Source organism: Populus alba, chromosome 3, assembly GCF_005239225.2.
Source record: "Populus alba chromosome 3, ASM523922v2, whole genome shotgun sequence".
In the NCBI taxonomy this organism is placed as follows: Eukaryota; Viridiplantae; Streptophyta; class Magnoliopsida; order Malpighiales; family Salicaceae; genus Populus; species Populus alba.
Window position 1 is genome coordinate 974909 of NC_133286.1, and position 72089 is coordinate 1046997.

Below are 72089 nucleotides of genomic sequence, written 5' to 3' on the forward strand. Positions count from 1 at the left end.
CCAGAACTTTAATTTCTTCTAATTAAAGCCCAAATTGACTTAAAAATCAATTTTTCTTGCAATCAAATCCTTTAAAATCCAATTAAGTCCATAAACATCCAAATTTGGGCTTCTCCTCAAAATTTAAATTTTCCTTCTCAATAGGGCTCTCATCCTTCAAGAAAATACTGTCAAAAATCCAATCTTTGTATCTTTATACTCCTTGACCAATTTTCTAACCATTTTCTGAGTGCTTCTGCCTTCCATTATTTTTCTAGCCTCTTTTGGCTATTTATTTTATTTATTTTTTGTGGGGACCCAAAAATGGGTTACAACAGTACGGGTGACGAACCCTAGAAAAATGCTGGTCTCATTGTACGGGTGACTGACCCGAGAAAAATGCTGGTCTCATTGTACGGGTGACGAACCCTAGTGCTGGTCTCATTGTACGGGTGACGAACCCTAGAAAAATGCTGGTGAAGAAGTGTGGTCATTGTAATGGGTGACCTATCCATGTGGAAAGAATATGAAAAGGTGGTCTCGTTGCGATGGGCGACCTACCCAAATAGAAAGAATGTGATGTGCGGTCTCATTGTAATGGGTGACCTACCCAAAAAATAGAAAGAATGTGATGTGCGGTTTCATTGTAATGGGTGACCTACCCAGATGGAAAAAAAATATGATGAAGTGTGGTCTCATTGTAATGGGTGACCTACCCAGATGGAAAAAATATGATGAAGTGTGGTCTCATTGTCATGGGTGACCTACCCGGATGGAAAAAATGTGGAAAACGGTCTTATTATGATGGGTGACCTACCCAGATGGAAAGAATGTGATATGATAAGTATGAAAAATGGGACTTACCTGGCGAAGTCCTGAGGGGATGACAGAAGAAGGGCCGGAAAATTTGGTGCTTCCTGATAATTCCCGATCATAGGGTTTGAAAACTCGGTGTTTCCTGACTGGAAAGGTTGAAAACTCAAAACTTCCCGGTTGCAAGGTTGATCTATTCATTTCTTTGGGATTTTCCTAATGGTAGGGTTCATCTCATCGTCCTTTGATTCCATGATCAAAACCGATTCTTTATTATCATCACCACAATGCTTCTTTCTCTTTCCACCATCTTGCTGGACCTCATTACGGATTTTCCTGTAACAATTCAAAAATATGTGCAATTTTTTTTTTTAGGTTAGATGATATGCATGCATCCTTACCTGATTTGAAATATAGGTCCCCCCTCTTTGATGCTCCGTCATCGTAGGGTGCCCTTGTTTGCATTCCAAAGCTTTCTTTGTTCTTCCGATGCATTGGCTCATTCATGTGCTGACCATCCACTCAGCTGTAAAAGCAATGCCCATCCCGGGCTGTCTTCGACAATTACTGCTTACATCGTTCATCAAGCTTGACCCTGCCCCCAAGTGTGGTACTACTTGATTCATCATGAAGGACTTTCACTCCTGACTTCTTCTAAGAATTATCCTCTGATTGATTATGTGCATCATGTCAATACCCATCAAGATTGTTAATCAATCATGAACTTGCCTTCGGTTGAAACACCATTCAAGTATGTCTGGTCATTAGCCTTCATGGAACTACCAAGTCATCCAGACATGGATCTATTGCTTCGTAGTAAACAGCTCATCATTGTAAGCGCGATGTATTTCTCTATGGATTCCTCCTAGCTTGTGAACTCAGATCATGAGAATAACCGATAACATCTGTCAGGAGTCATAGCCATGTTTCAGAGGGTAACCCAAGATGAAGATATGAAAATATCCTTCAAGTGCAGCGTTGCTCATCAATTGCTGCTGAAGTTCACTAAATCATGGATTGTCTTTGAACAACATTGCCCCCTAGCTGATCTGAACATGCTCTTCTTCTGTTTACAACCAAATGGCTTTTGTGAATGTTAGGAATGACTTTGATGGACTTTGATGACTCATCATCTGATTCTTTCTTTGCCCCCAGCTGATCTGGATACTGTTTGCTTTCCTTCTTAAGGTCCACTGTATTGCCCCCAGGTGGTCAATATTTCAAGGAGTTTTGAGAAGAGTTGATGTCATTTCATGTCAAGGATTCCGTAAACTCAATAAATGTTCTTCTTTGTTTGACAATCTTTATTGTTCTAAAATCAAATCTCACATTTCAACGATCATGTCTATTCAAGTCTAATTGTTGAAATGAAATCAGAGAGATATCAGTTTTTAAAAAGTATTTTTGAAATTCAAGCTTCTTTGGTCAAAGACCCAACACACGTCATTCAATGTAGTCCTTTGATTGTCTTATATTTTGAAAACAGAAATCGACCCGTTGTAAGATTTAAAATGACTTTTTCATGGTTCTTTGTGTCCATTTTAAACTTTGATTTTGGGTATATCATTTGATAGTCTATGATGAGGTGACCTTTGAGTGAATTTCAAGGAAAACAACAGGCTCAAGCCATAACTTGAGGATTCATGAAGGAAAAATGTTTTGTTTTTTTTTTTTTAGCAATAATTTTATCAACATGCATAACGACCAGTAACTTAATTCATGAAGCCACGACTCTTATGGAAAAACTCTTCAAGTTTTGAGAGCGCCATTTATCGGTTCAAATTGCTTGCTTGATTAAAAAGGGCTTTTAAAAGCACGTAATGCAGGCTATGGTTCATGGCTATGAAAGAAAAGAATTTCAAAGGCTCAAAAGGTGTTTGAGGGTTTCAACGACTTTGGATCAACATTAACTATTCATCGATTCTCTTTCTCTTGTTGTCATTGTAGAGAAAATGACCTATAACCTTGTTAATCTCAAATATCAGAATTCTCTTAACATAGGTCATAATGCAAATCCAACTTTTTCTTTGATGAATAACTAATCTAAATATTTTTGAAGACATTAGAGGCGCTATCCAAGACACACCAAAAGATGTGAAGCATCGATTTTTCTAGTGTTGACTTTTGGCATTCACTGTCTTTTCTCAATTGAAAACTGTCTTGCCTCTCTTAGAATTGATAGGCACTCTCCTTCCTTTATCTTTAACTTGTCTTTAAGTGAAGGCAATTTCAACTCATAGTCTTCCTCAAAATTTTCTTATATGCCCCCAGTCTATGTGTTTTCTTTTAGCTCTCTCTCAATCATTGGACTTTTGTTCGAAGCCTTCCCCTTTATCCATTAATCATATCAATGTCTCCCACATATCTCTTATCTGCCCCCAGTGTGGGGTATGATCCTAGTCAGGGTTTCTTTTTGAAAGAAAATATTTCACTAGGCTCAAAATGGGACTGCAAAGGATATAATTTTTAAGAAACGTGAAAGGATAACAAAGATGGCCTTTTCTCATTTCAAGCAAAGTCAGTTAGAACCGATAAATTTTGACTTCATCCAGTGTAATGATTTGTACTTGTAAGAATCATGATTCACGAGTCCATAACTACCGAATCCACTACATGTCATTATGCATACTGCTAAAACTTAGCTAAATGATGTGTGGTTCAATTTCTGGAGGTATGAGTTCAAAATTGTTTAGTCACCTCATGTCATTTTCAAGTATCGAGTCATTTCTGTAATCAAAACACTTTTAATCTTCTGGATTGATTAACCTTTATCGCATGTTGGAGTTTGATCAAAATATTTTGTCAGAATAAAATGCTAAACATCTGTTGATTTCAAAACAACAAGAAGACAAAAGCAAGGCATGTTTCGTTGAAGGATGAGATGTGATCCCAAAACAAAATGCAGAATTCCAAAACAATATGATTGACTGTTCATCACCATTCTCAAATCAGCTTTTCTGGCAATATTTGTGTTTTGCCAAGCATTTTCGATCACATGTCATCCTGAAGATGTTCGGGGAACAATATAGCCAATAACGCCCTCCTTCAACGACTCCACTTGTCTCTTGCTCACCAACTTTCAGACTCGCTTCTTGAAATTCTTGCAATTGCTTAATTGAAATGGTTGAGGACCCCCATCATGACATCACATCTCTTGTCTGGATTAAACCACCCAGCAAACGGTGGTTGCATGGGATTTGTCGGAGTCAGGTAAAAATTCTGGAATCTGGCAGATACTGGCCGACAAACATAAGTGGCAGAGGAATGTCAATCTTGGCAAAGACATTTGAGCAATTGATGCTTGAGCGAGACTTGACTAGGCAAAATAATTGAGGTTTCTCAATCGAGTCATCTGCTGATTCAACTCTCTTCACGGTTCTGGAATCCATAACAACCTTCAATCCTTCACTTCTTCATAGCTCGCTCAATTCTTTCGATGATCTTCACAAGATCATGTCAATCTTCCAATGTTGTTGTGGTTGGTTGAGGGTTGTTGGAAAACTTTACAACAGCTTGGTAATCTTGGCAACACCTAGAAACTCGTAATATCGTTGTTACCGACGTGTGGAATCACACATTGTCTCTATTGGAAAAGCACCTAATGAATCTAAAACTCCTTTGTCCCCTCTTCAATTTCTCACTGACAGTGCAGCAAACAAACACCTATAGAGGAAGTCCTGCTCTGTTGAAGTTTCAGTCTTCTTCATGTTTTTCAGTCTAGGCATGTATCTTCTCTCAACTTTTGCATTTTAATACTGAAACTGTTGAAGGAAAATCATAGGTGATCTGAAACTACTGTATTCCTTCTTGGATTCCCCACTTGCGGATCCTCAAACAGATTCCTACCGGGAGAGCTCTGCTACATTGAAGTTTGATGTTTGCTCATATTTTTCAAGCCAAGTCTGGCTCTTCAACCTGCTACAGTTGTCTTCATGCTGAAACTGATGAGAGAAATATTCGTAGCATATGCAACTTATAAATTCCCTTTTGCATTCCCAATTTGCAGAGCCATAAATTGATTTTTGTAGAGAGAGCTTTGCCACATTGAAGTTCAGTGTTCAATCATGGTTTTTTTAGACCATCTTGTGCTGCTGAACTAGAATTGAGCTCGTAATCGGGGTAACTTCAAAGCAGATTAATGCACCATGTACAGGAGACCGGTATTTGTTTGGTTCCATTAGATGATGTGGAGGCGATGAACATTTAACAATGCAACTGGATAAGAACCAGAGTTGTCATTAGTTGATGACTGAAGGCGTTGTTGCTTTTGTTCATGACGAAAAAGGAGAGATACAACTTCAATTAGATGTGAACAAGCAGTGTTCCCACAGAAGACTGTGCAGATATTCTCTTTCCATTTGATGCTCAACACTTGTTCGAGCAGATCTGAGTCTAGCTACTTCACATTTAATGCTCTCAACCTTAATCTGATAATGAGCCTCTATCTGACACCTTTCTTCACCTCCATCATTTTTTCCAATCACGTGCAACACAACTTGTGTGGGGGACCTACCTTTCAACCCGGTACATGCATGATAAATGTATGAACATGTAATCTATATGATGAACTCACCCTTCGAGAGGTGACAATATGGTCGTAACTCTTGTATGATGGACAAGAATCGTGATTTTTGCCCAAACTCTACAATGAAAATTTTCGGAGCAACGACCAATGTGTCACCCACAAGTCTTGAGTTCAAGATGCTTTAAGAAGGGTTTGCCCTTATGCAAAAACGATAACAAATACAACCTAAGGACAAGTTCTATTCATTATGTGAACATGGGTAGGTTTTCTATCTGGTCTCAAAAGGGTCTCATATCTGCCCAGTGACGTTCTTCGTAAAGACAGTATGGGGGCGTTGCAAAGAAATGGTTAAAGGCACGTATACCCCACCATTACCAAGCAGGCACTTAGATATGAGTTGGGTGTTTCACGCATCTGAACCCTGACCAATAGTCTTAGGGCAGATCACTAGTTCCCCACCTAACCTAGAAGCTTGTGTGTGCTTTCAAAAATAAATACAGGTGATACATGAGACAATTCTATAAAATGCATGGAAATAAATATTAACAAAAAAGATAAAAATGCAAAAACTTAAACACATCAAATACACAAAGCTTAGTCCAATAATGTCAGAAACAGTACCTTCCCCAGTGGAGTCGCCATTCTGTCGCACCCCGAAAAATTCCGCGTGCGGCGTCGGCTGGCGATTTATGTCTCGTTGTATGGTTGTTTGCTTGAATTGGTTCGTTGGAGTCGCCACCTAGTAATTTATTGAAGGCTACTAGGAAACCGAATATACTGGTCTGGTCAGAGATTCACGGGTACGGGACTGGTTGTGGTTAGGGAAGGTATTAGCACCCCTAACACACCCTACCTGAGGTAAGCTGCTTCGCGAATTTGATGTGTTAAAGAAGTTTTAATAATTGTCTTTTCATCGGAAATTAGAAATATCACTTACGTATAAGTTAATAATTCTTAACCGTGATCCAATCAAAATATTAAATTCTTCTTTTGATATCTGCAATTTTATCATTAAAAAATAAAAAATATATATAAAAAATAAAACACATACAAACACCCACATTCACTTTTACTATTTTTTTGTTTCTTTTCTTTTCTTTTCTCTTTTTGATATTTTTCACATTTACAACATACAAATAAAATTCAAATTAAATAAATATTACATCAAACAAATAAAAAAAATACAAAATAAACCCTAAAAAATCTCAAAGCTTCTAGAACATTCAGGAACAGTGCACGGGAACAGTACTGGGAAGGCTTCTGGTGGCAGAAAACACTGGCGGTGCGTGGGTTCACGCGCCACCGCCAGTAACTGGAAACAGAGGGATCTGGTTCGGCTTCCCTCCTCCTTCCTTTCCTCGCCGGCGGTGACACCCACCGTCACCTGCAAAAGCACGAAAACCCAACAAACAGTCGATTTTAACCCATTTTTAGTTTAAATCCGCTTCTCTCCCTTCTCATTTTCAGATCTGCTCATCTCTGCATATTATTTCGGTTTCCTCCTCTTCTGTTGCAGGTGGCCGGAGGTTGTAAGTGGGAGCTGTGGGTGGTCGGTTGAAGGAGGAGACCGGTGGCGGTGCTGAGGAGATCGGGTCTGTGGCCAGCTGCTGTGGTCGGCGGTTCGTTGACCCGGAGAGGGAGGCTGATGGGTTTGCTGAGAGAGGAACGGCTCCACCTGTCCTCTGGTCAGTGGGGATGAGGTCGTTCTGTGGGTACTGCTGCTGTCGGCCGCCGCTGGTTTCTTCGGTGGAGGAGGCTGTTTGGTGGACGGTGCTGACGGCTCTGTGGGTGTGCGGCTGGACGGTCTTCACCAGGAGGAACGCGACGCCGCTGCAAGTGGATGGGGTCGTCGCTGCTGCATTCAGTCTGAGATGAGAGGATCGGCGGTGGGCGAAGGAGAAGAGACAAGAAGTCAAATCGTCCGGAGAGAGAGAGGAGTTGTTGCTGTTGGAGGGTGACAGATCGATGAGGATGGAGAAGGCTGTGTGCGGTTGCAGCGGCTGGGAAAAAAAAATTTCAAACGGGAAGATGGTCGGCTTGGGGAACGGATCAAAACCGGGGAAAGGGGGGAAGTGAAACGGCTGCTCTGGTTTCCCTTTTTGGCAAAGAAGTCGTCACTGGCGTGGGTTGGAGAGGTGAGGGGCTGAAGGAAGAAAAAATAATCCGGGTGGATTTGAGGGAGGCTGTTTGGCCGGTTAAAGAAAAAAAAGTCAGATGGCCGGGGGAGGAAGAAGGGAAAAATAAAAAAATCCAAAGGGTGGGGGCTCCGGCGACTGCCTTTGGTTAGAGATGGATTTTAGGGTTTTTTGTTGTATTTTCGGGTGTTTCCAAAATTAGCCCCCTCGCCTTCAAAAATCAGTTTAGCATGGTGTTGTAACCCAATTTTGGACTCACCAAAGATTTTCTTGAATGTTATTTTATTTCTATTATTATTTATATAAAAAAATCAATTTCTTTTTCAAAATAAAAATTAAAAAATAAAAATAAAGGTTGACAATGTGGAGAAAAGGAAATCGGGGAATCAAGCTGCAATTTTGGAGGAAGTTCAAGGCCTAATTGTACATTATTGTGCCCAAAAATGCAGAAAAAATGCAAATTCAAGGTCAAATTAAATGATTATTGGATGGATTTGCATAAAAATTAAGTTCAATGACATAATTAATTTTTTTTAATGGGCCAATTTGATTTAATCATGGGCCAAATTAAATTTTAATTATGTTTAAGAATTAATTTGGGTCCAATTGAAGGATTTAATTAAGTGCAAGGATTAATTATACTTTAAATGGGTCAAATTAATTTTATTTGGGGCTTAATTGGTAAAAAAATTTAGTTTGGGAGTTTAATTTGGGCTTAATTGAGAAAATCCGAATTTTAAAGGACCACATTTAATTTTTACCAAGTTAATGAGGGGGTTAATTGCATTAAATAAAAAGGTTTAGGGTCAATTAGGGCTCAATTGAAAGAGAGAGGACTGAAATGAACTTTGACCAAAAATCACTGTTCATTATCTTCTTTATTTTTTTCTGAAAAGCTGGTGTGGTTGACTACTTTGCAGCTGCATTTAATGTACCTAACGTCCACCAAATTTCAGCCCTTGATTCAGCTGGGAAGCATCTCAATCGTTGGCTCAAAGTGTGCACCTCGAGCTGCCAAATTTGGCAGCTCAAGGCTGCGAACTGCCCGAGGTGGCCACTTTGAGCCACTCAACGGAGCCGTTTCATACTTTTTCGACCCGACCGGACCATTCTCCGGGATAAAGGGGTTGCATGTGAACATGTTGGTGTAAGGTTTGTCGGATTTGGAGGCCACACGAGCCGGAAAACTCGCCTGGAAAGCAGCCACTCAGGCAGCGTTTTGAGGAAGAAAGTGAACAGTAAATTAAGGCACATTTTCCAAATTGGTCCCTGGTTTCGGATTTTCTCAATTAAGTCCCTAATTGGCCCTTAAACTTCAATATTTATGCAATTAAGCCCCTGATTTGACTTAATAAATTCCTAAAAATCATAATTTGGCCCCAGAACTTTAATTTCTTCTAATTAAAGCCCAAATTGACTTAAAAAATCAAATTTTTTCTTGCAATCAAATCCTTTAAAATCCAATTAAGTCCATAAACATCCAAATTTGGCTTTCTCCTCAAAATTTAAATTTCCTTCTCAATAGGGCTCTCATCCTTCAAGAAAATACTGTCAAAAATCCAATCTTTGTATCTTTATACTCCTTGACCAATTTTCTAAACCATTTTCTGAGTGCTTCTGCCTTCCATTATTTTTCTAGCCTCTTTTGGCTATTTATTTTATTTAATTTTTTGTGGGGACCCAAAAATGGGTTACAACAGTACGGGTGACGAACCCTAGAAAAATGCTGGTCTCATTGTACGGGTGACTGACCCGAGAAAAATGCTGGTCTCAATTGTACGGGTGACGAACCCTAGTGCTGGTCTCATTGTACGGGTGACGAACCCTAGAAAAATGCTGGTGAAGAAGTGTGGTCATTGTAATGGGTGACCTATTCCATGTGGAAAGAATATGAAAAAAGGTGCGTCTCGTTGCGATGGGCGACCTACCCAAATAGAAAGAATGTGATGTGCGGTCTCATTGTAATGGGTGACCTACCCAAAAAATAGAAAGAATGTGATGTGCGGTTTTCATTGTAATGGGTGACCTACCCAGATGGAAAAAAATATGATGAAGTGTGGTCTCATTGTAATGGGTGACCTACCCAGATGGAAAAAATATGATGAAGTGTGGTCTCATTGTCATGGGTGACCTACCCGGATGGAAAAAATGTGGAAAACGGTCTTATTATGATGGGTGACCTACCCAGATGGAAAGAATGTGATATGATAAGTATGAAAAATGGGACTTACCTGGCGAAGTCCTGAGGGGATGACAGAAGAAGGGCCGGAAAATTTGGTGCTTCCTGATAATTCCCGATCATAGGGTTTGAAAACTCGGTGTTTCCTGACTGGAAAGGTTGAAAAACTCAAAACTTCCCGGTTGCAAGGTTGATCTATTCATTTCTTTGGGATTTTCCTAATGGTAGGGTTCATCTCATCGTCCTTTGATTCCATGATCAAAACCGATTCTTTATTATCATCACCACAATGCTTCTTTCTCTTTCCACCATCTTGCTGGACCTCATTACGGATTTTCCTGTAACAATTCAAAAATATGTGCAATTTTTTTTTTTAGGTTAGATGATATGCATGCATCCTTACCTGATTTGAAATATAGGTCCCCCCTCTTTTTGATGCTCCGTCATCGTAGGGTGCCCTTGTTTGCATTCCAAAGCTTTCTTTGTTCTTCCGATGCATTGGCTCATTCATGTGCTGACCATCCACTCAGCTGTAAAAGCAATGCCCATCCCGGGCTGTCTTCGACAATTACTGCTTACATCGTTCATCAAGCTTGACCCTGCCCCCAAGTGTGGTACTACTTGATTCATCATGAAGGACTTTCACTCCTGACTTCTTCTAAGAATTATCCTCTGATTGATTATGTGCATCATGTCAATACCCATCAAGATTGTTAATCAATCATGAACTTGCCTTCGGTTGAAACACCATTCAAGTATGTCTGGTCATTAGCCTTCATGGAACTACCAAGTCATCCAGACATGGATCTATTGCTTCATAGTAAACAGCTCATCATTGTAAGCGCGATGTATTTCTCTATGGATTCCTCCTAGCTTGTGAACTCAGATCATGAGAATAACCGATAACATCTGTCAGGAGTCATAGCCATGTTTCAGAGGGTAACCCAAGATGAAGATATGAAAATATCCTTCAAGTGCAGCGTTGCTCATCAATTGCTGCTGAAGTTCACTAAATCATGGATTGTCTTTGAACAACATTGCCCCCTAGCTGATCTGAACATGCTCTTCTTCTGTTTACAACCAAATGGCTTTTGTGAATGTTAGGAATGACTTTGATGGACTTTGATGACTCATCATCTGATTCTTTCTTTGCCCCCAGCTGATCTGGATACTGTTTGCTTTCCTTCTTAAGGTCCACTGTATTGCCCCCAGGTGGTCAATATTTCAAGGAGTTTTGAGAAGAGTTGATGTCATTTCATGTCAAGGATTCCGTAAACTCAATAAATGTTCTTCTTTGTTTGACAATCTTTATTGTTCTAAAATCAAATCTCACATTTAACGATCATGTCTATTCAAGTCTAATTGTTGAAATGAAATCAGAGAGATATCAGTTTTTAAAAAGTATTTTTGAAATTCAAGCTTCTTTGGTCAAAGACCCAACACACGTCATTCAAATGTAGTCCTTTGATTGTCTTATATTTTGAAAACAGAAAATCGACCCGTTGTAAGATTTAAAATGACTTTTTCATGGTTCTTTGTGTCCATTTTAAACTTTGATTTTGGGTATATCATTTGATAAGTCTATGATGAGGTGACCTTTGAGTGAATTTCAAGGAAAACAACAGGCTCAAGCCATAACTTGAGGATTCATGAAGGAAAAATGTTTTTTTTTTTTTTTTAGCAATAATTTTATCAACATGCATAACGACCAGTAACTTAATTCATGAAGCCACGACTCTTATGTAAAAAAATTTAGTTTGGGAGTTTAATTTGGGCTTAATTGAGAAAATCCGAATTTAAAGGACCACATTTAATTTTACCAAGTTTAATGAGGGGGTTAAATTGCATTAAATAAAAAGGTTTTAGGGTCAATTAGGGCTCAATTGAAAGAGAGAGGACTGAAATGAACTTTGACCAAAAATCACTGTTCATTATCTTCTTTATTTTTTTCTGAAAAGCTGGTGTGGTTGACTACTTTGCAGCTGCATTTAATGTACCTAACGTCCACCAAATTTAACAAATCTTAGACCAAAATGATCCTCTGCAGTTTTTCTACAACCCCATGTGATCAAGTTGGGCTAAATGACAATATATTAGCACTGGTGACAGCCTAAAGAGGCCTACTCAATCAGCTTTTGTCTGCAGATTTTATTTTTTTTCTCGGAAAAAGCTGGTCTGGTTGTCTACTTTGCAGCTGCATTTAGTGTACCTAATGTCCATCGAATTTAACAAATATTATATGAAACGGATCCTATGCATTTTTTCTACAACCCCATGTGATCAGGTTGGGCTAAATGACAATATATTAGCACTGGTGACAGCCTAAAGAGGCCTACTCAATCAGCTTTTGTCTGCAGATTTTCAACTCATGATACCTACTTTGAGCCAATGGTTGGGATCCTTCCCAACTGAATCAAGGGCTTAAATTTTTCCTCAATGTAGAAAAGATTGCCCTCTTCCACCGCCTATAAATAGAGGTGGATTTCATGGCCTAAAAAGGAGAGAAAATCGGGTCCAAAGTCAGCCAAAAAACCTGTTTTTCTGCCGATTTCTGCACATTTACTCTTTCTTTCTCTCTCCACCGTGACCTTCAGCCACCACCATCCTCATCACCGGTGTTCCCACCATTATCTCCACCACAGGCAGCCAACGCAACCACCAGCCGACCACCAAGAGCCACCGTTGTTTTCTCTCTCTTCGCTGCAGCCCCTCCCGCGCGTTTTTTTCTTCCTCTTCTTCTTCCTTCCTCTGCCACAGGAAGCCGACGCCATCACCAGCTCCACCGTTGCAACCACTGGCAGCACACCTTCCTCAGCCAGAATAGTGACGGCAGCCACGACCCTTCAACCAGGTAAGCCACTCTTCTTACTCTTCTTCTTTTTTTCTTCGTCGCTGTTGTTGTTTTTGCAGGAACAGAGGACGTGAATTATAATTCACGTCCGAATGTTCATGCATGAACAGTGGCGTGAATTATAATTCACGTCCACTGTTCATGCAGTGGACTTTTTTTTATTTTTTATTTTTTTTAAAAATAAAAAAAAATTCAAAAAAATCATTTTAAAAATTTATGATTTTTTCTCAAATATTTTCTACCAATTTTTGCATAATATCGGGTTGTATATTTTACATGTTAAAATACAAATCCAGTATTAAAATACCCGGTTTTCTCCGAATTTTTTTTTTATAAAATTCAAAAACAATCATTTCAAAAAAAAAAAGTGATTTTCTCGCATAGTTTTCTACCAATATTTTAGACGAGTTTCCTATTTTTAGGAACTGATGTCTTTTTTTTTTAACGTCTCTTATGAACGTTGTTTGTCGACATGTCTCTTTTTATAGAAAAGGACCGATGTCAAAATAAAGTAAAATAAAATAAAGTTTAAATACCAAACAAATATGGATTATATCCATAATTTTATTTTATTTTTTTGGTAACTCAGACGTAAATCTCCTTTTTAGGGTCAAACGTCGATATTTTAGACAAGTCTTCTATTTTTAGGGACTGACGTCATTTTTTTTAACGCGTCTCCTATTTTTAGGGACCGACGTTAACTATTTTAAAAAAATGAAAATGCAAAATAAGTTAGAAATATAATAGCATTTAAATTAAATAAAAAACACACAAGTAAGGGTAACCTTTCTTTTGAAAGGATGTTTTAAGGGTGGTGTCTACCTTCCCTTAATCATAACTAACCCAGTACCCGAATCTCTGGAACCAGTGTCTAATTTGGGATTTCTAGTTCCCTCAAATTACTAGATGGCGACTCCAATAAAATTTTCATTTCCCCAATAAAAATAAAAAAAATCTTTTTGTTAAATAAACAAAATGATGTGGAGCCGTCGCCCGACGTCGTGTATCGACAGAATGGCGACTCCACTGGGGAATAGGGTTGAACCAACTGCTTGTGTGTGTTTTTTTTCATTTGTTTTTTTTATTGCTGCTTATTTTTGAGCATTTATGTTATTTGCGCTATTTATTTTATGCGATATTTATTGTCAATCATTTCAATTTTTTAGATTTTGCACATGCATGCATGTTATTTATTTGTGTATTCACACACTTCACGGTGAACCCATAAAAGCTCTGGACCCGAGCTCGTCCTTTTTAAGATTAGAAAAGAAAGATTCAGGTGGCAAGTGTGACTTATGTCCACTGATGCTCATTTGGACTTTCGCTTGGATTGTAACTCACCCTATGCAACGGGTATTGTGGAATTTTCTTCCCATACTCATGTTGTATAAGGTTAAGAGGCTGATTACCCCATGGGTAATTCGGGCAATCTAAGAACCAAAGAAAATCTTTAAGATTAGAATCAACTGAGCCAAACCCTATGAGCTAGATCTTATCAATTAGGATATACCTTTAGGACACAAACAAATATCAATGCATTAACATACATATTCATATACATTTCATATTCTCATTAAATCTCCACCGATCCTTATAGGAAGTGTGAGATGGAAAAGCCCATTACTATTGAGGAATTTTTGACCAGATCAGAATTGAACCAATATGATGAAGGGGATTGTTTACCATCCAAGTTTGAGTCTCAATTGCCAGAACATGTTAAATTAGATGACAAGCCACTTGGTACAGGACAGTTGCTAGATTGTTGGGAAAAGCTATCCTCTCATGATCAAATCGATTTTCAGAAACAATACGGGGATCTATCACATTTACTGAAAATTAGGGTCCAGCATGCTTGTTTTCAAGCCATGATAGGGTTTTGGGATCCAGAATATCGGTGCTTCACTTTTGATACTGTGGATATGACTCCTACTATCGAGGAGTATGATGCCCTGTTAGATTGTCCCAAGTCAGAAAAGGTGTACTTTTACACACATACAGAGCATGCACCTTCTAATTTTGCTTGGATTACTCAAATAGACTGTCAACTAGCAAAAGCACAGGCGACTAAACGAGGAAATAGCCAGGGTTGGTTTTGGAATGTACTAGAAGCCATATTCAACAGGAGATTACGCGATGAGAGCAACGAAATTCGACTGAGAATTTTGGCCTTAGGCATATATGGTTTGGTTCTTTTCCCATCTGCCGAGGGAATGATCGATTTTGAGGCTGTTAATGTATTTAAAAGTGTGGCGACCCTTAAAATCAACCCTGCTGCAGCGATATTGGCAGAAACCTTCTCATCCTTAAATTATTGTAGAAAAGCTGGAAGGGGTCGTTTAAGATGTTGTTTGCAGTTGTTGTTTGTCTGGACTGTGAGTCATATGATTGAGGGGAAGATTTCAGGTTTGATCGGTACCCCATGGCATCTTTATTCTAAGCTAGAGAATTTCACTGAAAAACATTTGCATGAAGTAGGAAGATCCACATGGGAATCAATGTTTCGAAGTTTAAGTAAATCTCAGTTTCATTGGAGGAGTCGATACTCTTACTTCAAATCTTATCTGGCATACTGTGGTGAGTACCCATGGGTTCCGTTGATAAGAGCCCGTTGCTGTATTAGTTATTGTCCCAACATGGTTTTGCGACAGTTTGGATTTGAGCAGTTTATTCCAAGGACTACCGAACTGGCAACATTTTATGAAGATTTCAAGACCTCGAAGAAATTATTAGAGTCAGTGAGGAAGGCATGGAAACATCCTGGTAGGGTTACTTCTGCTAAGAGAGTAGAAGGAAAAACAACTAAAGGGTATCCGATATGGCAAAAGACGAGAGGGAAAGGGTACAGAGTTCCTCCTTTTGAAGGGCCACCGAGGTCTTTGATTCAGTCTGCTGAAGACATATATGAAGAAGTTCGCGCCCAACAAGAATCTTACAACCTAAGTTTGAATGCTGAAGTGGAAAAGTTAGGGGCTAAAAGAAGAAGGTTAGAATCTAATCTAATCACTCAAGAAAAAGCTTTGGCTAACACAAGAAAAGAAAAGGATGATTTGTTAGCTCAACTACAACAGCAACAACTTAAGTTCCAGCAACTACAAGAAAAATATGTACTTTTGTCAGAGGATAAGAAGAGGCAAGATGTTAGCATGAAGAGATGGATCGGAAGAGCATCAAAAGCTGAGGAAATGATATTGAAGTTGGAAGAGACAAATGAATCACTCCAGGAGCAGTGCCGAAGTCAAGATATAATAATTGCCAATTTAGATGAGCGGGTGGATCATTTGCTTTCTATTGAGCAGACCTTATCATCAGAAAAAGAAAATGCAGAAAGAGAAGTAGAATGTTGGGCTTCTGAAGCTATGCACTATCATGTACAAGCAGATGATGCCAAGAATTATGCTTTAGGATTAAGAGGTATAGCCCAACAAATAGCAGACGGTGAGCCAATGACTAGAAATGAATTCCATCGGTTTTTTGGGTTGATCAGAGATGGAATTAATGAGATCTCAGCATATGACGGTCCAAGGCTTTGGAAAGATTGAGTCTGTTGTAATTGTAATATTGTAAAATAATGAGAAATGCTTATTTTGATTCTGATTTATGGCATCAAATTTCTCCCCTAAATCGGTTCAAATCCCTGTAGGTTTGGAGTCCTCAGTGAGAATTTTTTTTAAGAGAATCTGATCTGGTTTGTTCCTTATCATAAGTTAAAAGAAAATTTGAAACCAATAACAAACATGCATAAACCATATGGCATTTTGCACCCATTTGTGCATTTCATTTAGTTTACTTGCATTCATCCAGGTTGAAATATAGGTCCCCCAAGAGGCCATAAAATTCATTACACTCAACTACGAAGGAAGATAATGGAGAATGAAGAAAGAGCCCAACTAGAGGCTCATTATCAAAGAGAGTTAGAGAACATGAAAAACGATATAGCACGACTTACAAGTCTACTCGAGCAGACCCTAGTATCCAAGTCTGGGGAAGGTACCTCTACCCAGCCGACAGTTGCAACTCCATCTATATCTATGCCATCAGCCCCCTTTGTATTCTCGCCTCAAAATTTAGGGGCAAATCCCTCTTCATTTGAACAACAGTTCACTGCCAATGTTCCACCAGCACAAGTGCCAGTTACTGTAAACCTGGCAACTGATGGCCCACAAAGGATGAAATTCTCTGAAAATGTCGATTATGATAAATTGACTACTCTAGAAGAGAGATTGAAGGCAGTCGAAGGGGCAGACTTATATGATCCTGTTTATGCTGCAGAAATGTGTTTAGTTCCAAATGTAGTTGTACCCAAGGAATTTAGGGTACCAGAATTCATCAAGTATACTGGAACTGAATGCCCAGTCACTCATCTTAAATCTTATTGCAATAAGATGGCAGAAGTAGTGAATGATGAGAAACTTCTCATCCATTTCTTTCAAGACAGTCTTTCTGGATCGGCATTAAGCTGGTATACAAGGCTGGATAACACCAAGATCAGAAAGTGGAAAGATTTGGTAAAAGCCTTTGTGGAGCAGTATAAATTCAACATGGAGGTAGCCCCGGACAGGTCAAGCTTGTTAATCATGGAAAAGGGCAGCAAAGAGACTGTAAGAGAATACGCTTTGAGATGGCGTGAAAAAGCATCTCATGTGCAACCCTCTTTGTTAGAAAAAGAAATGGTCACTCTTTTTTCTAACACTTTTAAATCTCCCTACTTTGAACACCTGGTGGGTAGTTCAGCTCAGCATTTCTATGATGCTGTAACTATCGCTGAGAGAATAGAACAAGCGATAAGAGCGGGGAGAATGTCAGAGCCTACTGAGAAGAAAGGCTTTACTGGGAAAAAGAAGGATTCCGAGGTGAACAACGTGGAAGGAATATACAAGGGTAAGAAAACAAATTACCACCATTATAACTTCCAAATGCCTACCCAACAAGTTGCAAGTGTAAACTTCACTAAACCTTTCCCTACCAACCAACAAAACCTACCACATGACCAACAAAGTAACCAGATCGTTAATCCTCCAAGAAGGAATTTTCAAAGAACCCAAGAACGACTGCCACCATTACCACTTCCTTTGGGAGAAATGTACTCAAAGTTGTTGAGTATTGGGCAAGTAGCTCCCGTTCCCTTAACCCCACTGCAACCTCCATACCCAAATTGGTATAAGCCAGATCTGAAATGTGAATATCATGCTGGCGTTGCTGGGCATAACATTGAAAGCTGTAATGCATTCAAAAACAAGCTTCTGCAATTGATAAAGGCTGGATGGATAACTTTTGATGATGCACCGAATGTGAAATCCAATCCTTTGCCCAATCATGCTGCAAGCGGTGGAGGAGTGAATGCTGTAGGAATTGAGGGTAAGAAGGAAAGCGTTTTGAAAGTTTCCATGGAAAGACTGTATGATATGCTGGTACAGTCTGGATATTTATCTGAGTTTGAACCAGTGATGAATGAAAATAATTATTGTAAGTTTCATGGCAAGGTGGGACATCACATTGATGATTGTGAAGAATTTCACCAAGAAGTGAAAAGGATGCTGACTTTCGGCATGTTAAGGATAGAGAGTGAAAAAGAGAGCAGTGAAGTTGGGATGATAGGCCGTTAGGAGACAAAAATGGAAGTTTGTAGACTCCAACCAACTGTGGGTGGTCCACCAAAACTAATCCTGACCAAGCCTGTATGCACAAACAGTGAAAGTTATGGCTCAATGCCTTACAATTATGGGTATTCTTTCAACATTAAGAACCCTACTCCCATCTTTCACCCTGAAATTGGTGGTTTAACTCGAAGTGGTCGGTGTTTTACACCAGAAGAATTAGAGAGGCAGAGGAAAGCTAAAGGAAAAGAAATAGTTGATGATTTTAAAGGCATGGAAGTGAACAAACCTATAAGTGAAGATGAGTCCAATGAATTTCTGAAGCTGATGAAGCATAGTGAGTATAGTGTGGTGGATCAGTTGAAGAAAACTCCTGCTAGAATCTCTTTAATGTCACTTATCTTGAGTTCTGAGTTACACCGTAAGGCATTGCAAAAGGTGTTGAATGAAGCATATGTGCCGCAGGATATTACTCAAGATACGATGGAACATTTGATGGGAAGAATTCAAGCATCCAATTACTTATACTTCACAGAAGATGAGTTAGGCCCGGAAGGGACTGGGCATAACAAGCCTTTGTACATCACCGTGAAATGTAAGGACTATTTGATCGGCAAAGTGCTTGTGGATAATGGTTCAGCGTTGAACGTGCTACCAAGGCATATATTAGATGAGATGCCAATTGATGTTACTTACATGAGACCAAGCACGATGACAGCTAGAGCATATGATGGTTCCCCTAGACAGGTGATAGGGACCATTGACATTGAATTGTTTATAGGGCCTCAGATGTTTCTGATAACATTACAAGTGATGGACATCCATCCTTCGTATAGCATGTTATTGGGAAGGCCATGGATACACGCCGCTGGGGCTGTGACATCATCTCTACACCAATGTTTGAAGTATATTATCAATGGTACTCTAGTAAAAGTTAAGGCAGAAGAAACCTTGTCCATGATAAGGAATGTGTCGGTCCCTTATATTGAAGCAGAAGATTGCAAAGATGGAAATCTCCATGCCTTCGAGGTTGTGAACACTGAATGGGTACCAGAGAATACGGTGTTAAGAAGACCAATGATTTCTGATACTGCCCGAATGATAGCTAAGTGTTTTTTGAAACATGGGCTACCATTCCAGAATGATCCAAGTGCTGGAAATCTCAAGAGAGTCAACATAATGAAAATTAAGGCTGTTGATCAGAGGTTTGGGCTTGGCTTTAAGCCTAAGAAAGATGATTACCAGAGAGTTGCTAGGATTAAGCGAGAAAGAAGGTTGGCCAGATTGGAAGGAAGGAAGCCAGAAGAAGAAGACATTGTAATCCCACCTATCCATGTTTCTTTCCCAAAGTCAGCATATGTGATGAAACCTGAAAACATGATGGAAGTCTTGGGGCAGAAACTAGCTTTCATGGACATCAACAATGTAGAGGAAGGTGAAGGAAAAGGCTGGAATTCTGATGACGAGCCAAAAACAGCAAAAGAAGATGAACTGTTACCTCAGTTAACTGTCCACTCTCTAGAGGAGGCTCCAACCAACACCTTTGTGCGAAAGCTTGCTGTTGACGAAGTATTCCATAATTGGGAGATTGAAGAAGCCCCAGTTGTTTTCAAGAAGTAATGAATAAGCGTCTGCTTATATTTGCTCTTATGTACTTTGTGTGCTTTGCTTTGGAGTTTGCTTTGTGTTTTTGTACCTAGTTGGAAATCTTGGTTCAAGATGTCAACATAAGGTCTTTTCATAATTATTGAGTCAGCTTTTAAAATATTATTGAGATCTTGCATTTTCTTCAACAATTGTTATCTTTTTTGTTTTGTTTGGCTACAAGATACGCATTTACACAAAACACCTTCCGCTTTCAGGAATTCTGAAAGCGAATCCTCCATAAATCCACAAACATATTGCATTGAAAATCAATGGCCAAACTTTGATAAGGATGTGATTGCAACGGACGAAGAGGAATGGAATGAAGATTATATGAAAGAGTTTACTAGACAGGTAGAACAGTCTGAGCATGCTTGGAAACCTGCAAAAGAAGAATTAAAGGTGATAAATGTAGGCACCGAGCAAGATAGAAGAGAGCTAAAGATCGGAACTTTGATTACTACAGAAGAAAGATGTTGTTTAACCTCACTACTACGAGAGTATGTGGATGTGTTTGCCTGGTCTTATGCAGATATGCCTGGTTTAGACATTGATATTGTAGTACACAGATTGCCTTTGATAGAAGGATGTAAACCTGTCAAGCAGAAATTGAGAAGAACTCGCCCGGATATTCTACTCAAGGTCAAGGCCGAGATAAAGAAGCAGTGGGATGCTGGTTTTCTAGAAGTCGTTAAATACCCTCAATGGGTATCGAACATAGTGGTAGTACCAAAGAAGGATGACAAAATCAGAGTATGTGTGGACTTCAGGGATCTAAACAAAGCTAGTCCAAAGGATAATTTCCCTTTGCCTCATATAGACGTCTTGGTAGACAATGCTGCTAGAAGCTCAACTTATTCCTTCATGGACGGATTCTCCGGGTATAACCAGATTAAAATGGCTGAAGAAGATAAAGAGAAGACCACTTTTGTCACACCATGGGGAACATTTTGCTACAAAGTGATGCCATTCGGGTTAAAGAATGCTGGAGCCACATACCAAAGGGCAATGGTGACACTTTTTCATGATATGATACACAAAGAGATTGAAGTGTATGTGGATGACATGATTGCCAAGTCTACGAATGAAGAAGATCACATTCAGATTCTAAGAAAATTATTTGATAGACTGAGGAAGTATCAGTTGAAATTGAATCCTGCAAAATGCTCATTTGGGGTGAAGTCTGGAAAGTTGCTAGGGTTTGTGATAAGTAATAAAGGAATAAAGGTTGATCCTGATAAAGTGAAAGCAATTCAAGCAATGCCAGCTCCTAAAACCGAAAAAGAAGTAAGAGGTTTCTTGGGACGTTTGAATTACATTGCACGATTCATATCTCAGTTAACAGCAACATGTGAGCCAATTTTTCGATTGCTTCGAAAAAAGAATCCTGGTACTTGGGACAAAGATTGTCAAGAAGCTTTTGATAAAATAAAGCAATACCTACAAAATCCACCTTTGTTAATGCCGCCTGTACCTGGAAGACCTTTGATCTTGTATTTGACAGTAACTGAGGAAGCAATGGGTTGTGTGTTAGGACAACATGATGAGTCTAGAAGAAAAGAGCAAGCTATCTATTATCTGAGCAAGAAGTTTACAGATTGTGAATCCAGATATTCTATGATTGAGAGGCTGTGTTGTGCTCTTGTATGGAGCACGAAGCGTCTTCGACAGTATATGTTGTATTATACCACTTGGTTGATCTCAAAAATGGATCCTCTTAAATACATCTTTGAGAAACCTTACTTATCAAGCCGAATAGCAAGGTGGCAAGTAATGTTGGCCGAGTATGACATTGTATACAAGACAAGAAAATCTGTAAAAGGAAGTGTAATTGCTGATCAGTTGGCAGATAATGCTATCAAAGATTATGAGCCTTTGAAATTTGACTTCCCGGATGAGGATGTATTGATAGTAGAAGAAGACAAAGAGAAGAATGATTGGTGGATTATGTATTTTGATGGGGCAGTGAATGTATCTGGCAATGGAGCAGGCGCTGTGATAATCTCACCTGACCAGAAGCAATATCCCATCTCAATCAAACTACAATTTGAATGTACCAACAATACTGCTGAATATGAGGCTTGTATCCTTGGGTTGGAAGCTGCTTTAGAGATGAAAATAAAGAAGCTGGATGTCTATGGGGATTCGATGTTAATAATCTGTCAAGTGAAAGGAGAATGGCAGACTAAAGAAGAAAAATTGATCCCATATCAACAATATCTCTCAAAACTGACTGAGGGCTTTGATGAGATAGATTTTACCCATATGGGAAGAGACAAAAACCAGTTTGCTGATGCTTTGGCAACTTTAGCTTCTATGGCCAAAATTGATTTCGGAATCAAGGTACAACCAATCCACATTGAGATTAAAAATTTTCCAGCTCATTGTTATTCAGTCGAAGGAGAAATAGATGGGAACCCATGGTTTTATGACATCAAGCGGTTTATCCAATATCAAGAATATCCCTTGGGGGCATCTAAAGCAGATATGAAGACCTTGAGAAGGTTAGCCATGGAATTTTATCTAGATAGAGAAATTCTATATAAAAGATCATTCAATGGAACTTTACTAAGATGTCTAGATGAAATCGAAGCTAAAGTAGCATTGCAAGAAATTCATGAAGGAATTTGTGCAACTCATGCAAGTGGGCACATGATGGCTAGACAAATGCAACGATCCGGGTACTTCTGGATGACCATGGAGAAAGATTGCATCGATTATGTCAGAAAATGTCATAAATGTCAAGTCTACAGTGATAAGATAAATGCACCTCCAGCTCCTCTGTTTAATATGACATCACCATGGCCATTTGCAATGTGGGGAATAGATGTGATTGGTCCAATCAACCCAAAGGCCAGCAATAGGCATCAATTTATCTTAGTAGCCATTGATTACTTCACAAAGTGGGTGGAGGCCAGCTCTTATGCTCATGTAACTCAAAAAGTGGTCAAGTGCTTCATTGAGAAAGATTTGATATGTCGGTACGGTACACCTGAGAAGATAGTGACCGACAACGCCCAAAATTTCAATGGAAAAATAATCACAGAATTGTGTGCGAAGTGGAAAATTAAACATTCAAACTCGTCTCCTTATAGACCAAAGATGAATGGTGTTGTCGAAGCTGCAAACAAGAATATCAAGAAGATTATCCAGAATATGGTAGTCACTTACAAGGATTGGCATGAAATGCTTCCCTTTGCTTTGCATGCATATCGTACAGCAGTAAGGACATCCACTGGAGCTACACCTTATTCATTAGTATTTGGGATGGAAGCGGTGATGCCTTTAGAAGTTGAAATTCCCTCTTTGAGAGTACTAATAGAATCTGAACTAGAAGAAGCTGAATGGGCTAAAGTGAGATATGAACAGCTGAACATGATAAGTGAGAAGAGGTTGGCTGCAATTTGCCATCACCAGCTGTACCAAAGAAGGATGGCCAAGGCATATGACCGGAAAGTTCGACCTAGAGAATTCAAAGAAGGGGATCTTGTACTACGAAAAATCTTGCCATTACCAAGTGAAGACCGAAGCAAGTGGGCACCAAACTATGAAGGCCCATATGTAGTGAAGAAAGCATTCTCCGGAGGAGCTCTGTTGTTAACTAGGATGGATGGAGATGATTTACCTAGGCCTGTGAACTCTGATTCTGTGAAAAAGTATTATGTATGATGGTTTCATCCAATCCAATCAATAAAGTTTTGGCCAGAAAATTCTCTTTGCATTATACCTCACCAAAAAGCCCTTGCATGATCTCAATGGCTCAACAATTTGATCTTTCAAACTGTTTTTTTTTTTACAAGAAAGTCCATTTTTTTTAAATGAGGTTTTAAAAGAACTGATTTTGTTTGTGATTTCAATGAAATAAATCAATGATTTGTTTAGAATAATGTTCAGAGTAATTCCCTTGAAAGAGATGACCAAACAAGTAAAAAAAACATGTAGTTGGAACAACTATCACCCAAATTATGTCTTGGATCCACATTTTATCAGCATGAATAATGGTTGGTAGTACATTAGTTTGTCATGGACGCGCAAAACATGGTATCTTACATATCCAAAGCATTACGTTGGATATGGACAAAGTTTATTGGTTTTAACTGATCTTACTTGAAATGAGGAAAGGCCATCTTTGATATTCCCTTCACTTTCTTTAAAATTATCCTTTGCAGTCCCAATTTGAGCTGAGTCTATTTAAAGCCTTTTCTTTCATGAGAACCTTAACATTTACTCTTTCTTTCTCTCTCCACCGTGACCTTCAGCCACCACCATCCTCATCACCGGTGTTCCCACCATTATCTCCACCACAGGCAGCCAACGCAACCACCAGCCGACCACCAAGAGCCACCGTCGTTTTCTCTCTCTTCGCTGCAGCCCCTCCCGCGCGTTTTTTTCTTCCTCTTCTTCTTCCTTCCTCTGCCACAGGAAGCCGACGCCATCACCAGCTCCACCGTTGCAACCACTGGCAGCACACCTTCCTCAGCCAGGTAAGCCACTCTTCTTACCCTTCTTCTTTTTTTCTTCGTCGCTGTTGTTGTTTTTGCAGGAACAGAGGACGTGAATTATAATTCACGTCCTACTGTTCACGCATGAACAGTGGCGTGAATTATAATTCACGTCCACTGTTCATGCAGTGGACTTTTTTTTTATTTTTATTTTTTTAAAAAATCAAAAAAATTTCAAAAAAATCATTTTAAAAATTTATGATTTTTCTCAAATATTTTCTACCAATTTTTTCATAATATCGGGTTGTATATTTACATTGTAAAATACAAATCCAGTATTAAAATACCCGGTTTTCTCCGAATTTTTTTTTTATAAAATTCAAAACAATCATTTCAAAAAAAAAAGTGATTTTCTCGCATAGTTTTCTACCAATATTTTAGACGAGTTTCCTATTTTTAGGAACTGATGTCTTTTTTTTTTAACGTCTCTTATGAACGTTGTTTGTCGACATGTCTCTTTTTATAGAAAAGGACCGATGTCAAAATAAAGTAAAATAAAATAAAGTTTAAATACCAAACAAATATGGATTATATCCATAATTTTATTTTATTTTTTTGGTAACTCAGACGTAAATCTTCTTTTTAGGGTCAAACGTCGATATTTTAGACAAGTCTTCTATTTTTAGGGACTGACGTCATTTTTTTAACGCGTCTCCTATTTTTAGGGACCGACGTTAACTATTTTAAAAAATGAAATTGCAAATAAGTTAGAAATATAATAGCATTTAAATTAAATAAAAAACACACAAGTAAGGGTAACCTTTCTTTTGAAAGGATGTTTTAAGGGTGGTGTCTACCTTCCCTTAATCATAACTAACCCAGTACCCGAATCTCTGGAACCAGTGTCTAATTTGGGATTTCTAGTTCCCTCAAATTACTAGATGGCGACTCCAATAAAATTTTCATTTCCCCAATAAAAATAAAAAAAATCTTTTTGTTAAATAAACAAAATGATGTGGAGCCGTCGCCCGACGTCGTGTATCGACACATGGTATTTATAGGAAAACTTTTGCTAGGTTTTTCAACTTGGTCCCTCAACTTCTTTCTTTTTGTAAATTTTGATTTTTCTTATTTTTTTGTATTTTTTGAAAACGAGCAATATCAACATCGACTCAAAATGCGAAAAATCAATGATTTAAAAATGACGCGTGAAAAGTCGAACGCGTTTGAAAATCTTTTAACAATTTAAATTCTTTTTTAGACGACGTTGAAAATGCTAAAATGACGAAAATATATTAAAAAAACATATTTTTTTGGATTTTCTTTGTTTTTCTCAAATTTTTGGATTTTTTCAAAATATATCAAAACATGGGTCAAAAATTAGGTAGCAATAAAACTAATGAAAAGAAAATATGAAGACAAGATGCCTAGATTGTGTTTGAATATAGTATTTAGATAAAATAAATAATATGATGTGAGGGTATAAAGAATAGAAGAATTATTTGATGGAGGAATTATAAACATAGAGTAAGTCGGATTAATAAAACTCATCTAAAAGTTCATATAAATTAAACCCAAAACATAAGTTAAAGCCTAATCTCTCAATTGTTCGGGCTATCCTCTATCGTCTATGATCATTTACGTGCATAAATAATATTTCGGGTTCGGTATCCCCATCAATAACATATCATTGTTTTTCTATATAATTACATAACAAATATTTTTAAATGTTTCTATGTAAAATATTGATGCAGATAAAAATAACATAAAAAAATACAAGTATAAACAACACAAAATTCCATAATAAGTGTGCCATTTTGTCAATGATGTTATTGCAAGATTTGACAATGTATGTGCCATTTTTCTTATCTTCCTAATGCTTGGAATCTTCTTTGTGCTGCATCAAGCTAACTCCATCTAACTTTGCAAGAAGATAGATTAAGTTGTTCTTCATTTATAAACTAATGACCTCAATTTATACTCCACCTAATCTTAAAGTAAAAAAAAAAAAAAAACGTTGCAAGAAGATAGATTAAGTTCTTCATTTATAAACTAATCACCTCTATTTATACTCCACCTAATTTTAAAGTAAATAAATAAAAAAAATTCCTAAATTGATTAAAAATAAATAAATAAGGAAAATAAAATTCCTAAACTAATTTTTTTTTTTTTGTGAAACTTACTTTTAAGAAAAATAGATAAGAAAGATAGATTCCACTTACTTTTAAGATTAAACTTCATTAGAGATTATTCCTCGACAATTTTTTTAATTATTTGGCCCTTAACAAATTATTTTTTCGCCAGCCCATTTATATATCAAGTCTATAAATAAAGAGTTTGGATACTCTTCTTCTTCTTTGTCTTCCTGAATAATTTATTAAAAAAAAAATCTAGTTTTTAAGTCAAATAACTATAAGGTTTTATTCTTTTTTATAGTGGGTAATTAAGATAAAATACAAGAAATTAATTGATCTTATTAAAAATATAAAATATTAATAAAAAATAAAAGTGGTAGCCCAAAGTGTCCTCCCATTTATATTTCATATCCAATTTAGTTCTTATTCTTTTAATTGTTGTTTGTTTGTTTTTTTTTTTAATCTTCTTTCGATTGTTTTATTTTTTTTTCAATTTCATCCCTTATCATTAGGTCTTATTAGATTTTTATATCAAATTTGGCCCTTATTCTTTTGATATTTTTTAAATCCTTCCATAAATTAAATTTTGTTTCAATTTCATCGCTCGCCATTTGATTTTGTTTATTTATCTTTCTTTTTTATTTCATTTTTCATCTCCTGACATTTTTTTTATTGGGCTATAGGCTTCGAAGGTTCACAAGGGTTGGCTTTGGTTTTTTTTTTTTTTAAATTGATTATTTTTTAATTTCATCATTAATAATTAGTTTTTTGTGAAATTGGTCTTCGTGTTTTTTTTTTTTTCGCTTTCTTTTCTATAAGATTATGTGAATCCTATGCCCATGATCGTGGGGTGGCGAGTTAACTCATGTTCGCTCAATTATTTTTTTAATGTTTTTCTGGTTTTAATGCCTCAACATTTTTTTTTATTGAGAATCTTGCTTTTTTTTTTTTTAAAGAAATTTCCTTCTGCATGGTTAGTCTAAGCCTCATGGCTACGATCATTAGTTTTTTATTAAAGTCAAAATGCATGTTAATACATATATTTTTTGAAATTTCTTTGTATGAAAATACAATATAATTTTTTTTTTAGACTTGGCCGTATGCATGAATACAAAACGTTTTTTTTATATATATAATTTTTGCAATGTTTTGACGAAAAGCTGGTATTTTAATACTGGATTTGTATCTTTACGGTATAAAAATATAAACCAATATTAAACAAAATTAAGAAAAATACAAGGGAAAATCATTGATTAAAAAAAAAAATGTTTTTATAAAGAAATATTTTGGCTAGGCTTGTAACGAAATTGGGTTGAGGCCGATCCGAATACAACGTATTGTATATTGGGTCGGGCTGATGATCCAGCCCGTATCAACCATGGACTGGTTACTATGCTCATGCAGAGTAACCAGTCAATTATAATTAACTAGTTACTATGCTCATGCACAATAACTGAGTAATTATTTCCTTGTTTGAAGCGTATTTTGACAAGTTGTTGTTTTTAGAGATTAAACCAGGCTTAGGAGGTTAACTCGAGTTTGCTTATTTTTTTCTAAGCTGATGTTTTCTTATTTTTTATCCTTTTTTTTGTTTTTTTTTATTTTTTTTATTTTTTTATGGTTTGATTTCTATTGGGCTAACCCTATATAGTTTTTTTTCAAATTGTTTGGTATTGTGATAGCTTTTGTGGTTGTAGTTTGAAAAAAATTATTTTATAAAAATTATTTTTAGTTGATGTTAATTTGGTATTTACATATGTTTGGTTAAAACTGTGGTTGAATTTGAGGTTGAACAAAAAGTATTTTAAATGTGTTTGGTTAAAAAATTGCTTTTCAAATTGAAGTTATAAAATAATTAAAAAATATATATATTAATATTGATGGTTTTTAATTTAAATATTGTAGATTTAACTATTGCAATTACATCATGAAATAAATAATACTTTATATAAATTTTTTTTTATTTGTCAATTAAACTATCTACAATTCCATCATGTATGAAATACATCCGACAAGAACTACAGTTTCCTTAGTATTTTAAGCGCGCAACAACATCAGATAAAATATAATCAGGAACAAAATTGAGATTGCGATTAAATTTTGTAAATGCTACTTCATTAATAAAACACAATTAGAAATAATTTTTTTTTACTGGGTAGAACCCAATTCAATGCATTTAGCTTTGGACTAAACCCAGTCCAACCATGCTCACTGTTCACTTCAACAACAGTGGAGACATGCATGTCTCCACTGTTCAAGTGAACTTGAACAGTGGAGCATGCATGTCTGCCCTGCATTGTGCTGTTTTTGGTGAGCTTATGTTTTTAACTCAGAAATTGCTAGGGCTTACGCATGTTAATTACATTTTCAGTCATTACCAAATATTTGTTTTTCGTTGTTGGCTTCTAACACAGAAGCAAAAGCAATCACGAAAACAAAGAGCTGAGCCTCAATGGCACTAACCCCTGCGCTATTTCTTTTTCTTTTGGAAAAACTTAATTAAATTACTCTGAAAATTGAATCTCTTCTTCTTTAATATATAATTTCAGTTTAAGCTGATGAATCAAATCACATTTCATTAAAGTTTTTAAAGTAATGCACAACACATAATAATTTTGTTACAAAAAATCACAAAATTAAAGCTCAAAATACATATTACCAATCACAGACTGTCTGTGACAGACAAACTCTTTCATCTAAAGATGAAATAAATTACTCATATTTCCTCACACATGCAAGGAAATGAGGAAACAATTATATATTGACTCTACGTATAGGATAGAGATAATGTTTCTCAACTGCTGACACCGGACAGAAACCAGACACGAAGATTGCAGGAGACAGAACAAAGAAGAAACAGAAGGACGTACACTCGGACGTTCATGCATGTATGGAAGACACTGTTTCCATCACATTTCTTCTTTACTTGAACGAACATTTCTCACTTTCAATTTGAACTGTGCTCCTCCGTTAACCTCCTGAAAGAAAGTCACAGTATCTCCACTTTTGAGGGCAAAATCGCGAGCAATGCCAAACCAACCTGTTTTAAATACAAGGCTTCCTCTTATGGTTGAGCAGTGAATTGTCACTGGTTCCGGTAAACGGGTTCCTGTAGCTGACTCAACTATGGTGGACAATTCTATGGTCCCTTGAATATGTTGCAGGGTTTTTAGGTTAGAATTGTACTGTGGTAGCTCCAATCCTTTCCCAAAATCAATAGGGGTGAGTTGCTTTGTGAAGATTTCCATGGCTAGTGAAAACTAATGCTATGAAATAATTAGGTTAAAGAAGATTTCCATGGCTTGTTTTGTATTTATAGAGAACTCAGCAGTGATCTTATGGTAAGCCAGTTAGCAACCATCTCCAAGATATTAATTATCTATGTGGCCCTTTTCAGTGAGTGATGGATCAACATTCTTTTTTTATATATAATAAATATTATCTATGTTGCCCTTTTCAGTGAGTGATGGATCAACATTCTTTTTTCATATGTAATAAATATTATCTATGTGGCCCGTTCATCGTTTGGTTTTTCTGCAGTGGACGATTAACTGGTCGATAAATGGCATTGAATAAAGTGAAAAATCTCCATAGTTTGAACTGACTATGTTATCAACAATTTATGCACTAAAGATGAACCACTTAAGAGAAGTAGAGATGGGGTTAGAAAGTATTTATTATTTATTGTTCTAGAAACAATTGAATTCTCTGAATTCCCATGATTTGGTAGTCTATACTTTCAGTAAGAAAAATCTCCAAGCATTCAATTTTTTTTTTATAATAAATATTATGCGACGTCCATCGTTTGGTTTTTCTTCTGTTGGTCGATAAATGGCATTGGATAAAGTGAGAATGAAGTTGGTACAATTTATGCACGAAAGATGATAAGTGTTTTGAATCACTTTCGGTCAAACATTTGCTTCCAGCTATATGTCCCTAAACGACCATTTCAAGATCGGAAAAAATATAAGACTATCTCTTAACGAATGTTGCCGTTGTCGAGCTTCGTACATGCGAGAGCTAATTTGTGTGACGAAGATACAAATTTTGCACAGCCACCCTTTGCGTGTCGAACTCGCCAATATTATGCGAGAGTTTTGGTGGTTATTAATAGCACGTATGTACAAAATAATTTTTCTAATAAAATAATTATAAATTATTTTATAAAAAAGTATTTTTAGTTGAGATTGGTTTGATATTTATATATATTTGGTTAAAATTATGATTGAATTTGAGAATAAACAAAAAATAGTTTAATATGTTTGGTTAAAAAATTACTTTTCAAATTGAGGTTATAAAATAATTAATATATATATATATATATATATATATATTGATTGATTTCATTTAAATATTATATATTTAACTATTGCTATTACATTATAAAATACATAATACTTTATATAAAATATTTTTTATACAAATAACTTAAACGGTTAGATAAAATCTCAAGATAGGATTTATATTATTCTCTAACATAATATATAATTAATTGTTCTATAAAAAATTGAATTCTATGAATTCCCATGATTTGTTAGTCAATTCTTTCAGTAAGAAAAATCTCCATAGTTTGTGTCGCACCCCGAAAAAAAAATCAGCGCGCGCGGCATCGGCTGGCGATTTATCATCTCGTTGTTGTTTGCTTGAATTTGGTTCGTTGGAGTCGCCACCTAGTAATTGATTGCGGGCTACTAGGAAACCGGATGTACTGGTCTCGTTAGAGATTCGCGGGTAAGGGACTGGTTGTGGTTAGGAAGGTATTAGCACCCCTAACGCACCCTACCTGAGGTAAGCTGCTTCGTGAATTTGATGTGTTAAAGAAGTTTTTAATAATTGTCTTTTCATCAGAAATTAGAAATATCACTTACGTATAAGTTATAAAATTCTTAACCGTGATCCGATCAAAATATTAAATTCTTCTTATAATATATTTGCAATTTTATCCTGAAAAAATAAAATAAATAAAATAACAAATTCATAAAACAAATACAAACACACACATACACTTTCACTATTTTTATTTCTTTTCTTTTCTTTTCTTTTTGTTGTTTTTCTTTCTTTTACATCCATAATACAAATACAAATACAATACTAAAATAAAAAAATTACATCAAAACCATTTAAAATTACAAAATAGCTAAATTTTCTGAATCCGCAGGAACAGTGCTCGGGAACAGTGCGGGAAGGTTGCTTGGGGCAGAAATCAGTGCGGCGCGTCTTCCCACGCGCCACCGCCACTGTGGCGCGTGGGTTCACGCGCCACGACAAGGCTGGAAAACCAGTGGATCGGAGAGCGCCTTCTTCTTCTTTGTCTTCGTTCCACCGGCGGTGAGGTCACCGTCGCCTGCAACAAGAACAAAAACGCACAACAAGCAGTCGGTTTTAATTGATTTTTTAGATCTGTTTTCCTCTGTTTTCCATCGTTATCTGCTTCACGTTCTTCTTGCTCCGCTCCGGTCTGTTCTTGGGCTTCGCCGTCTTCACATCTGCTTCAGGTAGTTGGGCGGCGGTTATGGTGTCTTCTTCTCCTCTATTTCTGGTGGTGGATCCGGCGGTTGCAAAAAAGGGGAGCGACGCTGCTGGGAAAGGAACAGCGTTGGCTGGCCTTGCTGCTGCTTGTCCGGTGGGCGCTGGGTTTCGTCTTCTTCTCCTCTGCTTCGGGTGGCAGATCGGTGGCTTGGTGGAGGTGGGAGAAGGGAGAAGATAAACGAAGAAAAAAAAAATGGCCTGGGGTGAGCTTGTCCGGCGGCTGAGGAAGAAGAAAATCAAGAGGGAGGGGTTCGGGGCTGTCTTTGTTTTCAAGTGGTGTTTTTCTATTTTTTTGAAAAAATAGGGGCGGCCATGGTTGAGGGAGAAGCTGGAGAAAGAAAAAAAACAGTGGGGGGGGCGCCGGGTTGAAGATGAGGCGACGGCTGGTATAACAAAAATCAAATGTAAATTCGGGGGCCCTCTTTTCGTTTGGATCCGAGGGGGCTGAAGAAGAAGAAAAGGGGGCTCCAATGTTTTAAAAAAAAATCAAAAACCGGGGAAAAGGGGGGGCGCTCTGTTGCAAAGAAGATGGGAAACGCGGGGTTAAAAAATGCACGGGGCAGGGGCGGCTGCTTTGGGTAGGCTGTTGGAGAAAACAAATGATTAGGTTTAGGGTTTTTCTTTTGTATTTTTGCTGAAGTTTCAAAATTGCCCCCCCTTTTGTTTGAGTTAAAGACCAGTATTTATAAGGCAAAAATGTTGCTAGGTTTTTCAACTTGGTCCCTCAACTTCTTTCTTTTTGTAAATTTTGATTTTTCTTATTTTTTTGTATTTTTTGAAACGAAGCAATATCAACGTCGACTCAAATGCGGGAAAATCAATGATTTAAAAATGACGCCGTGATAAAAGTCGAACACGTTTGTGAAAATCTTTTAACAATTTAAATTCTTTTTTTAGACGACGTTTGAAAATGCTAAAAATGATGAAAATATATTAAAAAAAACATATTTTTTGGATTTTCATTGTTTTTCTCTATTTTTGGATTTTTTGAAAATATATCAAAAACATGGTGTCAAAAAATGAGGTAGCAACAGATGCCCCCTCTTTACAATGCTTACGAAGCAAAACTCCTCAAAATTTGCATAGTAAGCTTGTAAAGAAAACAAAAAGGAAATGATTTCATTATCTTGGGCGACCTGCCCCACACACTCACACTGATATGTTTTCACGGGCGACCTGCCCACACATACTCACTCAAGTCTATTTTTCACAGGCGACCGACCCACACATACTCACCCTAGTCTATTTTCACGGAGCGACCGACCCACACTCTCCCAATAGTCTATTTTCACGGCGACCTGCCCCACACATTGGGTTTACCTGAAGATCCCATCTGGCGACCCTCATTCAACTGGAACGAAAATATTGCGTAACCCGGTTAACCTGAAATTCCCATCTGCATTCCTTTAACCAAAGCTACATGAGATCCTATCTGGCGACCTCATTCAACTGGAACTAAACTGTGTAACTCGGTTAACCTGAAAATCCCATCTGGCGATTCCCTTAACCAAAGCTACATGAGATCCCATCTGGCGACCTCATGCTGGTCTCATTGTACGGGTGACTAACCCTAGAAAAAACTGGTCTCATTGTACGGGTGACGAACCCTAGTGCTGTGGTCTCATTTGTACGGGTGACGAACCCTAGTCGCTGGTTCTCATTGTACGGTGACGAAACCCTAGAAAAAAAACTGGTCTCATTGTTACGGGTGACGAAACCTTATGTTGGTCTCATTGTACGGGTGACGAACCCTATGGTGGTCTCATTGTACGGTGACGAACCCTAGTAAAAATGATGGTCTCATTGTACGCGTACGAACCTAGAAAAATGCTGGTCTCATTTATGGTGACCGACCCAAAAATGGAAAAAATGTTGAAGAAGTGTGGTTTCTCATTGTAATGGGGACCTACCCACGTGGAAAGAAGTTATGAAAAGGTGTCTCGTTGTGCCATGGGCGACCTAACCAGATAGAACGAATGTGATGTGCGTCTCATTATAATGGGTGACCTACCCAAATGGAAAAAAATATGATAAGTGTGGTCTCATTGTAATGGGTGACCTACCCAGATTGGACAAAAAAATATGATGAAGTGCGGTCTTCATTGTCATGGGTGACCTACCCGAAAATGGAAAAAATATGAAGTGGGTCTCATTGTAATGGGTGACCTACCCAGATGGAAAAAATATGATGAACGGTTCTCGTTGTCGATGGGCGACCTACCCAAATAGAAAGAATATGAAGTGCGGTCTCATTGTAATGGGTGACCTACCCAAAAATGGAAAAAAAAATATGAAATGTGGTCTCATTGTAATGGTGACCCACCCAGATGGAAAAAGATATATGATGAACGGTCTCGTTGTGAATGGGCGACCTACCCAAATAGAAAGAATATGAAGTGCGGTCTCATTGTAATGGGTGACCTACCCAAAAAAATAGAAAAAATATTGAAGTGTGGTCTCATTGTAATGGGTGACCAACCCAGATGGAAAAAATATGAAAAACGGTCTTATTATGATGGGCGACCTACCCAGATGGGAAAAAAATATGATATGACAAGTGTGAAAAATAGGACTTACCTGGTGAAGTTCTGAAGGGATGACAGAAGAAAGGGCTGGAAAACTTGGTGCTTCCTGATAATTCCTGATCATGGGGTTTGAAAACTCGTGTTTCCTCTTTGGATTTTCCTAATGGTAGGGTTTCATCCCATCCGTCCTTTTATTCCATTGATCAAAATCGGATTCTTTATTATCATCACCACAATGCTTCTTTCTCTTTCCACCATCTTGCTGGACCTCATTAAGGATTTTCTTGTAACAATTCAAAAATATGTGCAAATGGTTTTTTTTTTTTTTTTTTTTTTTGAGTTAGATGATATGCATGCATCCTTACCTGATTTGAAATATAGGTCCCACCCTCTTTGATGCTCCATCGTCATAGGGTGCCCTTGTTTGTATCCCAAAGCTTTCTTTGTTCTTCTGATGCATTGGCTCATTCCTATGCTAGCCATCCACTCAGCTGTAAATGCAGCGCCCATCCCGGGCTGTCTTTGACAATTACTGCTCGCATCGTTCGTCAAGTTTGACCCTGCTTGCCAGTGTGTGCTTGTTCGATTCATCCTGAATGAATGGAACAAATCTTCATTCACTCCCTATTCTCTCAAGAATTGTCCTTTGATTGGTTGTGCGTGCCAACGCCTATTAAAATTGTCAATCAGTCATGATCTTGCCTCCAGTTGAAACAGTACTCTTCAAGTACATGTTATCACTCAACTCTTCTTGATAAATCATCCAGTCGTTCCAGACATGCATCTTATAGCTTGCAGTACAAAGGCTCATGGTTGTATGCTCAGTGTTCTTCTCAATAGATTCTTTTCAACTCTTCTAATCAGATTGTGAAAAGAAATGTCTCGACCTCCTCAATGATGCTGCTTTTATCACCCATACTCATGCGGTGTGACATCATCCATGAAGCGCTCATCTGGCTTCAAAACAAATTGTCCCACACAGTTAGTCTTAGGGGTGGGTGCCTTTCCGACATTCATTCAATGCAGTTGTGTGATAACATTTGTCGATAACCATGTTTTAAAGGATGACAATATGAGATTGTCCTTCAAGTGCAGCATTGTTCCACAGTCAGTCTTGGTGGTGTGCATCTTTTCAACATTCAATTACATTCATCTGTGTATCTTCATTGATTGCTATCCATGTTTCAAAAGATGATGATAAGAAAGTGTCCTTCAGGTACATCTTTGTTTCTCCATTTGCTGACAGGGTTCCTAGAGCATGCGGACCATTTTGGAATGACATTGCCCCAGTATGATCTGAATGTGCTCGTTCATTGATTATCTGTCTTTGAACATCATTGTCTTCAGTTCACTGATTCATCATTTAATCATTGCCTCGTAGCTGACTAAGCATTGCTTGTTTTTTCCTTTTTCAAAGTCTATTATATTGCCCCCCAGCTGCCTCAACTTTTCAAGGAGTGTCGAGGACTTCAATGTCATTTCTATCAACGATTTTGCATACTCAATCAATGTTCTTCTGTGTTTGATAATCTTCCTTGTTCTGGAATCAACTCTCATATTTCAAAGATCATGTCTATTCAAAGTCTAGTTTGTTGAAATGAAATCAGAGATGTCTTTTTTTGAAAATCTTTTGAAAATCAAGCTTTTTGATCAAAAACCCAACACACGTTATTCGAAATACACAGTCCTTTTTATTGTCTTGTAGTTCGAAAACAGAAATCGACCCGTTGTAGATTAAAAATGGCTTTTTTCCCTGGGTTCTTTGTATCAATTTGAATCCTTGATATTTTGGGTATATCATTTGATGGTCTGTGATGAGTGTGGTGACATTTTTATGAATTTCAAAAACAAGATGCTCAGGCTTTATCAAGAAAAGTTGTTTCTTTTCTTAACATTTATTTTATCAGCATGCATAATAACCAGTAACTTAATTCATGAAGTCACGACCCTTATGGAAAAGCTCTTCAAGTTTCGATAGAGCGCCATTTATCGGTTCAAGTCGCTTGCTTGATGAAAAAAAACTTTTAAAGCACGTAATGTAGGCTTATGGTCATGGCTGTAAAAGAAAGGAATTTCAAAGGCTCAAAAGGTGTTTGAGGGTTTCAACGACTTAGGATCAACATTAACTATTCATCGATTCTCTTTCTCTTGTCGTCGTTTGTAGAGAAAGTGACATATAACCTTTGTTAATCTCAAATATCAGAATTCTCTTAACATTTAGGTCATAACACAAATCCCACTTTTTCTTTGATGAATAACCAATCTAATTTTGAAGACATTAGAGGCTTTATCCTAGACACACCGAAAGATATGAAGCATCGATTTTTTCTAGTGTGACTTTTGGCATTTATTGTCTTTCTCAATTGAAAACTGCCTTTGCCTCTTTTAGAATTGATATGCATTTTCTTTCCTTTCCATTTTTTTTTTTTTTGCATAGCCTTCCTCAAAGTTTTTTCCTTGGATGACCCTCAATCTATGGATTTTCTTCTTCTAGCCATTTCTCAAACATTGACTTTTGTTCTAGCTCCTCTTTGATCCATTGATCTTATCCGTGTCTCCAACATATTTCTCATTTGCCCCCAGTGTGGGTGTGATCCTAGTCAGGGTTTCTTTTTGAAAGAAATATTTCACTAGGCTCAAAATGGGACTGCAAAGGATATAATTTTTAAGAAACGTGAAAGGATAACCAAGATGGCCTTTTCTCATTTCAAGCGCGCCAGCAAGGTCAGTTAGAAACCGATAAATTTTGACCTCATCCAGTGTAATGAGTCGGACTTGTTAGAATCATGATTCACGAGTCCATAACTACCGAATCCACACATGTCATTATGCATACTGCTAAAACTTAGCTAAATGATGTGTGGTTTCAATTTCAGAGGTATGAGTTCAAAATTGTTAGTCACCTCATGTCATTTCAAGTATAGAGTCATTTTCTGTAATCAAAACACTTTTAATCTTCCGGATTGATTAACCTTTATCGCATGTTGGAGTTTGATCAAAATATTTTGTCAGGATAAAATGCTAAACATTTGTTGATTTCAAAAAAACAACAAAGAGAACAAAAGCAAGGCATGTTTCGTTGAAGATGAGAGGTGATCCCTAAAACAAAATGCAGAATTCCAAAACAATATGATTGACTGTTCATCACCATTCTTGAATCAGCTTTTCTGGCAATATCTGTGTTTTGCCAAGCACTTTCGATCGCATGTCATTTTGAAGATGTTCGGGGGACAATATAGCCAATGACCCTCTCCTTCACGGGACTTCCTTATCTCTTGCTCACCAACTTTCAGACTCAATTCTTGCAAGTCTTGCAACTGTTTACTTGAAATGGTTGAGGACCCCATCATGACATCACATCTCTTATATGGATTAAACCACCCAGAAAATGGTGGTTGCATAGGATTTGTCGGAGTCAAGCAAAAATTCTAGAATCTGGCAGGTGTTGGCCGACAAACATAAGTGGCAGAGGAATGTCAATCTTGGCAAAGACATTTGAGCAATTGATGCTTGAGCGAGACTTGACTAGGCAAAGTAACTGAGGTTTCTCAATCGAGAGTCATCTTCTGATGCACCTCTCATCATTGTTCTAGAATCCATGGCAGATCCTTCAATCTTTATTCTCTTCATAGCTGGTTCAATTCTTCGGCAAATCCTCACAACATTATTTCAATCTTCCAATGTTGCTATGGTTGGTTGAGGATTGTTAGAAAACTTTCTAACAGCTTGGTAATCTTGGCAGCGCCCAGAAACTTGTAGTATCGCCCCTACCGACGCGTGGAATCACACATTGTCTTTATTGGAAGAGCACCTGATGAATCTCAAACTCCTTTGTCCCCTCTTCAATTTCCCACTAACAGTGCAGCAAACAAACACCTATAGAGGAAGTCCTGCTCTGTTGAAGTTTCAGTCTTCATGTTTTTCAGTCTAGGCATGTATCTTCTCTCAACTTTTTCATTTTAATACTGACACTGTTGAAGGAAAATCATGGATGATTTGAAACTACTGTATTCCTTCTTGGATTTCCCATTTGCAGATCTACAAACAGATTCCTGCCGAAAGAGCTCTGCTACGTTGAAGTTTGATGTCTGCTTGTATTTTTCAGACCAGGTCTGGCTCTTCAACCTACTAAGAGGTCTTCGTGCTGAAACTGATGAGAGAAATATTTGTAGCATATGCAACTTATAAATCCCCTCTTGCCTTCCCAATTTGCAGAGCCATTAATTGATTTTTTTGTATAGAGAGCTCTGCCACATTGAAGTTCAGTGTTCGATCATGGTTTTTTCAGACCAGCATCTTGTGCTGCTGAAATGAAATTGAGCTCATAATTAGGGTAGCTTCCAAGCAAACTAATGCACCATGAACATGAGGCTAGTGGTCGTTTGATTCTATTAGATGATGTGGATGCGATGAACACTTAACAGTGCAACTGGACAAGAATCAGAATTGTCATTAGTTGATGATTGAAGGCATTGTTGATATTGTTCATGACGGAAAAGGAGAGATACAACTTCAATTGGATAGGAACAAGCAGTGTTCCCACAGAAAACTATGCAGACACTCTCTTTCCATTTGATGCTCAACACTTGTTCGAGCAGATCTGAGTCCCGCTACTTCACCCTTGATGCTCTCAACCTTAATCTGATACTGAACCTATATCTGACTCCTTTGTTCACTTCCATTATCTTTCTTCAATCTCGTGCAGCACAACTTGTACAGGGGACCTACGTTTCGACCCGGTTCATGCATGATAAATGTATGAACATGTAATCTATATGATGAACTCGCCCTTCGAGGGGTGACAATATGGTCGTAACTCTTGTATGATGGAACAAGAATCGTGATTTTTGCCCAAACTCTACAATGAAAATTTTCGGAGCAACGACCAATGTGTCACCCACAAGTCTTGAGTTCAAGATGCTTCAAGAAGGGTTTGCCCTTAAAAAACGATAGCACATACAACCTAAGGACAAGTTCTATTCATTATGTGAACATGGGTAGGTTTTCTATCTGGTCTCAAAAGGGTCTCATATCTTCCCAGTGACGTTCTTCGTAAAGACAGTATGGGGGCGTTGCAAGGAATGGTTAAGGCACATATACCCACCATTACCAAGCAGGCACTCAGATATGAGTTGGGTGTTTCACGCATCTGAACCCTGACCAATAGTCTTAGGGCAGATCGGTAGTTCCCCACCTAACCTACAAGCTTATGTGTGCTTTTAAAAATAAATACAGGTGATGCATGAGACAATTCTATAAAATGCATGGAAATAAATATTAACAAAAAGATAAAAAATGCAAAAACTTAAACACATCAAATACACAAAGCTTAGTCCAATAATGTTAGAAACAGTACCTTCCCCAGTGGAGTCGCCATTCTGTCCCACCCCGAAAAAAAAAATCAGCGCGCGCGGCATCGGCTGGCGATTTATCATCTCGTTGTTGTTTGCTTGAATTTGGTTCGTTGGAGTCGCCACCTAGTAATTGATTGCGGGCTACTAGGAAACCGGATGTACTGGTCTCGTTAGAGATTCGCGGGTAAGGGACTGGTTGTGGTTAGGGAAGGTATTAGCACCCCTAACGCACCCTACCTGAGGTAAGCTGCTTCGTGAATTTGATGTGTTAAAGAAGTTTTAATAATTGTCTTTTCATCGGAAATTAGAAATATCACTTACGTATAAGTTAATAAATTCTTAACCGTGATCCGATCAAAATATTAAATTCTTCTTTAATATATTTGCAATTTTATCCTGAAAAAATAAAATAAATAAAATAACAAATTCATAAAACAAATACAAACACACACATACACTTTCACTATTTTTATTTCTTTTCTTTTCTTTTCTTTTTGTTGTTTTCTTTTCTTTTACATCCATAATACAAATACAAATGCAATACTAAAATAAAAAAATTACATCAAAACCATTTAAAATTACAAAATAGCTAAATTTTCTGGAATCCGCAGGAACAGTGCTCGGGAACAGTGCGGGAAGGTTGCTGGGGCAGAAATCAGTGCGGCGCGTCTTCCCACGCGCCACCGCCACTGGTGGCGCGTGGGTTCACGCGCCACCGACAAGGCTGGAAACCAGTGGATCGGGAGCGCCTTCTTCTTCTTTGTCTTCGTCCACCGGCGGTGAGGGTCACCGTCGCCTGCAACAAGAACAAAAACGCACAACAAGCAGTCGGTTTTAATTGATTTTTTAGATCTGTTTTCCTCTGTTTTCCATCGTTATCTGCTTCACGTTCTTCTTGCTCCGCTCCGGTCTGTTCTTGGGGCTTCGCCGTCTTCACATCTGCTTCAGGTAGTTGGGCGGCGGTTATGGGTGTCTTCTTCTCCTCTATTTCTGGTGGTGGATCCGGCGGTTGCAAAAAAGGGGGAGCGACGCTGCTGGGGAAAGGAACAGCGTTGGCTGGCCTTGCTGCTGCTTGTCCGGTGGGCGCTGGGTTTCGTCTTCTTCTCCTCTGCTTCGGGTGGCAGATCGGTGGCTTGGTGGAGGTGGGAGAAGGGAGAAGATAAACGAAGAAAAAAAATGGCCTGGGGTGAGGCTTGTCCGGCGGCTGAGGAAGAAGAAAATCAAGAGGGAGGGGTTCGGGGCTGTCTTTGTTTTCAAGTGGTGTTTTTCTACTTTTTTGAAAAAATAGGGGCGGCCATGGTTGAGGGGAGAAGCTGGAGAAAGAAATAAAAACAGTGGGGGGGGGGCGCCGGGTTGAAGATGGAGGCGACGGCTGGTATAACAAAAATCAAATGTAAATTCGGGGGCCCTCTTTTCGTTTGGATCCGAGGGGGCTGAAGAAGAAGAAAAGGGGGCTCCAATGTTTTAAAAAAAATCAAAAACCGGGGAAAAGGGGGGGCGGCTCTGTTGGCAAAGAAGATGGGAAACGGCGGGGTAAAAAATGCACGGGGCAGGGGCGGCTGCTTTGGGTAGGCTGTTTGGAGAAAACAAATGATAGGTTTAGGGTTTTTTCTTTTGTATTTTTACTGAAGTTTCAAAATTGCCCCCCCTTTTGTTTGAGTTAAAGACCAGTATTTATAGGCAAAAATGTTGCTAGGTTTTTCAACTTGGTCCCTCAACTTCTTTCTTTTTGTAAATTTTGATTTTTCTTATTTTTTTGTATTTTTTGAAACGAGCAATATCAACGTCGACTCAAATGCGGAAAATCAATGATTTAAAAATGACGCGTGAAAAGTCGAACACGTTTGAAAATCTTTTAACAATTTAAATTCTTTTTTTAGACGACTTTGAAAATGCTAAAATGATGAAAATATATTAAAAAAACATATTTTTTGGATTTTCATTGTTTTTCTCTATTTTTGGATTTTTTGAAAATATATCAAAAACATGGGTCAAAAATTGGGTAGCAACAGTTTGAACACATAATAATTGAAGTTTTTAATGTAATTCACAACACATAATAATTGTGTTACCAAAAATCACAAAATTAAAGCTCAAAACACATATTACAATCACAGACAAACTCTTTCATCTAAAGAAGAAATTAATTATTCATAATTTCATCACACGTGCAAGGAATTAAGGAAACAAGACACGAAGATTGCAGGAGATAATTTTGAGAAAAGTTTTCTCAACAGCTGACACCGTAAACAAACTAGACACGAAGATTGCAGGAAACAGAACACAGAAGAAACAGAAGGACGAGCACTCGGACGTTCATGCATGTATGGAAGACACTGTTTCCATCACATTTCTTCTTCACTTTAACGATCATTTCTCACTTTCAATTTAAACTGTGCTCCTCCGTTAACCTCCTGATAGAAAATCACAGTGTCTCCACTTTTGAGGCCAACATTGCGAGCAATATCATACCAACCACTTTTAAATACAAGGCTTCCTCTTCTGGTTGAGCAGTGAATTTTCACTGGGTCCGGTAAACGGTCTCCTGCAGCTGACTCAACTATGGTGGGCAATTCTATGGTCCCTTGAACATGTTGCAGCGGTTCTAGGTTAGAACGGGGTGGTAGCTCCAATCCTCTATCAAAATCAACAGAGGTGAGTTTCTTTCTGAAGATTTCCATGGCTAATGAAAACTAATGCTATGAAATAATTAGGTTAAAGAAGGTTTTATGTATTTGTAGTGACAGGGGTAGCAACTAGCAAGTATTTATAGAGAACTCAGGAGTGATCTTATGGTAAGCCAGCTAGCTTGTTTTGTGATGTTGTGTTTCACTCTATATTTATTGATGTATAAACTTATTCGACATATAATTAATTGTTCTAGAAACAATTGAATTCTCTGAATTCCCGTGATTTGTTAGCCAATAATTTCAGTAGGAAAAATATCCATAGTTTGAACTGACGATATATTATCAACAATTAATGATTTTCAAAAGCAATTTCTTTTCAGTCGAATTGGTCTTAGGTTTATGGGATAGAGATGCTTAGATATTAATCATCTCCAAGCATTCAATTCTTTTTTTTTTATATAATAAATATTATCTATGTGGCCCGTTCATCGTTTGGTTTTTCTGCTGTGGACGATTAATTGGTCGATAAATGGCATTGAATAAAGTGAAGAATCTCCATAGTTTGAACTGACGATATATTATCAACAATTTATGCACTAAAGATGAACCACTTAAGAGAAATAGAGATGGGGTTAGAAAGTATTTATTATTTATTGTTCTCTGAATTCCCATGATTTGTTAGTCAATACTTTCAGTAAGAAAAATCTCCATAGTTTGAACTGACGATATATTATCAACAATTAATGACTTTCAAAAGCCATTTATTTTCTGTCGAATTGGTCTTAGGGTTTTGGGATAGAAATCCTAGTTGGCAACCTCTCCAAGCATTCAATTAATTTTTTTTTTATAATAAATATTGCGCGACGTTCATCGTTTGGTTTTTCTTCTGTTTGACGATTAATTGGTCGATAAATGACATTGAATAAAGAGAGAATTAAGTTAGTAGAATTTATGCACTAAAGGTGATATGTGTTTTGAATCACTTTTATTTTTAAAATTAATATGAATTTTCAATAAAGCTATTTTTGTATATGAGACTATCTCTAAACGAATGTTGCCGCAGTCGAGCTTCATACATGCGAGAGTTTATTTGTGTGGTGAAGATATTTATTTGCCATTTCACGCAGGCTATAGCAACCGTTTGCGTATCGAACTCGCCAATATTAGCTTGTTTCAGGAAAGGTGACAATGACTTTGTCATAGTCTAAGAATCATTAGTGTGTTCTTCCAATGGTCTAAAATAATCCTAACATGAACAGCATACAAACAGACAACGACATGAATACTGGCCTGCCATGAAAAAAGATTAAAAAAAAAAGAAAAAAAGAAAAAAACAAGAGAGATTGTCCTTTAATTTCTTCTAGGTTGGCCAACTCTTCCAAGCCATATCCATAAAAAGCTGGCCAGATATTAGACTCGATAATTTTGGACCTTATAGACACCGAAGCGAAGGCAGAGTTTTGGTTATTATTGATAACACATATAATAATTGTTCTCATAAAATAATCAAATAAGTAACTCATCTAATAGTTCATGTTGAGTGATTCTTTAAAAGGTTATCAAAGGCTTTTTCACAAAAAAATAATAAATGAAAAATAATTTGAGAATTTGGTTAAAACAACACAAATTGAAGGTTCATAAACTAATAAGGAGGAAATTATAAACTTGGATGTCAATTTGGCCAAAAAATGAAAGAATTGATAAGCTTAGGAACTTAATTAAACTAAACTTCGAATTAGTTTCATTAATGAAATTAGAGGCTTAATTGAAAAAATATCAAATTTTAGTGTCAATTTAGGTCAAAATTGCACGAAATTATACTCTAGGAAACAAAGTGAATCGGCACCGATACTATAAGAGGGTTAATTAATTTATTCAGGGGTAATTTTAAAAGAATTAAAAGTTGAGGGTCAATTAAGGATTGATTTGATTAAATTTGAAACCAAAAACTATTTTGTAAATGACCCCGAAATCCAGGGGTCCAATTATATTGATCCAAGGGCGAAATTAAAAAGAAAAAAAAAGAATATTTTCAAAAATATAGGCTTGATTGCAAAACATCAACTTCAGGGGGCAAATTAAAGATAACCATCTCGACCTAAAACGATGATGTTCCAAGCCCTGTTCATTCTCTTCTCCAGGAAAAAAAAGGGAAATCTTAAACAGACCCCCATCAACACAGCCAAAACCAAGCCACATTGTGGACCAGAATGTCTACCACGAAGCACATCTTGTTCCAGTCTCCCTCACGCCCTCGATGCACCATTGAACATCAAGGAAACTCGTCACCAACAATCTCATCCGGCCTAATTCTCTTTGGGCTAAGGGTGTGTTTGGCAAAACACGTTCTTATACTTTTTCCTTTTAATTTTACTCTTTTTTATTTTGATATCTAGCCAAATAAGTCTTTTTAGATATCAGGAAATTCTGAAAAAAAAAAAATAGGGATCCTTTTGAATTTATTTATGGGTCCCTCACACTTTTTGTTTTTGAATGAGTTTTCTTAGTATTGGGCTGTAAACTTATACTGTGAAATAAAAATATAATATGCAACACATATCTATCTTTTCTTTTCTTTTTTCTTTCTCTAAACAAATAATAAAAATATATTTTTGCTTTCGATCCAGATTTTACTGATTTATTCATTAGTGTTAGAGTCAGGAATAATATGACATCCTCAAATTATAATGTCATGAAATATCAAACATTTCTTTATGAATGTCAAGTATTGAATAATATGTCTAAGATTATGGATTTTTTTAAAAATCCAAACACAACTCATGAATTAATCAAATGTCATTATATCATTAATCCATCAATATTTTTCTTACTTGCCAAAGCACAAAGCATGTAATTTAATTTTTTTTTAATTCGTTCTGATAAAAATTCATTCTAAAACATAACATCATCATTTCACATACAACCATATATTTAAATCAAGTTACTTCTTTTCTTGCTTTATGTTCATAATTCCTCCATCAAATAATCCTTCTATGTGGGAGCATGTTCCCTCTTTTGTATATCTTTTGTTTTGTTCTACTTGGGAGTATGTTCCCTCTTTAGTTCTTGTATATCTTGTACATGTATATGAACTTGCTGGTTAACCAATATAGTTACTGTTGATCTTTATACATATTTACATTCTAATAAAAAAAAATCCTTCTATTCTTTATGCCTTCACATCATATTATTTATTTTATCTAAACATATGTAAGACCTATATTCAAACACAATATAAACATCTTATCTTCATTCTTTCTTTTTAAGTTCAATTTTCTTTTAAATTGAATTTACTTATTTTTCTCAACTTTAATGCTATTTCTTCATTTAGTCTTTTCTACATATTTCAAATATCATGATTAAACATAGTTTCCTAAACATTAACATCAAAACTCATTCCTCTACTTTTCCTTCATTTGGCTAGTTGAGAATAATGGAATGTGTTGGGTTATGCCTTAGCCAACCTTCCTATTTATATAGAGGCAGTAGAAGACTGCAGTAACTGTAATGATTACAACATCCTATATTAGAATCCTATTCTGATAGATACATGAGTAACTGTAATGATTACAACATCCTATATTAGAATCCTATTCTATAATATGCCCCCACAAGCTGAGGGTGGGGGATCAACCCGAAGCTTGAATCGAAAAGCAGTAATGGATGCAATAGGAAGCGGTTTAGTGAAGACATCAGCAAGTTGATCTCGAGAGGGAATAAAATGAATTTGAATTTCTTTCTTGGCAACACGGTCACGGACAAAGTGATAATCCACTTCAACATGCTTAGTACGAGCATGGAAGATAGGATTTGCTGAGAGATAGGTAGCACCAAGATTATCACACCAAATGGTAGGGGCAGAGACTGAGGGAACTTGCAAATTTGTTAACAAGTATTGAAGCCAAATGACTTCAGCGGTACCATCAGCAACTCAACCTCAGTAGAGGAGCGAGCAACAGTGCGTTGCTTGCTGGATTTCTAAGAAATCGGCGTTTGACCAAAAAAGACAAGATAGTCGCCCGTAGACTTGCGATCATCAATACTACCAGCCCAATCTGCATCTGTAAAGCCATGTAGAGCAAAAGAGGAGCCTCGAGTGATATGGAAACCATAAGATGTTGTACCTTTAAGATAGTGTAAAATACGTTTGACAGCGGCCCAATGAGAATCTGTAGGAGCATGCATAAACTGACAGACTCTGTTAACAGCAAAGCATATATCTGGATGGGTGAAGGTATGATATTGAAGAGCACCCATGATTTGACAAAATCGTGTAGGATCAGAGAATGAATGATCCGGTAATAAAATGACTTTCGAAGGGGAGACTGGAGTATCAACTGGTTTGCAGGAAGTCATACCAGCTCAGGTGAGGATGTCAAGAATATATTTATGTTGACGCAACATTACACCCATACTGGTAGACTGAACTTCAATACCTAGAAAGTAGTGAACAACACCTAAGTCACGAAGCTTGAACTTAGAGTTGAGTAACTGTATAAGATGATGGAGCATAGCAAAGTTGCTACCCGTGAGCAGAATATCATCAACATACATCAGGAGATAAAAGATATTAGTACCATCAGATAAGATAATCAGGGAGGTGTCAACCTTGGAAGCTCAAAAACTGATGGAGAGCAAAAAATCACTTAGACGAGTGTACCATGCTCTCGGTGCCTGTTTCAAACCATACAATGATTTATGCAATTTGCACACATGAGATAGAAGAGAAGAGTCAACGAAACCTGGAGGCTGTTTCATGTAGACCTCTTCAGTAAGAACACCATTGAGGAAGGCATTATGAATATCAAGCTGATGAATCTTCCAATTTCGCGAAACCGCAATAGAGAAAACCAATCGGACAGTGGCCTACTTAATAACTGGACTGAAGGTTTCAGAATAATCAATACCTTCTTGCTGGGTAAAACCTCTAGCAACAAGGCGCGCTTTATAGCGCTCAATACTACCATCAACACGACGTTTGATCCGATATACCCATCTACTGCCAACAATGTTCATCGAAGGATGAAATGGAACCAAAGACCAAGTGCGATTTTCGCGTAAAGCGGCGATCTCATCACACATAGCATTATGCCAAACTGCATACCGGTCAGCATCAGAGAATGCAAAAGGCTCAGAAGAGGGAGAATATAGTACCCGTGTGGAGGTAGAAGTAGCGGCAACGGAAGCAATCAGATTAGCTGTCTTCGGCTACCGCGGTCTAAAAGTCATAGGATGTTTGCTGTGTGCTGGTGGAGACACAGGGGAAGACGGTTGTAGCGAGGAGACCTGTGGCAGCCGATAAGAAGACAAATCAACCATAAGTTGCAGACCAGTGGGAGAGGATGATAAAGAAGCAGCCTCAAGCACAGGACTGTCAGCAGAGGAGGGGCTGGAGGTAGAGACTGAAGCTGCAGGAGTGCTGGCCAGGGAGGGCGAAACAGAGGAGGGACTAGAAAGTGCCCCAAGACCATGAGAAGAGGAGACCAATTGATGATCTGAATCTGCATCATAAGGGTTAGATAAACAAGCATGGGATGATGGCCAAGGGATGGGTGGAGGTTGTGGTCGGGTGGCTGTTTGGAGTGGCAAAGCGGAGTGTTATGGGCTGTTTGGGTGGCTAGTGAAAGCGGGTAGCGGTGGGTGGTTTAGCAAATTTGGGAGGGTGATAGTAGCGGGTGGGGTGGGGGTTGTGGTGGAGACCTTTGCAATCTGTTCAGAATTATCAAATGGAAACACATGTTCATGGAAGCGGACATGACGAGAAATATAAATACGGTGAGATGCAATGTCAAGACATCAATAACCAAGATGCGAGGAACTATATCCAAAAAACACACATGGAGAGGAACGAAAATCTAATTTATGATTATTATATGGACGCAGAAAAGGAAAACAAAGACACCCAAAGGTACGCAAAAAATGATAATCAAGAGACCGTTGAAATAAACAATCAAACGGAGAGCGATGGGTAAGAATAGGAGTAGGCATGCGATTTATAAGATAAACAGAGGTTTCAAAAGCATAATTCCAGAATCGAAAAGGTGCTTTACATTGCCCTAAAAGAGTAAGACCTGTTTCCACAATATGCCTATGACGACGCTCTACTGTTCCATTTTGTTCATGAATGTGGGGACAAATTAGACGATGATGAATACCAATGGTCTGAAAAAATGTGGATAGTTTTCGGTGTTCACCGCCCCAATCAGTTTGAACAGATTTTATTTTTAAATAAAATTGACGTTCGACAAGAGTCTGAAATTAATGAAAAACAGAGTAAACATCAGACTTGGCAACTAGAGGATAATACCATACATATTTAGTATAAGCATCAACGAAGATAACAAAATAACGATAGCCATCTGAAGAAAAAAGAGGAGCAGGGCCCCATACATCACAAAAAATTAATTCAAGTGGAGCAGAAGTTTTGTGACCAGTAGGTCCTAAAGACAAACGCGATGATTTTCCTAAAGGACAACTTTGACATTGAAAATTAAGATGTTTGTTGTTACAAATAATCTTATTTTTCGAGATTAACAATTGAAAGATACGTGAAGTAGGATGACCTAGTCGATGATGCCATAAATCGGCAGAGGCAGAAGTGCAGGGAGACCAATAGGCTTGAGGAACTGACGTGACGGAAGACTTGGTCAGGGCATAGAGACCATCTTTACTCTGACCTGAGAGAAGGACTTCATGGGTGTTGAAATCCTTGACATAAAACACACGAGGGTGAAATTCAAAATAAACATTATTATCAAGACAAAATTTCTGAACAGAGAGTAGAGGTTTTGTGATTGCAGGAACATGAAGAACATTAGATAAGGTGAAAGAACGATGTGGTGTATATATTTTTGTATGACCAAGATGAGATATAGGAAGGCCCTTACCATCACCAACATGCAAATTATCATTACTAAGGTACGGTTCTGAAGCAATCAAGGTGGCAAGATCAGGTGTGACGTGTTGATTGGCACCGGTATTTGGAAACCAATCAACAGAACCGGTTGAGGAGAGATTGCGCTGCACCAGGTTGGCAGTAGGTTGTTGGCCATAACCTCGCTGCTGGAATTAAGGGCGATGGGGAGCTGTATGGTCGAAATTTTGACACAGTTGGCAGCGTGGATTTTGCCCCCTATTACGCTGCCAAGAGCCCTGCCTATTGTCACCGAAGGAGGAGTTTTGGAAGCTGCGGTGATCAGGTCTGGAGCCAGCAAATCGGTTGCCTTTGCTGTTGGACTGGTTGGGACGCCAACCACCGTTGAAGCGCCCCCTACTACGGCTAGAATTGCCAAAAGTCTGGCGCTGTGCAACAAGAGCAGAAGATGGAATGCTGGGTGTGGGCAGCAGAGGAGCATGTATGGCAGCAGAAGATTTGTGAAGAAATTCATGTGTGAGGAGATGGCTGTGAAGATCTGCATATGATAAAGGTTCAGCCTTGGTAATAAGACTGGTAACTAAGTCTTTAAACTCTCCCCGAAGACCACGAAACACATATAAATTGAAATCTTCAAGTGAAACTGGCCGACCAGTAGCAACCAATTCATCAAATAAAGCCTTCGCTTTTTGCATAAATTGAGTTACTGATTCATCACCCTGTCGAAGATCCTGAAGAGAGCCGTGAAGTTGCATAATACGAGAGTTGGAGGTGGAAGCGAGAGCTCGCTCAAGAGTGCCCCAAGCTGAACAAGAACTTTGACAGCCAACAACAAGATGCAAAACTTCCATAGATAGGGAGGAAAGAAGAACACTTAGAATGAGTTGGTCCTGTTGTTTCGAGGTTTGAAAAAGCGGATTCTAATATAGGATGTTGTAATCATTACAGTTACTCATGTATCTATCAGAATAGGATTCTAATATAGGATGTTGTAATCATTACAGTTACTGCAGTCTTCTACTGCCTTTATATAAATAGGAAGGTTGGCTAAGGCACAACCCAACACATTCCATTATTCTCAACTTGGTATCAGAGCCACAAAACCCTAAAATAAATTAAACCTAATTTTCTCACAGCCTCCCAACCTCCCTTCTTCAATGGAATAGCCACCACATACATCTTCAAATTCTACAGCACCAGCAGTCCAGCTTTCTTCTTCTCCGACAGTGCAGCCCTCTTCTCTTACAGCGCCTCCTCTGCTTTCCTCTACTACGTCACCGCCTGGATTCTCCTCTGCCATGGCTGGTGAATGCCTCCTCTTGCAGCCCATGTTAGCTGCCTCTACTGCCGCAAGCATTATCTCCCTTTCTCACACTCATCAAGTCATCTCCCTCAAATTAACAAACACCAATTATTTATATTAGCGTATGCAAATGCTGCCTTATCTCTTAGGCCAAGGAGTTTTTGGTTTTGTTGATGGCTCCAACACATGTCCATCAACACATGGCTGAATGTCATCTTCCTTTTCCTCCCCTAAAGTTTTCTTTATTTACTTGTTATTTCAACTAGTTTTCATGCTATTCCACTTCAACTTCATCATTTTTCCTTCCCCTCCTAATTTCCTCAAATTCCCATAGGAATTCTAAGTTCAAGAATCAATAATTTAAGGGAAATTAAAGTAAAATTTCAGGAAATTACTTCCCAACCTAATCAAGCAAGCTTAAAAACATCTAAATCAAACATTGATCAAGAGTTACAATTTTTGTTTTACATAAAACTAATAAATTTATGATTTTTCGCCCAGAGGGTTTACAAATACCATACTTTTTGGTTACATAATATGTACCAATGCTAGAGTTGGAAGTATTTGTAGTCAAATATTCACTGGCACTAGAGTTAGGATTATCATAAGCAGACTATTAAAAACAAAATAAAACAAACCCTTAGCAATTTAAGACAAAGTCAACAATGCAACCGATCTCAAGAAGAATGCTTAAGGGGTGATAATATCTTCTATTTCTCATAACTAGCCTCATACCATACAATCTCTGTTGACTAGTTAGGGTTCCTAGTGACCATAATACTAGGTGGCAACTCCTTAAACTAGATCTTTTCCCCTCTGATAACAAGATGCCAGATATTTGTTTTTTCTCCATGAAATTTTTAAAGGTCATCATGATGTCGGGTGCGACAACATGATAAGACTTGAAGGTGCACTATCTAGAAGATGAGCACTCACAAGGAAAAGAGATGGGTTTTGAAGGCATACTATATGAGAGATGAGGGCTCAAAGACGCGTTCAAGAAGAAGATAAGGTCTGAAGGCGCACTATCTAAGAGATGATGGCTCGAAGGCACACTAAAAAAGAGATGAGATATAGAGATAAGGCTATAAAACGCACTATCTGAGAAGCAAGGGCTCAAAGACATGCTAGAAAGGAGGTAGGGTTAAAAAACACACTATATGGAAGATGAGGACTCAAAGGTGCACTCGAAGTTTATAATACGCATTACCCAAAAGATAAAGGCTCAAAGGTGCACTCGAAAGGAAGAAGATAGGCCTTGAAGGCACATTATCTAAGAGATAAGGGCTCAGAGGTGCACTCAAAATAAGGTAGGGTTAGAAACGCACTACCTAAGAGATGAGGGCTCATAGGAGCACTCAGAAGGAAGAAGATAGGGCTAGAAAGAGCACCATTTGAGAGATGAGGGATCAAAGGTGCGTTCAAAAGAGATTTGCTGGTGAGACACTAGTTTGTCAAAGATTAAAGTGTAATCCATTATGATTAATATGTATGTTTACTTATCTAAGAAATATAGGTCCCCTTTCTTCATTAACTTTTCTCCTTTTTGAAAGTTGGAGCCTATGCAGTAAGTTTTGATGGCTTTTTTGCTCTTTCTTACTTGATTCATAACTTGTGATCTTGACCTTTAAGAAAGGCATGATATCAACATACTTTTTTGTCCATAAAATTTTTGTAACAACCCTAATTTTCTACATCTTTTTTCTCAATAAATTGGAAATTTTTAGTAATTTTTTTTTTAATACAGGTTCCATTGAAATATCCAAAATTTTAGCAGAGCCTCCCCTATACTGGGAGGTCCCAAGTTATATATATATAAAAAAATCATAATCCACTTCTAATTTCTTTTCACAACCCGATCCAACAATCCTAGATCTCAACCCAACTTATTATCATCAACACAACACATCTTATTCAGCAACATCATACAATTCAAGTTCATAAAATAATTGTATAATTCAATTGTTACATAATATCATCATATAAACTATATATCGCATAATAACATCATATAATGTAATTCAAGTGAAGGATTTGATTTCAACTACAAACATGCATGGTTAAATAGGTACTTAGAATTAAAAACATTAGATTTAAGTCATACATTCAAAATTACAGGTTAATATTACATTTCAAGTTTTAGGAGATTAGTTCCTTAATTTATAAATAATTACATGGCAAAAAAAAAAGGTAACTAAACTAAGATCACTTTTGACGCAACCCTGATGGACCTAAAAATAGAAATTAACATGTTCATATAAATATAAATAGGTAGTAACAAACAATAACAATGACAAGTAATAATTTCCATGAAATTTCTTTTGATACATAAAATTAGGTGTAGACCTCTTATGAACCATACATTTTCCATCTATACCAATATCCATTTAATAGCATATCCCATTTGCTCAGAATAATTTCATCTTGGAAATTGATCTCAACACAACTTAATGGTTTCGAACACCATCTCCTTATGAATCAATTCTCACTTGATTCCAATATATTCCTCTCTTGGTATCATTAGCTTATCCTACTCTTTTCGAATAACTAATCAATACATTCTCTCAAAAAAATATTTCCATAAGGTATGTCGCACATCAGAATCCGCGCGGCATCGGCTGCTGATTTTTTCTCTCGTTAATGCGTTTCGTTGCTTTGATTGGTTCGTTGGAGTCACCACCTAATAATTTATTGAAGGCTTCTAGGAAACCGGATGTACTGGTCTTGTTAGAGATTTGCAGGTAAGGGACTGATTGTGGTTAGGGAAGATATTAGCACCCCTAACACACCCTACCTGAGGTAAGCTACTTTGTGGCTTTTGATGTATTAAAAAAGTTTTAATAATTGTCTTTTCATCGGATATCAGAAATACAACTTACATATAAGTTAATAATTCTTGACCGTGATCCAATCAAAATATTAAATTCTTCTTTGATCTTTGCAATTTTATCATAAAAAAACATTCATAAAAAAAAATAATACAAACACATTCACTTTCTTTATATTTTTTCGTTTTTTCTTTTTCTTTTTCTTTTCTTTTTTACATCCATATCTTGCACACTATAAAATATAAAAAAATTCAAAATAAATCAAATACATTTCAACAAAATTACAAAATAAACCCCAAAAAAACCAAAGCCTTCTGGAATCTGCAAGAACAGTGTTGAGGGATTCTTCTAGGTGCGTGAACAGTGCTTGGAACAGTGGCGGGGTGTTGCTCCATGCGCCTCACCACTAGCGTCGCATGGGTTCAATCGTTGCCGTGAGAATCACCAGAAAATTGGTTGGCCTGGCTCTGTTTCTTCTCCCTTTCCCCTCCCTACATACGGTGAGAAGCTACATCATCTGCAACAAAAAACAAACGCACAAATAGTCGATTTTAGGCTTTTTTTTTTTTTTCAGATCTGTTTTTTTTGTTTCCTTTCATTTTCAGATCTGCGATTAAGCAGATCTTTTTTGGTTCACTTCTCTTTTGCTTCAGTTAACTGACAGCAAGGAGGAGGACCTCAGGTCTGCGATCGGGTGGAAGGAGATGAAGAAGACAGCTGGGGCCGCCGCCGCGTTTGTTGGAGGCTGGTTTGCGCCGATGAAGGAAGCTTTGTTGTGTCTGTGCTGATGAAAGACGGTTCATTGTGATTGATGGTGAGGGAAATATGGGGCCTGTCTGGTGGTCAGTGGCCATCGCTGTTGATGGATGAGAGAGGGGTTGATGGGTCGACTGAGAGAGAGGCGAACTCGTGGGGGAGATGGGGGCAGGTTCAGGAGCTGCAGAGAGCAGAGGGAGCAGTTAAGAGGGAGGATCTGTGGAGGGGGGAGCTGATTCATGGCTGTTGTTGGGGTTCTCTAGGTGTGGCGGGAGTGAAGGGGAGAAGGAGATAGTATGTGAGAGAGACAACCTGGGAGAAAGAGAGCAAAGTCTGGTTGGTTTTGGGTCAGAAAAATCAAACCATGGAGGGGGCAGCTCTATGTTGTTGGCTGGAAAAGCAAAAAGAAGATGGGGGAACAGTGTGGAGAAGATGTTGGAGAGTCGAAATGACAGGGGCTATGGGAGCAAAAAATTCAAGCCGGGGGAGGGGGGCAGCCGGCTTGGTAGAGATAGATTTTAGGGTTAGGTTTCTCTCCTTTTTTTTTGTATTTTTCTTTCAAAATTGCCCCCCCTTTTGTGTGTTGAAGACTAGTATTTATAGGCAAAAATGTTGCTAGGTTTCCAAACTTGGTCCCTCAACTTCTTTCTTTTCTGTAAATTTAATTTATCTTAATTTTTTTGTATTTTTTAAAAATGAGCAATATCAACGTCGACTCAATGAGGAAAATCAATGATTTAAAAAATGACGCGTGAAAAGTTGCACGCGTTCAAAAGACCTTTGAAAATTTAAATTCTTTTTAGACGACGCTGAAAAATGCTAAAAACGATGCACACATATTAAAAACGTATTTTTTGGATTTTCGATGTTTTTCTCTATTTTTGGATTTTTTCTGAAAAATTATCAAAACATGAGGAATAAATTGGGTAGCAAGAAGGTAATTGCCGATACTAATGAATCTCATTAGTATCATTAGTTTCCCAATATTAGGTTAAACTAATCAATTCCATTCAATTGTTGATATCAATACAACTGATTGATATCACTAACTATTCTTACCCCAAAATAGTTAATCAATTCTTATCCATATCTGGTTTACCATCAAAGTTACCGATGTCAATAACCTTTGACATGATTAGCCTCCTTGCCTAGAGTAACTAATCACATTAGAAATGGTTGTCAATACGAATGTGAACCATTGATATCATTAACTATTCCCGACCTAGAATAGTTAATCAACTTATCTTTTCCCTTAACTAGGAGTAACCATGCTGATGTTAGTAATCTTTACTAACATCATTAGTCACCCAATTACTTAGGATTAATGAATTAATTTAGGGAATATCGACACAAATAAAACCCCTTCAATACCATTAGCTATTCAAACCTAATTAAATAGCTATTCAATGTCATCTGAAATGTCGGTACCAATGGAACCCCATTGATACAATTAGCTATCCAAACTCGGATAACTAATCAATGTCATTTGGAATGCTAGAACCAATGGAACCCCTTTGATACCATTAGTTATCCAAACCTGGATAGCTAATTAATATCTTCTCAACCTTCCATTCATATCGATCCCTTTCATTTTTTCTTATTAACATCATATACATTGTAATCATGATTGCCAAGTATCATTCAAACACAACCTTAGTTACCGATATTATGATCACTAAGCATCATTCACATAACCTTGGTCACCCTCATTATAATGCCAAGTATCAATTTATGCCCCTAGTCACCCTTATAATGGTACTAAGTATCATCATAATGTATCCTTCGTTATCGACACTACAGTGACTAATTATCTATCATTTCTCCTTCAATCTCACAGTCATTGTGTATACCCAATCCATACCGAGGTATGTAAGATAATCACATCTATTCTAAAGTTTTCATGGCTAATTCGGTACCTATCAATGTATGCAAGGTAATCGTATCCATTCTACTAATAACATAATTAATTTGATACATAACAATGCACACAAGGTACTCATGTTTGTTCAAACATTATCCTAACTAGATCCATACCATTGTACGCAAGGTACACGTGTTAATTCAAATATTATCCTAAGTAATTGATCTATACCATTGTATGCAAGGTACTCTTATTCATTCCAATAATATCATCACAAGTTTGATAGATATCAATGTATGTAAGGTACTCGTATTTATTCCAATTATATTATAACTAGTTGTTACATATTAATGCACGCAAGGTACTCATATTCATTCCAATATTTATCGAAGCAATAAAACAATAAATCCTGAAATTTATCAATAATTTTACACAAATTGAAAAGACAAGATTATATTATAACTAGTTGATACATATTAATGCACGCAAGGTACTCATATTCATTCTAATATTTATCAAAGCAATAAAATAATAAATCCTAAAATTTATCAATAATTTTACACAAATTGAAAAGACAAGGTATGATGCACCTACTCGTTTCCCCAACTGACCGAATCCCTTCAACTACTAACAACCTTGCTCCATGCATTTCTTTTGTTTGAGAATCAAGAGATACAATCAATTCCCTCCTATAATTTTATCACAATGTGCGTTCTCATACTATTACAGTCTCATTCACATGAATTCATTGCCATGTTTTAATTTTATTTTTTGATTATTTTCCTTTAACTATCTCATTACACTTCCTAGATCAGTTTTCATTCAAGAACATTGTTTACCATTTTATTCATAAGTAAAGTCATAGACTTCAATTGTAAGTATGGTTTAACTCCTTGGAGAGGTAAGACATGGTTCTACAACTCTACTCAAGGATAGAAATCCCAATTATGCCCTTAACACCCATGAAATTATCCGTTATAGTATTCAACACAATCTTTCCAATACGAGACAGTTCAACCCTTCTTTCATTTTCAGTCCATATCTAGAGTTCTATAACTCCAAATTATGTGAGGTCAGTTCTCTTTGAAAGATAACATTCATACCTACAACCTTTATGAAGAACCCAATCTTAAATTTTATCATTTAAGTGTCCTAACCTCAGCTGAAAGTTGAGTGACCAAACTATCCAATCTCAATACATGGATTGGACAACCAATATCTCACTTTTCCTACTATCAATAATCTGACTGAACATGCTTAAGGAAAGACACCAAGGATTTTCTTCAATTTAAATCATAATAGATGATAAACATGGTCCTTTGAAATGATGTTGTTTTGGGATACGAAATAGCCTTTTTCAATTTGGTCACTTAATTTATGAAATCTTGTAATCAAATTAATCCTTGGGTAAATTCTAATTGGATCCCTTGATTTCAACGTCATTTACAAGACAATCTTTGGTCTTTGATTCATTAAATTTGATCCTCAATTGATCAATAAACTTCTAATTTCTTTAATTTAGCCCCTGACTTGGTCAATTTTAACCCCTCTATTAATGCATCTTTTCCGGTTTGACCCTTGGTTTCATATTGTTTTAATCAAGTTCTTAGTTGACCATCAAACTTCAATAATTATGCAATTAAGCCCCTGATTTGACCAAATCAACTCTTTAAAATTATAATAGGACCCTACAATTTTAAGATTTTTCAAAATGGTCTCAATTTAATGGACCTTCTCAGGTGGAAAAATACGAAGATTTTTCAAAATGGTCTCATTGTAATAGCTGACTTGTCTAGGTGAAAAAAACAAAGATTTTTCAAAATGGTCTCATTGTAATAGCTGACTTGTCTAGGTGAAAAAAACAAAGATTTTTCAAAATGGTCTCAATATAATGGACCTTCTCAGGTGGAAAAATATGAAGATTTTTCAAAGTGATATCATTGTAATAGATGACTTGTCTAGGTGAAAAAAACAAAGATTTTTCAAAATGGTCTCAATGCAATGGACCTTCTAAGATGGAAAAATACGAAAAAATTTTAAAGTGGTCTCATTGTAAAAGATGACTTGTCTAGGTGAAAAAAAACAAAGAATTTTTAAAAATGTCATTGTAATGAAATATCTGTCTAGGTAAAAAATACCAAGATTTTTTTTCAAAATAATCTCATTATGATGGGTGACCTGTCCAAGTGAAAAATACTTGTTCATATTGGCCAGTCCATGCTCTTACCTCCATGAGAATTCTAATAGGCTTTGTTAAGTAATATTTATGTACTCTTATTTATTAAGAGTAGAATAATACTTTTAATTTAACCTATATATACTTTATTTGTATTTAGGTTAAGACTATGCATTCATAATATACAAATTATTCATAATTCTAGCCTCCTTTTTGTGTTTGATCTTAATCACTTTAACATGGTATCAGAGCTGGTTTTATGGAACGAAGCTTAATCCCAAATATAGCTTTACGGATCCTTTTTAACCTATAATTTTTTTTTGGAGTGATATTTTGTCTTCTGCTTCTGAAAAAAATTTGGTATTTCGACAGTTTCTGCAATTATTTTGGTATTTCATCTTCCCTTCAGCTTCTGCAATTTGGTATTTGCGTTCATTTTTTGCAAATTTGTTTTGTGTTTTGGAGTAATCGTATAATTTCGAGAAGATATTTTTTTAGTTTCTGCAATTTAGTATTTTGTTTCTGCTGCTTTTGCATTCTAGTTATCTGTGATTGTTGATTATGGCTACTGAAAGAGATGATTCACTTTAGTCTGTAAGTGTGAGGTTGGTTGGAAAGAATTATTTGTATTGGAGTTATATGATGAGAAATTTTTTTAAGGGTAAGAAGATGTGGGGGTATGTTAGTGGGACTTATATGATACCTAAGAATATTGAGAAGGGAGATGTTGTTTTGATAGATACATGGGAAGCAAATAATGCAAAGATTATTACTTGGATCAATAATTTTGTTGAGCATTCGATAGGTATGCAGTTGGCGAAGTATGAGACAACAAAAAAGGTTTGGGATCATCTGCAAAGGTTATTCACACAATCAAAATTTACAAAACAGTATCGATTAGAGAATGACATACGAGCTCTTCATCAGAAGAATATGAGCACCCAAGAGTTTTATTCTGCTATGACAGATCTTTGGGATCAATTGGCTCTTACAGAATCGACAGAATTAAAGGCATGTGGTGCCTATATTGAGGGTAGAGAGTAGTAACGATTGATATAGTTTTTAACAACACTTCGCAATGATTTCGAAGGACATAGAGGTTCAATTCTGCATCGTTCTCCACTGCCTTCTGTTGACTCTGTTGTTAGTGAGTTATTGGCTGAAGAAATACATCTTCAGTCTTATTCTGAAAAGGGAATTCTTTCTGCTTCAAATCCTTCATTATTAGTAGTGCCTTCTAAGCCATTCTCTAATCATCAGAATAAGCCTTACACAAGGGTTGGCTTCGATGAGTGCAGTTTCTATAAGCAGAAATGTTATTGGAAGGCTTAGTGTCCTAAGTTGAGACAGCAGAATCAAGCTTAGAAGTCTGACAATCAGTCACAATCTACTGCTCATAGACCACCTCAGGGTTATAAACCACAACATCACAATACTGCAGCAGTAGCTTCCCAGGCTCTATTACCGATCCTAATAGTTTGGTTGAGTAATTTCAGAAGTTTCTCTCCTTACAACCACAAGCAATGTCCGCTTCTTCTTCCATAGGTCAGTTGCCTCATAGTTCCTTAGGTATGTCACACTTTGAATGGGTCTTGGATTCTGGTGCTTCCCATCATATGTCTCTAGATTCCTCATCTTTTACCTCCTTGTCCCCTTTGTCCTCCATTCTTGTTATGACTGCTGATGGCACTCCTATGCCCTTAGCAGGTGTTGCTTCTATTGTCACACCTCACTTGTCTCTCCCTAATGTTTATCTTATTCCAAAAATCAAATTAAATCTTGCGTTTGTTGGTCAAATATATGATTCTGGTGATTATTTAGTCATGTTTTCTGGTTCTTTTTATTGTGTACAAAATCTGCAGTCTTAGAAGTTGATTAGGACAAGCCGTAGGGAGAATGGACTATATATTTTGGATGAGTTAAAAGTGCCAGTTGTCGCTGTTGTCGATGCTATTACTACTGTTGATTTGTCTTCTTTTCATTTGAGTCTTTCATCTTCTAGTTTTTATTTATGGCATTCCCGTCTAGGTCATGTTTCGTCTTCTCATTTGAGATTTTTAGCATCCACAGGAGCTTTAGGAAATTTGAAAACTTGTGATATTTTTTATTGTAGTGGATGTAAACTGGCAAAATTTTCTGCTTCACCTTTTAATCGAAGTATTTCTGTTTCTTCTTCACCATTTGATTTGATTCATTCTAATGTATAGGGACCTTCTCCTATTGCCACAAAAGGAGGGTCTCGATATTATGTCTCTTTTATTAATGATTATACTCGTTATTGTTGGGTTTATTTAATGAAACATCGTTCTGAATTCTTTGAGATATATACAGCTTTTCAAGCTCTTATCAAAACTCAACATTCTACTGTGATCAAATGCTTTAGGTGTGATTTGGGTGGGGAATATACCTCTAGTAAATTTTTCCAATTGCTTGCCTTAGATGGAACCATCCACCGAACTTCATGTACAGATACTCCTGAGCAAAATGGTGTTCCTAAAAGAAAACATAGGCATATTGTCGAAACTGCTTGTTCTCTCTTGTTGTCTGCTTTGTTCCTAGTGAGTTTTGGGGAGAAGTTATTCTTACTGCTGTAAGTTTGATTAATACGATTCCATCTTCTCATAATTCGGGTATATCTCCTTTTGAAAAGTTATATGGGTATGTCCCTAATTATTCATCATTTAGAGTCTTTGGTTGTACTTGTTTCGTTCTTCGTCCTCATGTAGAACGTAGTAAGCTATCCCCTCGATCTACTATTTGTGTCTTTCTAGGTTATGGTGAAGGTAAAAAAGGATATCGTTGTTTTGATCCAATAACTCAGAAACTTTATGTGTCTTGTCATGTTGTCTTTCTTGAGCATATACCTTTCTTTTCTATTCCATCCACTACTCATAGCCTGATTAAAACTGATCTTATTCATATAGATCCCTTTATTGAGGATTCTGGCAATGATACCTCTTCCCATGTTTGATCAATTTGTCCTCATAACTCTGCAGGTACTGGTACTTTACTCTCTAGCACACCTGAAGCTCCATTCTCATCTATAACCCCTCAAGCTTTATCTGAGGTTGTGGATCCACCTCCACGTCAGTCCATTCGCATTCGTAAGTCCACAAAACTACCAGATTTTGCTTATTCTTGTTATTCTTCATCATTTACTTCCTTTTTAGCTTCTATTCATTGTCTCTTTGAGCCCTCTTCCTATAAAGAGGCAATTCTTGATCCGCTTTGGCAGCAAGCTATGAATGAGGAACTTTCTGCTTTGCTTAAGACAGATACTTGAGATTTGGTTCCTTCACCTCTTAGTAAGAGTGTTGTTGGTTGTCGTTGGGTGTATAAGATCAAGACTAATTCTGATGGGTCTATTGAGTGATACAAAGCTAGGCTGGTTGCAAAAGGATACTCTCAACAGTATGGTATGGACTATGAGGAGACATTTGCCCCGGTTGCAAAAATGACTACTATTCATACTCTTATTGCCGTAGCTTCGATTCGTCAGTGGCATATTTCTCAGCTTGATGTTAAAAATGTCTTCTTGAATGGAGATCTTCAAGAAGAAGTTTTTATGGCACCCCCTCCTGGTATTTCACATGACTTTGGATATGTTTGTAAGCTTAAGAAAGCATTATATGGTCTCAAACAAGCACCCCGTGCTTGGTTTGAGAAATTCTCTATTGTGATCTCGTCTCTTGGCTTTGTTTCTAGTAGTCATAATTCTGCTCTTTTTATTAAGTGCACTGATGCAGGTTGTATCATTCTGTCTTTATATGTTCATTTCATCTTTGAAGATAGAGTTGGCTAGACGATTTAAGATGAAGGATTTGAGTTATCTTCGATATTTCCTGGGTATTGAGGTAGCATACTCACTGATTAGTACTTTAAAGTGCATATTTATCAAGGTTTTATATCATCATCTTGCACTTAAAGTATCAATAACTCCTTAACTAAAGCATGTTTTATAATAACAAGTCTAATACTATAAAATGCCCTCATATATAGTAAATGTTAATCTTAAATGCAGGTCTATCACATAAATCAAAGGATTGATTGATGAATTCAACTACTGAAATTTGTGAAGATAAAGAGAGGGTGAAACTTAGAAAAGAGATGTTGGTGCAGTCCAAACTGGAACACTGTTCAGTAATTGGGTCATATCTCGAGTTCTAGATGTCCAAATGACCTCACATTTTTACATAGATTCACTAAGACATAGGCCTACAACTTTCATTTTTTCATCAAGATCTAAGAAGGCCGCTTTCAAGTCCAAATTATAGCAACAACAGAGAAGTACGAATTTGTCCTGTAGCCCAAACACTGATTTGGCCCATATCTAGAGTTCTAGAAGTTCAAATGACCTCAAATTTTTACACAAATTTTTTAAGACAATTTCCTGCAACTTTCATGTTTTCAAATGAACTCAGTTCTGATGCTAGCATTTTTGTTTTATTCAGACAAGAAGATAAGGATTTTCACAAAGTCAAGAGTTGGCCACCCACTCAACAATTAGTCATCAAATCAATAATTCTGAATTTTGGCCTATAAAAGGAGGCATTTGCCATGTATTTGGGAGCGTGGTTGTTCAGATCAAGTTCATGCTTTTTATTTCTCTCTTTATATTTTTTTTGTAATTTTTAAGTTTTGCTTTCATTAATATCTTGTTTATGCTTTTCATTTCCTTTCCTTTACTTAGTGAACTTGTATTTTCTTTATGTTCTTGTTTTGTTTATTTATGTTTCTTTTCTTCATTATGTTTAGCTAAGTTTATTATGTCAAGGTGAAAAGGTTACACTAATGATGTAAAAATAAGTATGGTGTAAACTCAACATGGACCTTAATGTTTAATATTAACATGTCTTATCTTTTTATCTTACTAATTCTTAATACCTTGCTTGTTAAATGGTTAATCTAGATTTGTGTTGTATAACACTTGGTACAACAAATGCTTGGCACTCTCATAGCCCAACCGTATGGTATTACCTACACATGGGCTATGAAAGGAACTTGATTTGTTGTTAACATCATGAATTCCTGACAATATTTAAAAGTTTGGTGTTATGTAAATAAGATAATTAATATGATCATGTTAATAATTTATAATGAGCTATTAATGAGAAATCATCCGATTGAAACCTCCTTTGTATGTGGTTTTCCATTGAATAATAAGAGTTTATACTATACTTGTTTGAAATACCATTAGTGGATCATCTAACTTGACATTTGTTTTTATCATTTTTTAATCCTTACATTAATCTTTCATCTCAAAATTCTCATTAATTTCTTCATCACCTTTTTCTTCTATTACTATTACTACTACTACTACTACTACTACTACTATTATTATTATTATTATTATTATTACTATTACTATTATTATTATTATTATTATTATTATTATTATTATTATTATTCTGTTTATATTATATAATATATCTCTTTGATCTTTTCATAAACTCAGTATATAGGCTGGAAACCTGTGACCCGATCTTTTAGAACATTCTCAGGTATAACAACACCACGTACTGAATATTACTATTACTATTACTATTATTGTTATTATTGTTGTTATTGTTGTTGTTGTTGTTGTTGTTAATTTATACAATTAACCTCTCTGTGGTTCGACCCCGGTCTTGCCGGGTTATTTATTACTTCGACACTCCTACACTTAGGAGAAGACATCAATCTTTTGGTCGTGTCAAGTTTTTGGCGCCGTTGCCGGGGAGGTAAATTCTTGTATAAATTATAGTATTTATTTTGTTTTCTCTTTTCACTTTTCTTGTATCTAACTTTGCTTATTTTGTTTTGTTTTCTTCTTTCTTTTATTCTCTTTCTACATGTGTGTTGTAACCCATTTTTGGATCCCCACAAAAAATAAAATAAATAGCCAAAAGAGGTTAGAAAAATAACAGGAGGCATGAAGCGCCCAGAAAATGGTCAGAAAAATTAGTGAAGGAGGTTCAAAATAAAAAGATGGATTTTTGACAATATATTCTTGAATGATGAGAGCCCTGGTGGATAAGAAAATTTGATTTTTAAGGAGAAAAGTTCAAATTTGGAGGTTTATGGACTTAATTGGATTTTTAATTGAATTTATAGAGGATTGGAGTGCAAGAAAAATTGATTTTTAAGTCAATTTGGGCTTTAATTAGAAGAAATTTAAGTTATGGGGCCAAAATATATTTTTTAGGAATTTATTAGGTCAAATCAGGGGCTTACTTGCATAAATATTGAAGTTTAATGGCCAATTAGGGGCTTAATTGTGAAAACCCGAAACCAGGGATCAATTTGGAAAAGGCGCGAAGTTAGAAGGGGCTGTTTTGAGTTGATTCAGGGGCCTAATTGAAGAAATTAGAAGTTTATTGATTAATTGAGGGTCAAATTGCATAAATCAGAGACCAAGAACCAAAGTGAAAAACACGGCCAACAAGAGGGGCGGAGACGGAAACTGAAAGGGATGCAATTGAAATGTACAAAATATAATTGAGGGCTGATTTGGAAGTTGACGTGCTGGCGCCATTTAAATGAAACGGCACGTTTTGTCCAAAACGACGCTGTTTCATGTTTTTTTTTTTAAAAAAGGAAAAGCTCAGAACGGTGTCGTTTTGAGACATTGTTCCTCTTTCTTCTTCCCCTAGACGTGCAAGAGGGGAAGAGAGAAAGATTTTTGTTTTTTCTTTAAATGCTGCTGCCTCTCTCCTCCGCCAACACCTACCACGACCCGAAACCCCACGCCCTCTCATTATGAAAAGTTGGGGGAGCCGCGCCTTGCCAATCGCACCCACTGGCCAACCGACCGGCGCTGCCCCGCTCCCCATGCAGCCATGATGAGGCCCCGCTCCCTTTGCCCCCTATAAATGGAGACTGAACGCCAGCACGCAAGGAGGACGAACCGAGAGGAGGGAGAACCAAAGAGAAAGACGAAAAAAAGAAAAAAGAGTGAAACCGAGAGAGAAGGAGAGAGAGAGACAAAAAGAAGAGAGAGAGAATGGAAGAGAGGAAGAGAGAACGAACCGAGAGGAACGAACCCAAAGAAACAGAACGAACCGAAAAGAATGAACCACTAAGTAAGCCTAAACAGAGGAGGAGGAAAACGCCGGAGAAGGAAAGAACAGAAGCCGTTTTTTTCTCTATCGCCTGCAGCAGATACATTACTGTTTGGAGCCGCCGTCCGTGAGCCACTACACCGCCACCGGCCTCCACCACAGCACCGCCAGTGAAGCAGTCAGTCGCCATCCAGGAGGAGCGACACCGCCACCATATCCTCTGCGCCAGGTACACTCCTCTGCCCCCGTGATCTCTTTTGTTCGCCTGCTTTTCCTCCTGCATGCAGAATATTCACGCTGCATGCAGGAGGATGGGAGGGGGAAAATAATTCCCCCCCGTTGGTTTTCCAGTGCTGGGCCAGGCCGGTTCTGGCCCTGCACTGATGGTTTGCTCTAACTGGGCCAGGTCGTTTCTGGCCCAGTTATGATGTGTTGATGGGCCAGATTGATTCTGGCCCATTCCTGCTGTCTGGGCCGGGTCTGGCCCAGACAAAGAAAGGAGAGTCTGTTGGGCCGAGACCGGCCCAACCATTTTGGGCTGAGTCCGGCCCAGTTAGTTGGGCCGGCCCAGCCCACATAATATTTTATATTATTTACTATATTGTTTTATATTATTTATATATATGTGGATATATATATAAAAAAAAATTAAAAAATATTCTGAAAAAATCCTTGAAAATTATTTTTGATTTTCCTGTATATTTTTATCAAAATGGCTTAATATTGGTTTGTATTTTTATACCGTAAAGATACAAATCCAGTATTAAAATACCCGGTTTTCGTCAAAACATCAAAAAATTTTAAAATAAAAAATGTTTTGGTTTCAAAAAAATTCTAAAAAAATCCTTAAAATATTGTTGATTTTCCTGCATATTTTTATTAAAATAGCTTAATATTGAGTTGTATTTTTATATCATAAAGATACAAATCCAATATTAAAATACCCGGTTTTCGTTAAAACATCAAAAAAATATATATATTTACATAAAAAAATGTTTTTATTTTAATGCATACGGCCTAGTCTCTCCAATATATATATATATATATATATATATATTATGACATCGTATTTTTACACAACAAAGAAAATTTCGAAATAATATATGTATTAGCATGCATTTTGGCTTTAATAATCAGTTTATTCAAGCCATGAGAACTAGGCCAATATTTCAAAAATTCCAAAAAAATTATTGTGTTTTCTTTTAGTATTTGGGATTACGAATTTATACGTAAAACGTATTCCTAATATTAAAAATAAAGTTTTTGAATAAACGTTAGAACGATTAGGATTTTACTCGATAAGATAAAGACCTCTTTACCGAGGAGAATTTTTCTTGAACCATGGACAGACCAACAACTAGAAACACAATAACACCTTAGTTTTTATCAGATAATCAAACAATGCAGCTTACCTTAGGTAAGACGTATTTGGGGTGCTAATACCTTCCCTTTACGCAACCAGTCCCCGTACCCGATCTCTGAGACCAGTTCGGGTTTCTAGTGACCAAAATACTAGGTGGCGACTCCCATTCCATTTTTTACCAATAAACGACAAGAATTCCTTGTCTCCCTATACTTGCCATATAGAAATAGATATACATTTCTAGATTTAAAATGGGAAACAAATTATATTTTTCGCCGCGACACCGCACACGTGCGACAACGTGCACGAGTGTTTGGTCACGTACATTAAGTGGTAGACTTTGTAGGGTATCCTCACCATTTTCAAAAAATATGGCCGAAGAAGATAACCAGTCACTTCATAATAAGAATAATGAGAATAACCGTGTTAGGACACTTAGAGACCACATGAATCCCATAAGAACAAGTGCACCCTCATGCATAGTTTCCCCCCCTGATGCATCCCATTTTAATTTTAAGCCAGACATTATTCAACTTTTACCTTCTTTTCATGGCTTAGATCTAGAAAATCCATACTTGTATTTGAGAGAATTTGAAGAAGTTTGTAACACCTATAATGACTTAAATTGTAGCATGAATACCATTAGATTAAAGCTTTTTCCTTTTTCATTAAAAGATAAAGCTAAAACATGGCTATAAAATATTAGGTCAGGATCCATTCGTGCTTGGGATGAAATACAACAACAAATTTTAAAGAAGTTTTTCCATCTCATAGAACCAACTCTTTCAAAAGACAAATCACCACTTTCACTCAAAAACCAAGTGAAACATTTTACCAATGTTGGGATAGGTATCGAGACTTGCTTAATACTTTCCCTCATCATGGTTTTGAAACATGGAGATTGGTTTCACAATTTTATGAAGGGTTAACACCTAAAGATAGGCAAATGGTTGAATTGATGTGCAATGGAACTTTTGAAGATAAAGACCGTAATGAAGCAATGGAGTACCTAGACTTGCTAGCTGAAAATGCACAAAATTAGGACACTACGGGCACTTATGAGGCACCAAGTAAAACCCAACCTCATACATCTAGTGGAGGTATGTATAACCTTAGGGAAAATCATGACCTCCAATCCAAGTTTGCATCTTTAGCTAGAAAAGTCGAGGCACTAGAATTGAAAAAGAGTGGTCAATTAAAATTTGTGTCAAATCTATGAAACAAATGAACATGCAACCAATGATTGTCCAACTTTACCTTCTTTTAAGGAATGCCTTCATGAACAAGCCCATGCTTTAAACAGTTTCCAAAGGCCTAATCATAACCCATACTCACAAACGTATAACCCTGGTTGGAGAAATCACCCAAATTTCAGTTGGAAGAGTGATAACAACAATGCACAAACTTCACAGCCATTGTTTCAAGCACACCATAATTTTCAAAATTCTTATGGATATGCACCTCCTTATGCTCCACCTCCTAGAAGAAATCTTAAGGAAACATTGCATGCATTCATTGAAAAGCAAGAGGCAATCAACACTCAACTTGCTCAAGGCATGACAGATTTTAAAGATACTCTTGCAAAGTTAACATATGCTCTCATTTTCCAAGAGAAAGGTAAGTTTTCATCTCAACCACAACAAAATCCAAAGGGGCAATACAATGCAATTGCAAGTAGTTCTGGAAGCCAACACATGGATCAAGTCAAATCAGTCATCACTCTTCGCAGTGGTAAAGTTATTGAAAAACCCACTCTTGAACCTTGTGAGAAAGATGATGAGTCAATCTCTGAGGGTAAGGAAGGGGTTGAATCTGAACATTGTGAAGAAAAGACTAATTCTCCACCAGCACTTCCATTTTGTCATGCCATGACCAAACAAAGGAAAGTCAATCACAATTCTAAAATCCTTGAAATTTTCAAACAGGTAAGGATCAATTTACCTTTGTTGGATGTTATTAAACAGGTACCTTTCTATGCTAAATTTTTGAAAGATCTATGCACTGTGAAGAGAAAACTGAATGTGAAAAAGAAAGCCTTTTTAGCCAAACAAGTAAGTACTATTCTTCAGAACAATAATGCTTTCAAATATAAAGACCCTGGTTGTCCTACCATTTCTTGCTTTATTGGAGAACATAAAATTGAAAGAGCCTTACTTGATCTTGGAGCTAGTGTGAATTTACTTCCATATTCAGTTTTTCAGAGTCTCAATCTAGGTGAGTTAAAACCAACTTCTGTAACTCTTTTACTTGCTGATAGATCTGTAAAAGTGCCTAGAGAAATAATTAAAGATGTGTTAGTACAAGTCGATAAATTCATTTATCCTGTGGATTTTATTGTCTTGGACACGCAACCTGTTGAAGCATGTAATTCATTTCCTATTATTTTAGGACATCCGTTTCTTGCAACTTCTAATGCATTGATTAATTGTAGGAATGGACTCATGAAGTTATCTTTTGGAAACATGACATTGGAGATGAATATTTTCAACATTTGTAAGCAGCCTGAAGATGATAATGATTTACAAGAAGTAGATCATATTGAAGAATTAGTTCATGATCAACTTGAATCTACTTTGAGTAAAATTGAGTTGGATGAATCTGAAGATTTGCAAATGATTTATTCTCAGGAAGAAATCACAGATGAAAAAGGCACCAAAAATGTTGATGTCGATCTTTTGTCAAGAGTGACAACAAATTTGACATCTGACATCCCACCAATCGATGATTACTCTCTTGACGAATCCTTACTTTCTCTTAGTTCAATGCCTTGGTTTGCTCAAAATATCAACTTTCTTGCTTTAGGAGATTTGCCAGCTCACTGGAGTACTGAAGACAAATGAAAGTTTTTGAATGAAGTGAAGAACTTTTATTGGGATAACCTTAACTTATTCAAATTTGTCTTGATGAAAAATTTCAAAGATGCATTCCTGACAATGAGGTAAGTAGTGTCATTAAACTTTGTCATTCTGAAGCATGTGGAAGTCAATTCTCTTCAAGAAAGACGACTGCAAAAATCTTACAAAAAGGATTTTATTGGCCCACCATGTTCAAGTACACGCATGCATTCTGCAAAACTTGTGAAAGTTGTCAAAAAGTTGATACTGGTAAAAAAGTTTGGCTTTATAATTCTCAACTCCATTTATTTCCTGAAAAAATAAGATCAAGATGGAGCGGTCCATTTATTTTGAAACATGTGTATCCTTATGGGGCCCTTGATATTGAGAATTCAAAGAATGACAATGTTTTGAAGGTAAATGGACATCGTTTGAAAGCTTACTTTGATGAGTTTCCTGGTGAAAATGAATCCATTGGTTTGAATGATCTTTTAGATAAAGGTTAATTATTTTGTTTCTCTCACATTTTTTTTTTGTGTTCCTTTTTGGTGTGACTTTTGTTTTGCTAGTTTCTCTCACCCCGGTCAAATGGCGGATAACGGTATTCCGTGACTCTTAAGTCGGTTCTTTCAGTTTCCCATGATAACTGATATCTGTGTATATAATTGTGCAATTCTCTGCTCTTTCTTCTTTCTTTGAATCTCCCATCCAATTCTTATTTGAAAATGGACACCACTCTTGAAAAATTGAAAAAGTATTTTCCTGCTTTGCCTCAGAATGCGATTACAAAAATTTACCGTGCTAGATGTGCAATATTGAGGTTGTTAATGAACCATGGAATTCCTGAAGATATTCATTGGCTGATTGAAGCAAAGGTCCGGTTATCAGGTGAGTCCTCTAACTCTTTCATTTCACACATGCCTGGAACAAGTAAAAACACTTTTGCAAAGAAATGTCGTGCAAAACGACTGAAAGTCTGTCACAGATGTGCCAGATGGACTTGTAATTTGACATGTCGTTCTTTAGGAATGATATCTGTAAACCGTGAAGATAAAATACAATTCATTAAGGATGGCCTGAGTAAAAGGTCTTTAGATAATCTTCTATTGACTCTTAAGATGCACCCTAGTGGAGATGTGCATCGTGCAATTTATGATTTATGGTCCCAATTCCATAAAGAACATGCTCGACTTAGTCTTGGGAATCTGACTAAAAAAGACCATGTTTGCCAGTTTTTAAGAAAACTGGATGGGAAGCCTATCCCCGACCCATAGAGGGCGTTTAAGCCATTCTTGGATGTAAAACTAAGGAAATATGTGAGCCATAATCACAACTACCTGTACATATACATGCTTTTTTAAAATAAAAAAATAAAAAAATAAAGAGAGAGAGAGAGTGTGTGAGACTACGACTGGCCTACATATAGGTGGTGTGATTGCATTTTCAATTTCTCATCTATAAATATTTGCGTCTTTTGGTTTTATTATTGTGTTTTGTTGTTTCTTATATTTGTTTAAGTGTGTTTCAGGTTTGTCAGTGTTCATTATTTCAGGTGATGTCTTCTATACTCTATCTTTCTACCTTAAGACATTGAGGACAATGTCTCATTTTGGTTGAGGGGAAAGGGTAATAGTTGATTTTTTTTAAAAAAAAAAAAACTGTGTTTTCTATTTCATAAACTATTTGCAAAACTGTTGTTACTAGGATGGCAGAGTAAACATTTGTTAAAGTAACTCTTCAGATGCATCTTAGTAAACATTCTTAACAGGGTCTATCAGAATACTTCTTGAAATATTCAGGTTTACAAACTCTCGTATTGGTCGCACTTGATTCTGCTCATATGCTCATTTAACAAGTATTTTTAAATCTTCATTTTCACACACACATACTTTAACATATGATTGTGGGTTGCACATCGGATCATTACATTATTTATATTCTTTTGTTAAAGGTAACAACTAAGGGAAAGGGATAGTATATAATTTGCAAAAAAAAAAAAACAATGATAATAAAAAGGTAGATAAGTTTGGTTTTGTAGCCTCCCTAACCTAAGCAATTAAGTCTGAAGGGGTGTTTTAACACTTAATACCCTAAAGTCAACTAACTTGGGAGCTATTGGCCCAACGCTTGTTACATGGGTTGAGGAAAAAAGCTTAAGGGAATCAAACATTGCACTATCTACGTATCAGTATCTGCAACCCGAGTTGCTAAGCTCGTAGGGGTGTCTCAACACCTAATGCCCTAAGACCAACTGGTCTGGGAGTCATTAGCCTAAAACTCGTTACATGGGTTAAAGATGCATTGTGTTTCAAGTTGTATGTGTATATAAATAAATAAATAAATAAAAGAAAAAGAAAAAAATAATAATAATCCCAACCTAAGGATGTTAGCCTTAAACATTAGAACAAAATTTTTTTTTTCTTCCAAGTAAAGCCCCATAACTATATGTTGATATTTTGAGCACAAAAGAAAGGTTTAGTAATATCTTGTTTAAGAGGTATTGAGCAGATATATGAATTTAATGAGAGTTTGTTTATTTAGATAAATTAAAGTAAGTTGAATGATGAATGCCTTGCTTTATGGAATTTGCAAATTGTTTTTCTATTTTAACGCTTTGATTACTAGGGACTAGTAATAAGCTGGTTGGGGGGGTGTGATTAGTACTTAAAAGTGCATATTTATCAAGGTTTTATATCATCATTTTGCACTTAAAGTATCA

At 36.9% G+C, this 72089-nt stretch overlaps 1 protein-coding gene across 1 annotated transcript; it reads left to right on the forward strand.

Moving 5' to 3' along the window:
- The first annotated feature begins 18094 nt into the window (after window positions 1-18094).
- On the forward strand, window positions 18095-54391 carry LOC118036859 (uncharacterized). Its single transcript, XM_073408131.1, has 9 exons — window positions 18095-19692; window positions 19939-20731; window positions 20825-23376; window positions 24143-24204; window positions 31793-31983; window positions 40317-40344; window positions 40654-40847; window positions 53994-54088; window positions 54160-54391. The coding sequence occupies exons 1-9, from the start codon at window positions 18095-18097 to the stop codon at window positions 54389-54391; spliced, it is 5745 nt and encodes a 1914-aa protein (XP_073264232.1).
- Window positions 54392-72089: the final 17698 nt, after the last annotated feature.

Bases quoted from the DNA above. Each gene is read 5' to 3' on its own strand.
- LOC118036859 (XM_073408131.1), top strand. From the start codon at position 18,095: ATGGAAGTTTGTAGACTCCAACCAACTGTGGGTGGTCCACCAAAACTA. The intron at 24,205-31,792 runs GTAAGCCACTCT...CATCTGCTTCAG, and splicing joins AGCACACCTTCCTCAGCCAG to GTAGTTGGGCGGCGGTTATG. The intron at 31,984-40,316 runs GTGGGAGAAGGG...TGGAATCCGCAG, and splicing joins AGATCGGTGGCTTGGTGGAG to GAACAGTGCTCGGGAACAGT.